Raw genomic sequence first — 72089 nt, 5'->3', positions numbered from 1 at the left:
ACATACTAAACGATCAAGTGCTAGGCTAACAGAATGGGTCAAGTCAATCACATCATTCTCCTAATGATGTGATCTCGTTAATCAAATGACAACACATGTCTATGGTTAGGAAACATAACCATATTTGATTAATGAGCTAGTCAAGTAGAGGCATACTAGTGACATTGTGTTTGTCTATGTATTCACACATGTATCATGTTTCCGGATAATACAATTCTAGCATGAATGATAAACATTTATCATGATATGAGGAAATAAATAATAACTTTATTATTGCCTCTAGGGCATATTTCCTTCAAGAACAACACGAGTGTTGTGTCATTTTTTGGGGTTCATTTTGACATTTTTATGCAGCAATTGCATTTTCAATGCATTTATGAGCACAATTCAAATTTGAACTACATACACATGCTCTAATGCATATAAATTGGTTGAAAATTCAAATATGTGTCCTTGGTTGCATGCTTAGGTCCCATGTAAGAAATGGGAATGAATGTCAAACACCCTGCCACCGTCACTCGGACGCAAGCATTGAGATTCCTAGTTTTCAAATTCTAGTAAATCCAAAACCCGTCTAAAATTCATGAAACTTGGCATGCTATCATGGAGCGGCATCAAAATGTCGTGGTAATTTTTTTGTCCCATTTGGGGCAGGTTTGGGGATAGGCTTCTCACAAACCAAAGGTTCTCACAACAAGCCTGATGGTTTCAGTAGGGAATGTCCCACCTTTCGGGATGAAACGATATCCGCTGCCTCGTATTGCTTTCAAAAATTTTCTAGTGTCAACATAGAACAACAGGAGTGTTCTGTCAATTTTTGGGATTTTTTGGGGTTCGTTTGGACATTTTTATGCATTAATTGAGTTTTCAGTGCATTTATGTGCATAATTCAAATTGGAACTACATGCACATGCTCTAATGCATATAAATTGGTTGAAAATTCATATTTGTGTCCTTGGTTTCATGCTTAGGTCCCATGCAAGAAATGGGAATGAATGTTAAACACCCTGCCACCATCACTCGGCCGTAAACATTGAGATTCCTGGTTTTTAAATTCTAGTAAATCCAAAACTCGTCTGAAATTCATGAAACTTGGCATGCTATCATGGAGAGGTTTGGGTATAAGCTTCTAACAAACTAGATCTTCTCACAACAAGCATGATGGTTTCGGTAGGGAACGTCCCACCTTTGGGGACGAAATGATATTAGATGCCTCTTATTGCTTTCAAAAAAATTCTAGTGTCAACATAGAACAACAGGAGTGTTGTGTCAATTTTTGGGATTTTTCGGGGTTCGTTTGGATATTTTTATGCATTGATTTTTCGATGCATTTATGTGCATAATTCAAATTTGAACTACATGCACATGCTCTACTGCATATAAATTGGTTGGAAATCCAAATTTGTGTCCTTGGTTGCATGCTTAGGTCCCATGCAAGAAATGGGAATGAATGTCAATCACCTTGCCACCGTCACTCGGCCGCAAACATTGAGGTTCCTTTTTAAAAAAATTCTAGTAAATCCAAAACTCGTCGAAAATTCATGAAACTTGGCATGCTATCATGGAGCGGCATCAACATGTCGTGGTAATTTTTTTGTCCCATTTGGGGAAGGTTTGGGTATAAGCTTCTCACAAACCAGATCTTCTCACAACAAGCTTAATGGTTTCGGTTGGGAACGTCCCACCTTCAGGGACGAAACAATATCCGCTGCCTCTTATTGCTTTCAAAAAAATTCTAGTGTCAACATAGAACAACAGGAGTATTGTGTTAAATTTTGCAATTTTTCGGGGTTCGTTTGGACATTTTTATACGTTAACTGGGTTTTCTAGGCATTTTATGTGCATAATTCAAATTTGAACTACATGCACATGCTCTAGTGCATATAAATTGGTTGAAAAATCAAACCTTTGTCCTTGGGTGCATGCTTAGGTCCCACGCAAGAAATGGGAATGATTCAAACACCAGGGCAATGTTGATTGCCGGCAAAACATTGAGATACTTTGTTTTTAAATTCTAGCAAATCCAAAACTCGTCTGAAATTCATGAAACTTGGCATGCTATCATGGAATGGCACCCAACATGTTGCGGTGTTTTTCGTGTCCATTTTGAGAGAAGGACTCGAATAACAGCCAACAAAGGCATTTTCAAACAAATAGCTACCACTCTAACATCGCAAACATTTGTATTATCCAAATCGTGTGTGTTATGTTAACCATTCACGTGACGCCACGTGTCTTGGTTTTAATGGCTATAGGAGGTGCCATGCGAAGAGCTGCTTGACTGAACGGGAGGCGTGCGAGCGCAGTCCAATGCGTAGGCTGATCGAGAGGCGTGCAAGCTGTCCTCCAATGCGCAGGCTCACCGGGAAGCGTACGAGATGTATGCTGCGCAGGCTCACTGGGAATCGAGCCCTTTGACTTACATGGCCGCCCGCGTTCCTCTCCATTAATGGCGCCCGAGCCGCTACTTAATATGGATGGCCTTACTGTTCGCCTCCCATTCCCCTCCCTCCCGCAGACCTCCACCAACGCCATGGCGCAAAAGGATCATCTGCCACTAGTCTTAAAGTTTGGTGAAGTCGACTCCGAGCCGGAGGAGATTGAAAATAAGGAGGAATGGGGCCTCATGGACATGGCCCAGAATGAGTTGGCCGCGGCTATTGCTGCCCCCGCTCCTATCCCAGCTCCCATTCCCGCGCCCGTGCCAGTGACCATCCCCGTAGCATTGACGGGCTAGTCGCCGAGCACTATCGCAGAGCTGGAAGCCGCGGGTGTCACTGAGGTCTCCGCGGACCCGCGCGAGCTCGTGTACATGCCCGTGCCCATGCGCGCCCCTCCATCCACCGTGCCGCCGGTACCCGTGCGTTTGGCTGCACCCACCACGCTCGTGCCCGTGCACACGCCCCCTCAGCGGCATGGGACGCCGCCGTCGACCGCTAACTCTCAGCGCCACCAGCTGTCGTCCTCTCGCGCCCCGCTTGTCGATCGCGCGATGACATGATATTTGATTTACAAGTAAAAACACTCTGTGCTGCCTTGAAGACTTCAACAACGGCATTCCGGAGGACGACAATGACAAGGACGGTGCAGCATGCCGCCTCCTCGCCGCTGGAAATAGTTTTTTTTCTTGGGTTTAATATTGTATCTCGATCGCAAACGTTTTAGTTAGAACACCCGTATGCGAACCGACAACTTCCCCAGGAAGCCAAGGGAAAATGTGCCGAGCAGGATATGTGCAGCTCTTGATCGCAAATGTTTTGGATAGAACACACGTATGCAAAGCGAGAGCAGGATTTGTGCATCTCTTCAACGCAAACGGTTGTTTTGGATGACCCGTGTGCAACCACTTACAAAAAATTTGGTAAGATTTGCATTTGTCATATTGGGTATGTTGCCATCTGTCAAACTTGAAAGATTGACATTTGTTGATCTAGTAACATTGCCATTTGTCAACCTTTTAACACTGTGATTTGTCAAAATATGCAGCTAAAAATCACTAGCACTATCTAATTTTTGAAACTAAAATTCAGTAATGAAGCATAGATCTCGTTCATAGCTTAAGCAGTCGTGCTTAATTTATACAAATAGTTCAACTCGACAGCTGAACCGACCAAACTTTTCCCCAATTGTTGCCAACCACGTACTGAAATACCTGGTTCTACTTTTTATACTAGCTAATTTTAAGTACGTTGTACAGTTCCACCACATCTATAGTCAGATGAACTAAACAAAATAGCCCCTAAATACTACTACAGAGGTGCTTCGTACTACTTCCGGCAGCCTATCCTCTGCCGAGCACGCTCAGTAAGAGGCAGAGGAGGAGGAGCCTACCGACGAGCTGGACAACTGCAATACGGTGCTTGCCGCTGCTGCAACTTCAGCGACGCTCACCTCGAACGCCCTCTGCCGCTCCAGATGACCCCTCTTGAAGTGGTGGTTCTCCTTGTAGATCTCTTGATTCCTCGCCTCTGAGGTGGTGTGTACCGCGGCCACGGCGGCGGTAAGGCACTTTGCGTGCTCGACGAGGCGCTCCTCCTCCTCCCGCAGAAACTCGGTGTAGCGTGCAAGGTCGCTGACGCACATGCCGGCATCCACCTTCGCCTCCCGCCTTCGGGCGGCAGTGGCGGAGCAGGTGATGACCCCGACGATCAACGGTGGGCTGGCAGCTACGGCAGCCGATGATGGGGTGGCGGCCACAACCACCACCTCCCGCCTTCGGGCCGCGGTGGCGGAGCGGGTGATGTCCATAGTGGCCGGCAGTGGGGTGGCGGCCACGACGGCCACCTCCTGCCTTCGGGCCGCCGCGGCGGAGCGGGCGATGGCCCTGGCTTTCAATGGTCGTGTGGGCGGCCGGCAACAGCTGCCGAAGGGCACAGGCGGCGGAGCGTGTGGTGGGTGTTCCCCGCAAACCCAACACTATGTCGGGGACTGCGCCGCTGCTGCGGTGTAGCCTCCTAGCTAGAGCTGTCGTCTGATGACGACGGAGTGGCTGAGCGACCACGATGGACCGGTGCCATTGGCAATTGTGGGAGAAGCAGATGAGATAAGCTACAGGGAGGGAGGGGAAAATGCGACGCAGGACTCGCCGGCCATGAGGGTTTTTATAGCAGGCCAGTAAGAATTGGGATTTTGGGGGATTTCACCCAGTCGGGCGGGAAACTTGCGTGGGAACCTGTGAGGTTGCGCAGGAACGGGCTCACCAACGATTCATTGGCGCCATCGTTTGGCCAAAATAACGCTCCCGCGCACTGCGCAAGCTTGCGCTGTAAGCCGTCTGCGGCAGCGGGGTGACAAGACTTGCGAGAGGAGGACGAAAGGCCATGTACATATACCGTTAATAAAAAATATTTGCGATTGAATTACCTACTATACACCCTTCTTGGTTTATAAGTAGGATTTAACTCATAAAATATGAATGCATGTCGCCAAAGATTATATAGTTGGATTTTTATTTGAACATAGTTTCCAATTATATAATATTTATAACATGCATTAACATTTTGTTGGTTAAATTTGAGGGAAAAGTATGGCACATAATATAAAGGGGGCTATAGACCAAGATGGAGGTGGTAGCACACGGCCGCTCTCTACGCAGCATCGCAAGTGTCGGTCGGCTTGTAGGCGACTATTTCCTGCGTGTTCAACTGCTCTATGCGTGTGGTTGCTTGCGGTTGAGGCGGCCGCGGCGCGCTCTCCTCGCGTCCCGTTACGTGTGCTCTACTCTCGCGTCCCTCTGGGTGCTCTGCCCTCGTCCCTCCATGCGTGTTGCCGGTATTTGGGGCTAGCGCACGATCACGCACGTTCGTGTGCATGCGGTTGCGCCGGGCGCGGCTCGACAATGCAGTTACCTGATGCAAAAACTACCATGCAGACGCGACGAGAATCCAGGCCGCCCAGCCCCCATTTATTCCTGCGGCCATTTACCTTCATCTCTCATGTCACACGACACAATAAGCACCTCCATGACGACACATACAGAGAGGACATCCAGCGGTTCCAATGGCGATCCCTGTGGCTCCAATGGCGCTCCCAGCGACCGACGACAACAACAGTGGCCAGTTCACCATGCATCACATAGTGGACACCCACATGAGGGGGAAGGCCCTCTCGGTGCTGTACAGGAACGATCCGGTGTCAGTAGAGAGCTCCATCCAATCTATGGAGCAGTTCCTTCCCGAGGACAAGTACCAAGTGGTCGGCTTCGACCTCGAGTACAACATCGGTCGTGTCAGGCACGATCAGAAGGTTGTCCTTGCCCAGTTGTGCGTGCGACATGACGTCCTAGTCTACCACTGGCACCTGTCCACAAGGCCTTGCGAGCATTTCTCCAGTTTTATCAACAGCTCCGACTACAATTTCGCTACGGTGGACACCACCAACGATCTAAAAGCGCTCAAGGTTTCGGGCTTGAAATGCCGCAATCTTGTCAACATCCAGGACCACTACAAGGTCCGGGGCAGTGCCAAGAACAAACTAAACTCTCTGGTTGACCTCGCCTCGGCCATCATCGACCCCTACTACATGATGATGAAGGATGAGAGCAAGAAGGACAAGGACATCTGGCACAGTGTTTGGCATGAGAGACTGAATGAATAACACGTCAAGTACGCGGCCAATGACGCGTACACAAGCTACGAGATGTACAGGTGGATCGTTGACATGAGGAAGTGTCTTGTTCATGCCCTAGCCGAGAGATCGAGCCACAGAGCAGTGGTGGGAGCGTCACAAGAAGTAGATGACTAGACAATCGTTTCTCCTACTTTAGAATGCATGCAATTGTTTATTGAGGTGTGTGTGAGTGATCTGTATAGTCACTTATGTAATTGGATGTTTATTTCAGTTATATATATGCACATGTTATTCTTCTGTGGACAGAGCAAATCACACAGCTTATTAGCAGCAATCGTCTGTGTTATTATTGGTCTTCGCACACATTTCTGATCACAGACCTGTTTGCCGCATATCACACACATATTGTTCAGTTGAACTGTTTCCATTGTGTTGCGCGATAAAGGCTGCAAAGAGGGATCTACAGCAGCAAGGTCTATCGAGGTCTTTGTTTTGTAATTTTTGACATTTCTTGTTTTTTGAACACATGTTGATTGGCTTGAAAAAGGTCTATCTCGTTACTTTTTGATAATTGTTTATACGCAAGCAACAAGTTTGCATTTTTCAAAGTTTTTTGTACGAACAGAATCGCACACAAACTTACTATAGTAACCGTCTGTGTTGTAATTTCTCATCGCAAACAGTTCATCCGAGTGGGCTGTTTGTTGCGTATCACACACATCTGGTTTACAAGAATCGTTTGTGTTCTTTTGGCTGACCGCAAATGCCACATATCACACACATCTTGTTAAGATGAACCGTTTCTGTTCTCTTGCCTAATCGAAAATAGTTTGTCTGAGTGAACCGTATGCTTTATATCACACACACATTTATTTGGCTGACCGTTTCTATTGCATTCCCTAATAGCACACAGTTCATCAGAGCGAACTGTATGCCGTATATCGCACACACATTGATAAGGCTGCCTGTTTCTGTTGTTTTTCCTCATTGCAAATAGTTCTGCTGGATCAACCGTATGCCCAGCATCGCACACGCAAGTAAAATCTGAACCGTGTTTGATGTGTCCGCCATCACAAACGTTTTACACCTTTTTGACGATTTTTCTACACCATCGTTTGCGATTATTGCATTGCACACAGTTTCATCGAAGGGTTTTTTATACATAGTGTCACGTTAGCAGCATCCTGCAGTAGTGTATGCCCATGGCTTACGCTCATGTATTGCATGGGAGTGACGATGTGTGAGTAGTTCACCACAGACGTATGGGTCCAAAGCTAGTAGCTAGATGGCTTCTTCTTTCTCTTTGATCTTTAATACAATGTTCTCCTCGTTGTTCTTGGAGTTCTATCCGATGTAATCTTCTTTTGTGGTGTGTTTGTTGGGATTCGATGAATTGTGGGTTTATGATATAAATATTTATGATAAGTAATGGAGTCTTTTCTAAACTTTATTATGCATGATTGTATTGTATTTCTCTGCGATCTATCCGTTTGGTTTGGCCAACTAGATTGATTTATCTTCAGTGGGAGAGATGCTTTGTAATGGGTTCAATCTTGCGGTTCTCTAGCTCAATGACAAAAAGGGACAAGACACATATTTGTATTGTTGCCATTAAGGGTAAAATGGTGGATTTATTCATATTAGTTGAGTTTACTTTGTCTATATCATGTCGTCTTGATTAAGGTGTTACTCTGTTTTTATTAACTTAATACCCTAGATCATGTTGGACAACGGTTGATGGATGGAGTAATAGTAGTAGATGCAGGCAGGAGTCTGTCTACTTGTCTCGGATATGATACCTATATACATGATCATTGCCTTGAATATCGTCATACTATGCGCTTTTCTATCAATTGTCCAACAGTAATTTGTTTACCCACTATATGTTATGTGTTCGAGAGAGAAACCTCTAGTGAAAATTATGGCCCCAGGTTCTACTTTAGTCATATATAAAAAACCGAAATATTTTTGCTACAATTTTATTTCTTTTTATTTTGTTTTGCAATTTATTTATCCACCTATACAAGATTTGATCCTTGCAAGTAACGAGTTCAAGGGGATTGACAACCCTCTTGCCCGAGTTGGGTGCAAGTATTTGCTTTTGTGTGTGCAGCTGTTGTTCACGAGGCTTTGTGTGATTCTCCTACTGAGGAAAATACTTATCTCTACTGTGTTGCATCTCCTCTCCTCTCCGGAAAAAATCCCAACGCAACTCACAAGTAGCAGGCCTCTCTTCGTGAATCTTGTGGTGAAGCTTCACCACATGTTTTAGGTGTAAGCTATTTTTGGATTGTGCTATCGTTCCCCCCGAACAGCTATGCTACCCATTTGATTTGGGAGACAAAGCTCATCCAATAGAATGGTGGCTTCTTGGGAAAGAAGAGGGGTTCTTGGCTTTTATGTAATATCGAAAGAACTAGGGCTACCCGCAACGTAACCTTATGGCTCAACAAAGCGCTCAACAAAACTGAAGGGTCCTTCATTCCGGAAATCATACTGAGGCAAACACCGCAGGGAAAGAAATCATGACGTCCTCACTAGGGCAGAGAGCATCGAATCCTTAAGGCTAAGGTGGGTGCATGTTATTTTAACAATATCTTTCTCCTCCGAGGACACACAGTGTTGCATGGTCCAAAGGAGAATTTTTACAGTAAGCCTACCCTTAAAGCACCCATGCCGGGAAGGACGTTCCGATAGTGTAGGTAACAAAAGCACTACCCATCGCATCGTGTCACCCCATTCCATGCTCGATGCTTTCGACAAATAGGAGGGATACGAGGCTTCTGGGTACAACATTTAAGATGATGAACGAAACTATGCAAGGCGAGAAGCCTTTTAGTGAACTCCTTGAGATAAAGAAAATGGGACATGTCGAGTTAAACCACAAGAAGAAAAAGCATCCAGTTGAAATGAGAGTGTTGATGATGTACATCTCACTTTTGAACCATGGATTAAGGTGGTATTTTGGAGAACCATAAATACAGTCACCATGCTAGTTCTGTTGAGCTCATAGTTTAATAGGACGGCCGCATTCCATATCCGGGAACGAGTGTTTTAGGCACACACTTGCATAAGATGACAACTTAGCACCTACATAACTTCCTAACAGGAAGTACTTAGCTTATTTAACCCCCTGGGTGTCAGATCCTGATGCCACGGGGGCACTTCTGTGCTTGCTGATTTAGGCATTGACCAAGTCAAGGTCCACATTGATAGTGTGAGACCCTTTGTTGGTCCGCCCGATCTTCATGACAAAGGAGTTCCTCTGCTCGGCTGGTCTTCCCAAAAGCTCTGGCCCCATGAACATCAGCGGTAGCATGGTCCCAGGTCTTGAGACAGCAAACCGGCGTCCGTGAGCCCCCCAAAGGTTGCTAGCTTCCTCCGCCAGGGCACACTCGTGAGCGAGAGCGTAAAGCTCCGTCACAGTGTGCACCCAACAGGCCGCCATTGCCTCGCGAACCTGAGCACTATGGATGGTCAGGCAGAAGGCCTTAATGATGGAAGAGGCAGGCAATCCTTCAATTTTGTCCTCCACCCGGCGAAAGCGCCAAAGGTACTCCTAAAGTGGCTCGCCTGGCTTCTGCTTGAGGTATAGAAGCGGGATGTATGTGGGGAGCGCCACCGCAAGATCTTTCCCCGAAGAGGGATCTTGGCGGAGGTCGCTCTGGGGCACCGCGGGTGATGCCCCACTCAGCTGCCTTCGAGAGCGAACCGCATGGTCCAGTGCTTGCCAGACGTGGGGTCCTTCCGGTGGCGAGGTAGGGTGCGCTTCGTCCGCCGGCAAGGACGAAGATTTTGCGGATGCCCAGGGTGCGAGGCCTCAGGCTTAGGCAGCCGTACCCTAGCCATCCTATCCTAGAGGTGAAGAGGCTGATGATGACGATGATGGATCTGGCGTTAATAGAGACGCAATGACTTTGTTGATGTAGATCCGCACGAGTCCCCCCCTTCCCGGCACGCCAGATGTCGGCACGTGTGTACAGACACTCGCATGACACCATTACTGGTGACGTCTGTTTGCTAGTCCGGGAATGGGGCACAAAGATGAGGACCTACAGTACTGAAATATGTGAAATGGACACAACGATTTACCCAGATTCGAGCCGCATGGATGCGTAATGCCTACTCGTGCTTTCTGTGTGTTTATGTGGGTGGATTAAGAGCTACTAGTCCCTCCCAGAAACGGGAAGCGTACTACGCTCCTACTGGTGTTCTAATAAGTGTCCAACATTGTTCTACTTGTTTCTCCTCCTCTCGGGGTTGTCTTTGACTTAGCCTCGCCCTCCTTTTATATCTCAAGGGGTACCACAATGTCTTCCATGCTAAGGCAGTGGTCTAGTTCCGAGGTGAGTGCATTAAATGCACGGCGATGTGTCATCGTCTTCTGTCTTCCGGGAACGAACTCTAGTATTTTCAGCACCGACCATAGTGACACCTGCGCGGGCCGTGACACGCCTCAGCACAGATGTACACCATGCGACGGTGTGGGTGAGTGATTCACCTCTTGTGTCTTGTCCATCTCCTGGCACGCCCGCCCACCGGCCGTGTGGCACAAGGGTTCTGTCGACGCAGAATGGTTGTGCCATGCATAGGTGAGGAGGTAGCTTGCTGTCGAAGGATAGATGAGTGCGCACCAGCTAGGACAGCCATTGTCGAGTAAGGTTGTTCACGGGTCTTGGCCGGCGATGGTTGTTGTCGGATATCTTGATTTGATTCTTGCTAGTCTTGAGTGGGCTCGCTTGATGGGCATGGAGATCTTCTAAACAAAGATCTACATGCCACCACCAGATCCAAGCTTCATCTGGTGAGGTTGATTGCTACTGTTCTTTATGAAGATCTGCATACCACCACTAAAGGGAGTAGTAGCAAGCAGCTCTTCTATCTTCTTGAGCATGGTCCAGGGGTGACCGTGGCGCATGCATAGTTGGGTGCGTGATTGAAATCTTCATGGTACCAACAGTTGGCAGAGGATCCCTCAACCATAAGGCCTTGCAGAGGTCCTCCATGGAAGGCTTAGCCACTCGCCATAGCTCCACCAGCTAATTTAGCTGGTCGCCAAGGATTGGAGGGTGCGCTAGTGCTTGGAACTGCGGCTAGAAGGATTTCTCCTCGGCCACATCCGCGCGCGTGCTAGAGTGCTTGCAAGCCTCCTCCATGCTTCAAGGGAGATCCGAGAAGGCGCCTGGTATACACCAAAGTTGTGTTAGGTTGGGGAAGGCTTGATGGTCGAAGACACACTATAGTAAATATGGCTTACCAACGGCTATTTCAGTCGCCTGGCATAGTTATTCTCTCGTAGAATTTGCTCGAGAGGTGGCCTCCTGGTGCTCCCCTTAATCTCGGTGGCGCCCTTCTCCTTGGAGGTCTTCAACACATCATGTTCAGTGGTGATCGTCAAAAAATCCTGCTCCACCTTGATGATTGGAGACTGAGCAGCCTCACATGTTTTTTGCTCCTCGGCTAGTGATTCAACATTTTTCTGCGTTGTAGCCTTCTACTACTCAGCTTTGATTTGAGCTCTTTAAGCTTGATCTATACATCAGCCAGGGACTTCTCATCCGTATATAGATAAAACTGCAAAAACTCGAATTAAGTATAGAACTTTTTGATGTAGCAGTGAAACAGCTTGTATGAATTTCTTACCTTGAGCTTTCTGAGCACCTTGCATGAGCTGGAGAGCTTCCTCCTCAGCTTGCGCAAGGCGGCACTTCACCTCTTCGAACTCCGATAAGTTGGATGAAGCGTGGGAGGTAGAAACCTGTACAAGAGGCACGCAAAAGTAGTTAAGTAAAGTACCCTCTTAAAATTAAGATTTGATACTCTAGTTAGCTCTCTTCAAGCCAACAAGAGTCTCGGGGGCTACAACATATTCGCACCCATTTCCAAATCTTCAAAGTGTTAAGCTAAATCGACCCTCAAGCCAGTTCGGTAAACTAACTTAAGGCTCGGGGGCTACTATAATTGTGATCTCCAACAAATTCAGAATAATTAAAATCTTGGTTTAAACAGATATTTATAATTTGTGTGATCTCTTCGGACGATGCCTCAGCATCCTCCTTGAGGGTTACTAGTTATACCTAGCATATTCTTCGAACCATATGAAAACAGAAAGTGTTTAATAAACATATCACAAAGCCTTTAGCCAGGCTGAGGATTGCCTCAAGGATCCCAGCCTCGGCAGACCATAACTGGGTCAATGCGTTGCCGAGAAAGGCATGGTAGTTGGGAAGGCTGGAGGAGCTATTCAAATCCTCCTCCATCGCATGTTGACGCGATATCAGCTTGGACCCTCCGTGGCTAAGCATCTGAGGCATAGTCCTCAGTGCCCTACCCTCGGTTGATGGAGGAGGGGGGCCCTTGTTGGTCCCATGGCTCTTGAACCACGGGGGGGCGGAGAAGTCGGGTGGCTAAGCATTGGGTCTTCGTGACCAGAGGAGAATTTCTCCCCCTGGTCCTCGGTACTTTTCTCCATGGACAAGGGCTGGACCTAGGCCATGGAATATTAGTCTCCTCCCCGGCACCAGATACCGGGGGAGGAGGGTGCGACATAACCTCCCCAAACCTATTTGGGAAAGAGAAGGAGTGGGCGCCGTCTCGAAGGAGCTCATGGCTAGCAAAGGCCTTGGAAAGCCAACATCAGAGTCCTCGCCTGGCAAGTCGTATTGCACCCTGTAAAAGGAAGAAAAGTAAAGGTAAGAGCACATGACTTAGGCCTCTTTTGGTTCATAGGATAGGATTATCATAGGAATAGGAATTTTGTAGGAAATGAGATGACATGTATCTCAAATCCTATGAGTAGGAATAGGAAACAAGATGTCATTTGGTTGACACCAAAGGAATTTTTCCATTGAGTCTAGGCTCTTTTTTATTTTCCTATGAAATGTGGAGGATAGGAACCAATCCTATGTAGGAATAGGAATCCATTCCTATGAACCAAAGGGCTCTAAAGGAAAAAATCTTATAAGAATCCTATCCTCTAGAATTCCTATGAAATTCCTCTAAACCAAAGGAGGCCTTAGCTCACATTACCAATCTCTCCCTAATAATAAAGCACGGATTGAGTCTCCAGGTTCACCGTCATAATACACTTTCTTCTCATGTCATAATACACTTTTACGATTTGTATAGACCAAATCGTAGCATAAACGAGGGGTACTAATAATATAATAGAACGGAGTACTCTTATCCATAGCGCCCGTTCTGTCGTTCGCCGGCGGCCGTTGTGGCTCGCGCGGGAGGATGGAAGACGCTCGCCGGGGCGTGTGCTACAGAGACGGCTTCCGCCGCGCGGCGAGGTGGAGCAGGGACGGTGGTTGTCGGGCTACATGAGGAGGTAGAGGCGACCAAGGCAAGGGGGCACAGGCGTCGGCTAGCCAAGCGGCGGCCAGAGCAGAGGAGGATGGGAAGGCAAGGAGGCATGGGCGTCGGCTAGCCAAGGGGCGGACAAAGCAGAGGACGACGAGAGGCGGTCGACCATGGACGTGGAGGTGCTCGCAAGCAGCGAGGAGCAGAGGCGACGACGGAGTGGCTCGGGCGCTCGCGTAGTGTCAAGAGGTCAAGATTTCCACCACGAGAGAGTGGTCGGTGCTGGTGCTGGACCGCCATGGCCGCTAGCGGTGGTGGAGGAGGGATGACACCATGGTCGCTGGTCTTGGTGGAACAGGGGAGCCGGGGGATTCCGTGGCGCGCGGGGGGTCCTGGCGATGTGGAGCAGGGGATCCGACGGCGACAGTGGTGGAGGGATGCCCGCCATGGCCGCTCGTGTCCTGGTTGAGCAGGGGCTTGGTGGCGCGGGGGAGCGAGCGTCCCGGCAGTGGGGAGCGGGGCGATCCGGCAGCGGTGGGCGCGCAGGCGGCAGCGGCGGCGCATCCTGGGGTGGCCGTGTAGTATCCGTGTGGGGGATGGGGATGGATAAGAGCTGCGCTTTGGCGACGGGGCTCACGGAAGAGAACTGACGAGCAAAATTTCTGGAGAGAACGCGTGTTAGCTTTTTTAGCGATCAGCTGACGTGTTGACCGGACTTTTTTTTTCTCTTGTTTTGTAAGAAAAAGGGGTGCAGTTTGGATCTTCACGGACCGTAAAAATCTAAGCACATCACGGCAACGTGTCAACGTGCACAAATGCGTTTGTGTTTGTTTCTCCCAACTATGTTGTCCAGTTTGGCGCTACATATTTTCGTTTTAACGTTGAATTTAACTACCCCTCACGAATTCATATTAATTGGCTACCATGAGACGAAAAATATATCAATCGATTTGGGATAATGACCATATCCCGAACTAAGTAAAAAAACACCCTTGGTCAGTTAATTGTTCTTTAGTTCTCAAAAAAAGTTAATTGTTCTTTACATAGATCAATTGATTCGTGATCATGTCTCATGTCTCGAACTAAGTCCAAAAATCACTGCCCTCAAAATATGCCTTTTTTTGCGGGGTATGCCATTTTTGTTATCAGTGTCTCATGTCCCGCAACCCAGTTTCTTCATCGGATAAACCACTATTCATGGCAACTGACATTTGCTCCATACCAAAGCACCTGTAATGATTAGGATCCATTCAGCGAAAGAAGATTTCAAAACATGCATCGTGAATGATGAATTTCGTCATTGGATATATACCGCAAGCCTATGTCAATCTCAATGAGAAATTTCCAGTTACTCACACCAATATACTAATCTAGATACCGTCGACAATTTAGACATTGTCCCTCATCCGATTGTTTCGTTGGCCACAAACCAAATCTGTGCCATATGTGCACGTGAATCAGATGTTCACAGCTCTGGCATCACCTTCAGAGGTCATCGGAATGTCTTTCCTAAGTAAAAGTTTCGTGTCACATTACAAATTTAGAGCAGCGAGCCTCTGAAGCTTCGCCTTCCACCTTTTTTCTCACCTGTCATCTCATACAATACTGTATTGTAACGTTATATATTTTTGCTACACTCCCGGTGCAATGCACGGGAATTTTTTCTAGTCAAAATAAATTTGTTAAACAACTCGCCTATGAGCGGCTGGGCGGTAGTAGAGGCGACGTGACTCCTCAGTGGAGTCCGAGCAGATCTGCTCCACGAGAGCCAAAGACTGGCCTGTCGGGGCCACCGTGGCTCTCCTCAGACACTTGGAGTCTCAAGGAGGAGCCACCACCTCGGCGCCCTCTAACGCCGTTTGCCCCCTCTTCCCAGCTTGGGAGGAATGAACCCCGCTGGATTCCTCCGGTTATTCGGAGCCGGAGCCGGATTTCGAGCCCTGTCGGCTCTCAACGGGGGGTCGAAACTGCTGGCCCGTTTGGTTGGACCCTTGTCCATGTTCTTCTTGGGCTCTTTGGGCTTCTTCGGCTTGACCACGACCACATAGGGGACCTCGAGCAAAAGCCCATCTAGCACGGGGCTCACAGGCCCTTCCCGCTGAAGCACTGAAGACTTGATCAACTTGACGTAGGTATGCCAATCCTGCAAAACAAACATATGTGGCCAATCATTCAATTAAAGAATATGGCGAAAATAAAAATAGTAAATTAAAGTGCTAAAGACATACGCTGGCAGTCGGGCATGCTTGGAAGAGGCCCATGTGCTCTCCCTCGGTCCGGAACTTGATGTCCTTGTCGGAGTTCTTGAATAGAATCTTCCACATCCCGCCGAGGTCCTTCCCCCTAAAGAAGCTTTGGATGATGGAGTCATCTCTCCCTAGTGCATACCTCCACAGCGGAGAGGCTTGGGCTTGAATGGGCTGCATCCGGCGATGGAGCATCACAAGGACCATGTCCACCAGGATAACACCCTTGGCAATGACAACCCTAATTCGCCGCTGAAACACCGCCACCTTCTCTTGGTTCCCCCAGTCGAGGTTCTTGGCCATCCATGAATTCAACCTCTTCAAAGGCGCAACCGAGAAGTCAGGAACCCCCTCCTGGTCCCCTAATGGAACACCGGCAATATAGAACAATTCTTCCCACCAATGATTCACTGTCTTGATGAATTTACCCTTTGGTCAGTCAACATTGTTGAGCTTGCTGACCATGGCCCCTCCACATTTCAAAAGATTGGGATTGTTGTTGTGAGGTTTGATGCAGAACAGCTTCATCCAGAGCCCGAAGTGGGGCTTGATGCGGAGGAAGGCTTCACAGAATGTGATGTATGTGGCTATGTAGAGGATGGAATGGGGGGCAGATGGTGGAAATTGGAGCCGGTAGAAAAATAACATGCCCCAAAGAAAAGCGTGAAGGGGAAAACCCAAACCTCGGATGAGGTGGGAAACGAACACAAGCCGCTTGCCCTCCCGAGGTGTTGGAACCCGGGACGCCATGCAGATCTCGCTGCCAACAAGGGGGAGTGGCATTTTGCCACACCCTGGGGTGGGAGGTAGCCACTCGCCCGCGACTCCGTGATGTTGCCGATGGTGACAATGGAGAGCATCAATAGCTCTCTTTTGCTCGCGGTATTCTCCTTGGCCGCCTGAGAGGAAGATCCCTTTCCCTTGCCACCATCTCTTGAGGGTGGAGGGGTGAGTTTTGGACATGGGAAGCGGGATGAATCGCAGGTCTCCAGGCGCTAGAGCTTGGGAGTTTGAAGCAATGGAGCAGGGAAGGAAGCATGAGGTGAATTAGATTCATTTCATCCTTTTTTATAGGTTAGTAAAAATGCCAAGCGTCCCCACATGACACAATAAAATCCGCGGGTTCCCAATCCGACGTGTAGTATATGCGTGCATAGATTTAAGGGATTTTGTTGATGATGTCACAAAAAATCAGGGGGCATGATCCCTTTATCGATGGTACGTGCCAATAGTGGTGGCCTTGATTCGCTGTAAACTCGATGTGATGGCTATATATGGACCTCTTGGTTCCGCAGTGAGTGGCCGCGATTCAGTTTTCGTGTAGAAGTTGTCAGGACACAACTCGATCGTCCCACTACTCCCACATGGCAAGCCTTTGCTATTAAGTTAAGAGGGGTCTTCGGATCCAGAAAAGGTGTTTGAAAGGGTGTTTCAAGGAGGGCCTTGTTAAAATAAAATGAGGGCCCTAATAAAAGAAAAGGGCAAGCATATCTTATTAAAATTACAGGCCCCAAATAAAAGGGTGAATGGGAAAACCTAAACCTCGGATGAGGTGGGAAACAAACACAACCCGCTCGCCCTCCCGAGGTGTTGGAACCCGAGACGCCGAGTAGATCTCGCTGCCAACAAGGGGGAGCGGCATTTTACCACATCCTGGGATGGGAGGTAGACGCTCACCCGCGGCTCCTGTGATGTTGCCGGTGATGACAATGGAGGGCATCAATAGCTCTCTCTTGCTTGTTGCCTTCTGCTCGGTTGCCTGAAAGGAAGATCCCTTCCCCTTGCTAGCCATCTCTTGAGGGCAAAGGGGGTGAGGTTTGGAGATGGGAAGCGGGGTGAATCACAGGTCTTCGGGTGCTAGAGCTTGGGAGTTTGAAGCAATGCAGCAGGGAAGGAAGCGTGAGATGAATTAGATTCATTTCATCCCTTTTTATAGGCTAGTAAAAATTCTAAGGGGCCCCACATCATGCAATAAAATCCACAGGTTCCCAATGCGACGTGTAGTATATGCGTGCATAGATTAAGTGATATTGTTGATGTTGTCGCTAAAAATTAGGGGGCATGATCCCTTTATCAATGGGACATGCCAATAGTGGTGGCCTCAAGTCGCGGTAAACTCGGTGTAATGGCTATTGATGGGGCCTCTTGGTTCCACGGTGAGTGGTCGCGGTTCAGTTTTCAGGTAAAAGTTGCCGGGACACAAATCGATCATCCCACTACTCCCACGTGGCAAGCCTTCGTTGTTAAGTTAAGAGGGTCTTCGGATCCAAAAAAAGGTGTTTCAAGGAGGGCCTTGTTAAAAGAATGCCATGATTACCTGGAAAATGTCTATCCTTGGGTCTACACATGGCAGCAACAAAAGAAGATGCCGAATACGAACCTGAATGATTTACAGAAACCTCGGAGTCCGAGGAATCCCCAGGCATAGAACCAATTTAGAAGAACTAGCCTCCAAATCCGAAGACCTGAAGTTGAAGCTGCTTCAAAGATTATATCAATGTCATCGGCTTCAAGACCAGTTCAGAGGCTACTGACGATGTCCTGGATCAGGGGGTACTCACCTAGTTGGCCTACCATTCATGGGTCGAACCGAGGACTCTCCCATAACCGAAGAATGGTCCATGTTTTCCATAACCCTCGGTATACTCAAGACAGGATCTTCCGAAGACTTGGCGCACACTTCAAGGCATATTCAAATATTCGGCATGTTTATCTCTAGATCCAACTAACCATGTGTAATCCTAGGTACCCTCGTCCCCTATATAAGCGAAGGGGTTTAGTCCGTAGAGGCAACACTTTTAGATTCATTCATACAATCTTGAGGTAGATCACATGTACTTTCTGTCGGTGTCAAAACCGGCAGACCTCGGGGTAGGGGGTCCCGAGCTGTGAATTCTCAGATCAGTGGTAACAGGAACAAAGGAGACGATATTTTACCCAGGTTGAAGCCCTCTTAATGGAGGTAAAACCCTACATCATGCTCTTATTTATATTGATGGAATATCAAGTACATAGTTGATCTACCTCGAGATCGTATGTTGTGGTCTAAACCCTAAGGGTATGATGAATGTCATCATAATCTATCGACTAGCCTGGCCTTGGCTTACATAATGTACCGGAGGCCTAGGATAACAAGAGTCCTAGTCAGCTACGTCAGTGGAGAGGAGTCCTTGTCTTGATCACCATGTCTTGTGGAACCTTCCTCGTATATGTCATCGGCTGTCCGAACTGGCCCAATAGTGAACCGCCATGGGGTCCTCAGCCTGATCCACCTGGTCAGAAGACGACGTGGGAGTACCCCTTAGTCCAGGACATCGTTAGTAGCCCCCTGAACCAGTCTTCAAGTTGGGGACGCTCCTCGATTCTTCCGATCTGTTCTTCATCTTCAATCATCGGTCTTGAAAACTGGTTCAACAAATCTTCCCATCTTTGATCTTGAGGATTGCCGAGCTAAATCCGAAGAGTTCACACGTCGGGCATCCGAGGAGCCCTTTATGTCTTCGGCCTTCATCAATTCCTTGTTATTTCTTACGCCACACCTCGGGTTCTAAGTTTTTCCCGTGCAGCGATGTCCTCTTGCGTCTGAGCTACAACGTCGAACTGCATCCGAGGTGTCCTCCTACGTCCGAGCTGAAGGAAGTATGCCCTAGAGGAAATAATAAAGTTGTTATTTTATATTTCCTTATATCATGATAAATGTCTATTATACATGCTAGAATTGTATTAACCGGAAACTTGATACATGTGTGGATACATAGACAAAACACCGTGTCCCTGGTATGCCTCTACTTGACTAGCTCGTTAAAAGATGGTTAAGTTTCCTAGCCATAGACATGTGTTGTCATTTGATGAATGGGATCACATCATTAGGAGAATGATGTGATGGACAAGACCCATCTGTTAGCTTAGCATAATGATCATTCAGTTTTATTGCTACTGCTTTCTTCATGTCAAATACATAATCCTCTGACTATGAGATTATGCAACTCCCGGACACCGGAGGAATACCTTGTGTGCTATCAAACGTCACAACATAAGTTGGTGATTATAAAGATGCTCTACAGGTATCTTCGAAGGTGTTTGTTGGGTTGGCATAGACTGAGATTAGGATTTGTCACTCCGAGTATCGGAGAGGTATCTCTGGGCCCTCTCGGTAATGCACATCATATGAAGCCTTGCAAGCAATGTGATTAATGAGTTAGTTGCAGGATGATACATTATGGAACGAGTAAAGAGACTTGCCGGTAACGATATTGAACTAGGTATGAAGATACCGACGACCGAATCTCGGGTAAGTAACAAACCGATGACAAAGGGAATAACGTATGTTGACATTGCTGTTCAACTGATAAAGATCTTCGTAGAATATGTGGGAACCAATATGAGCATCTAGGTTCCACTATTGGATATTGACCGGAGAGGTGTCTCGGTCATGTCTACATAGTTCTCGAACCCGTAGGGTCCGCACGCTTAACGTTCGATGATGATATGTAATATATGAGTTATGTGTTTTGGTGACCGAAGGTTGTTCGGAGTCCCGGATGAGATCACGGACATGACGAGGAGTCTCGAAATGGTCGAGAGGTAAAGATTGATATATTCGAAGGTGGTGTTCGGACACCGGAATGGTTCCAGAATGTTTCGGGTATTTATCAGAGTACCGAGGGGTTACCAGCCCCCCCCCCAGGGAAGTAATGGGCCACATGGGCCATAGGGGAGAGGCAAGGCAGCCCGCAAGGGGGTGGCACCCCCCCCATGGGGATTCTGAATTGTACAAGGGGAGGGGCGCGACCCCCCTTTCCTTCTCCCTCTCCCTCTCCTTCCCCCTTTCCCCCTCCGTTAAGGGGGCCGAATAGGATTAGGAGTCCTAGTAGGACTCCCCCCATGGGGCGAGCCCTAGGCCGGTCTCCTCCCCTCTCCCTCCTTTATATACGGGGGTGAGGGGAACCTCTAGGCACATCAGTTCTTCTTAGCCGTGTGCGGTGCCCCTCTCCATCGTTTACTCCTCCGATCATATTGTCGTAGTGCTTAGGCGAAGCCCTACACGGATCACTTCACCATCACCGTCACCATGCCATCATGTTGACGAAACTCTACCTTGACAATTTGCTGGATCAAGAGTTCGAGGGATGTCATCAAGCTGAGTGTGTGCAGAACTCGGAGGTACCGTACGTTCGATGCTTGATCGGTTGAATCGAGAAGACATTCGACTACATCAACCGTGTTAAGCTAACGCTTCCGCTTTTGGTCTTCGAGGGTACGTGGAAACACTCTCCCCCCTCTCGTTGCTATGCATCCCCTAGATAGATCTTGCGTGAGCATAGGATTTTTTTTTTCAAATTGCATGCTACATTTCCCAACAGTGGCATCCGAGCCAGGTCTATGCGTAAATGATATGCATGAGTAGAACACAAAGAGTTGTTGGCGGTGATCGTCATACTGCTTACCACCAATGTCTTATTTTGATTCGGCGGTATTTTTGGATGAAGCGGCCCGGACCAACCTTACATGACCATGTTCATGAGACCGGTTCCACCGACAGACATGCAACTAGTTTTGCATAAAGGTGGCTGGCGGGTGTCTGTTTCTCCAACTTTAGTTGAATCGAATTTGACTGCGGCCTTTCCTTGTGAAGGTTAAAACAGCAAACTTGATAAATCACCATTGTGGTTTTTGTGCCATAGGTAAGTACGATTCTTGCTAGAAGCCCGTAGCAGCCACGTAAAACTTGCAAGAACAAAGTAGAGGACGTATAGCTTGTTTTTGCAAGGCATGTTGTGATGTGATATGGTCAAGACATGATGTGATATACGTTGTTGTATGAGATAATCATGTTTTGTAAAAGTTATCGGCAACTGGCAGGGGCCTTATGGTTGTCGTTTTATTGTATGAAATACAAACGCCATGTAATTGCTTTACTTTATCACTAAGCGGTAGCGATAGTTGTAGAAGCAAAGCAAGACAACCACGACGCTATGATGGATCAAGGTGTCAAGCTGGTGACGATGGAGATTAGGACATTGCTCTGGTGATGGAGATCAAAAGCACAAGATGATGATGGCCATATCATCTCACATATTTTGATTGCATGTGATGTTTATGTTTTATGCATCTTATTTTGCTTAGTACGGCGGTAGCATTATAAGATGATCCCTTAACCAAATTTCAAGGTATAAGTGTTCTCCCCGAGTATGCACCATTGCGAAAGTTCTTCGTGCTGAGACACCACGTGATGATCGGGTGTGATAGGCTCTACGTTCAAATACAACGAGTGCAAGCCAGTTTTGCACATGCACAGTACTCGGGTTAAACTTGAAAAGCCTAGCATGTACAAACATGGCCTCAGAACACAAGAGACCAAAAGGTCGAATGTGAATCATATAGTGGATATGATCAACGTAGAGATGTTCACCAATGATGAGTACTCCATCTCACATGATGATTGGACATGGTTTAGTTGATTTGGATCATGTATCATTTAGATGACTTGAGGGATGTCTATCTAAGTGGGAGTTCTTAAGTAATATGATTAATTGAACTTTAATTTATCATGAACTTAGTCTTGATACTATTTGCAAATTATGTTGTAGATCAATAGCTCGTGTTGTAGCTCCCCTATGTCTTTTTTGATATGTTCCTAGAGAAAACTAAGTTGAAAGATGATAGTAGCAATGATGTAGACTGGGTCCGTGATCTGAGGTTTATCCTCATTGCTCCATAGAAGAATTATGTCCTTGATGCACGGCTAGGTGACAGACCTATTGCAGGAGCAGATGCAGACGTTATGGATGTTTGGCTAGCTCAATATGATGACTACTTGATAGTTTAGTGCACCATGCTTTACGGCTTAGAACCGGGACTTCAAAAACATTTTGAAAGCCACGGAGCATATGAGATGTTACAAGAGCTGAAATTGGTATTTCAGACTCATGCCCGTGTCAAGAGGTATGAGACCTCTGACAAGTACTTCGCCTAAAAGATGGAGGAGACTAGCTCAGCTGGTGAGCATGTGCTCAGAATGTTTGGGTACTACAATAGCTTGAATCAAGTGGGAGTTAATCTTCCAGATAAGATAGTGATTGACAGAGTTCTCTAGTCATCATCACCAAGTTACTGGAACTTTGTGATGAACTATAATATGCAAGGGATGACGAAAGTGATTCTCGAGCTCTTCGTGATGCTAAAATCGATGAAGGTAGAAATCTAGAAAAAGCATCAAGTGTTGATGATTACACAAGACTACTAGTTTAAAGAAAAGGGCAAAGGGAAAGAAAGGGAATTTCAAGAAGAATGGCAAGCAAGTTGACACTCCCTTGCAGAAGCTCGAAGCTGGACCTAAGCCTGAAACTGAGTGCTTCTACTGCAAAGGAAATGGTCACTGGAAGCGGAACTACCCCAAATATTTGGCAGATAAGAAGGATGGCAAAGTGAACAAAGGTATATTTGATATACATGTTATTGATGTGTACCTTACTAGTGCTCATAGTAGACCCAGGGTATTTGATACTTGTTCGGTTGCTAAGATTAGTAACTCGAAACAGGAGTTGCAGAATAAATAGAGATTAGTTGATGGTGAAGTGATGATGTGTGTTCAAAGTGGTTCCAAGATAGATATGATCATCATCGCACACTCCCTATACTTTCGGGATTAGTGTTGAACCTAAATAAATGTTATTTGGTGTTTTTGTTGAGCATGAATATGATTAGATCACGTTTATTGCAATACGGTTATTCATTTAAGACAAAAAAATAATTGTTATTTTGTTTACATGAATAAAACCTTCTATGGTCATACACCCAATGTTAATGGTTTACTGAATCTAGATCGTACTGATACACATGTTCATAACATTGATGCCAAAAGATGCAAAGTTGATAATGATAGTGTAACATATTTGTGGCACTACCGTTTGGGTCATATCACTATAAAGTGCATGAAGAAACTACATGTAGATGGACTTTTGAAATCAATTGATTATGAATCATTTGATACTTGCAAACCGTGCCTTATGGCAAGATGACTAAAACTCCGTTCTCCGAAACAATGTTATGAGCTAATGACTTATTGGAAATAGTACATACCGATGTATGCGGTCCGATGAGTGTTGAGGATCGTGGCGGGTATCATTATTTTCTGACCTTCACAGATTATTTGAGCAGATATGGGTATATCTACTTAATGAAACACAAGTCTAAAATATTTGAAAAGTTTAAAGAATTTCAGAGTGAAGTGGAGAATCATCATAACAAGAAAATAAAGTTTCTACGATCTGATCATGGAGGTGAATATTTGAGTTACGAGTTTGGCCTTCATTTAAAACAATGTGGAATAGTTTCACAACTCACGCCACCTGGAACACCACAGCGTAATGGTGTGCCCGAATGTCGTAACCGCACTTTATTAGATATGGTGCGATCTATGATGTCTCTTACCGATTTACCACTATTGTTTTGGGGATATGCATTAGAGACAACTGCATTCACGTTAAACTGGTCACCATCAAAATCCATTGAGACGACATCGTATGAATTGTGGTTTGGCAATAAACCTAAGTTGTCGTTTCTTAAAGTTTGGGGATCCGATGCTTATGTCAAAAGGCTTCAGCCTGATAAGCTCGAACCCAAATTGGGGAAGTGTGTCTTCATAGGATACCCTAAGGAAACAACTGGGTGCACCTTCTACCACAGATCCGAAGGCAAGATTTTTGTTGCCAAGAATGGAACCTTTCTAGAGAAGGAGTTTCTCTCGAGAGAAGTGAGTGGGAGGAAAGTAGAACTTGATGAGGTAATTGTACCTTCTCTCAGTTTGGAAAGTAGCTCATCCGAGAAATCCGTTCCCGTGATGTCTATACCAACTAGAAAGGAAGATAATGATAATGATCATGAAACTTCAGATCAAGTTTCTACAGAACCTCATAGGTCAACCAGAGCATGATCCGCACCAGAGTGGTATGGTAATTGTTGGTGTCAAAACCGGCGGATCTCGGGTAGGGGGTCCCGAACTGTGCGTCTAGGCGGATGGTAACAGGAGACAAGGGACACAATGTTTTTACCCAGGTTCGGGTCCTCCCGGTGGAGGTAAAACCCTACTCCTGCTTGATTAATATTGATGATATGGGTAGTACAAGAGTAGATCTACCACGAGATCAAGGAGGTTAAACCCTAGAAGCTAGCCTATGGTATGATTGTTGTTCGTCCTACGGACTAAAACCCTCCGGTTTATATAGACACCGGAGAGGGCTAGGGTTACACAGAGTCGGTTACAATGGTAGGAGATCTACATATCCGTATCGCCAAGCTTGCCTTCCATGCCAAGGAAAGTCCCATCCGGACACGGGACAAAATCTTCAATCTTGTATCTTCATAGTCTTGGAGTCCGGCCGACGGTGATAGTTCGGCTATCCGGACACCCCCTAGTCCAGGACTCCCTCAGTAGCCCCCGAACCAAGCTTCAATGACGACGAGCCCGGCGCGCATATTGTCTTCGGCATTGCAAGGCGGGTTCTTCTCCAAATTCCATGTACTTGCCGAATGGTGTCCGGCTTCTTATAAATGCTGCGCTTCTTGGCTTCCACGTCCAATAATGGCCATCTTCCACGTGTCGTACGAATGCGAAAAGCCAGGGTATTTTTACATTTTACCCCCTAGCTGCGCGAATGAGCTACCTATAAAGAGAGGCGAGGATCTAGATCTGAATCACACCATCCTCCTTCCGCGAGTATTCATCGGAGCGCCTCTGACAAAAATCCATTCCATCATGGACAGTCGACGCGGCTCCTCCTCTCGTGCTCCCAGCCCTCAGCCAGGAGATTGGGGGAGATGCTCGGTCCCGCATAGTGAGCTAGTGACGCTCCAAGCCGAGGGATTTCTTCCCCCAGCCTTTATGGTTCCGGTTCGAGCCAGACTTGCCACCTACAAGGGCGGAAAGCAGGCAGAGAGAGTTCCCAATCCCTCCAAAGGAGAGCGGGTATGCTTCGTCCCTTATCTAATAAGAGGACTCGGATTTCCCATACATCCGTTTCTCCGGGGGCTCCTCGAGTTCTATGGGCTCCAGCTTCACCACCTTACGCCTGCCTCCATCCTACACATCGCGGGCTTTGTGGTCCTTTGTGAGCTGTTCTTGGGCGTCGAGGCCCATTTTGCGTTGTGGAAGAGATTATTCTGCCTCGTACCCCGTTCTCATAAGGGGTCGATATATCAAGTGGGCGGAGCCGAACTATGGTGCATCGCCGGGACCGGATATCTATCCAGAACCCCGAAGAAGGCGTCCGAAGACTGGCCTTCGGAATGGTTTTATATGGAAGACGCCCCGCTACCGGATCCAGTTCGGATCGGCCTCCCGGAGTTCAGCAACGCTCCTCCGAAGAAACGCCTAAGTTGGCGCCCGCGGAGCCCTCAACGGGAGAATGATAGGGACGTCCAATACCTGATGGGCCGAATAAGGTTATTGGCTCATTCCGGATTGACCATGATTGGGGTCATGGCCACATGCATTATGCGAGGGGTGCAGCCGCTCCAGTATAGGGTCCATCCCATGTGGGATTTCAATGGGGAGGATGATGCCACCCGTCATGGCCGCAAGGGGCCGGGATCGGTCGCCGATCTGGTGAAGATCCTGTCCGACCTGTACAAAGGGGAGAAGGAGGACTTCCTCCGTGCTAGTCCATTGAACGGATTTTCCATGAACAACCCTCGAAGCTGGGTAAGCGGACGTTTGTCTATCCGATCCATATTCCCAAAGTTAAGTGTCTCACTTTGTGATTTCGACGCAGGAACTGCGCCGGGCCGTAGAGGATATACACAGCCTGGCTCCACAACCCGAGGATCCGGAACGGTCCCTCGATCCGGCCTCCGAAGAGGATCCGGACATAAAGGTGGAGCTGATCGATGGGGTGTTCCACCAACTTAGCATCGACAATGCTTTGATCGCCATTACGACCGACTACCCCGGAATATCTCCGGTTTCCCAGGTAACTGTGACCGGAGTCCTGATACCATAACCCATCCATGCTTATATCTGATCACCGTATACCAATGGTGTTCCGCAGGAGGTGCCATTGAGGCGGGAAGCCGAGCCTGCGGCGGCCGTCCAGCAAGGGGCATCTCGGCCCAGCAGGCGGAAAAGAAGTGCGGTGCGAATCGAGACGTCGCCGCAACGGTATGATGCGCCACCGTGTTTAAAGGAAAGATTCCTGGGAGGCATATTAACGCTCGTGATTTTTCCAGGAGAAAGAGCACTCGCCGGACTGTGTCCGGAGAGGTTGCCGATCGAGCCCCCACCAGCCAGGCTCCAACGCCAGGTCTGGAGGGGGAGGCGAACACAAGGCGTGCGCCGGGTGCTCCTCCAACGGAGGATGCCGACAGGCTGTCCGCCACCAGATCTGAGGTGGAGAGTGCCATGAATCACAGGCGCCGCCGGATAGTTCTTCATGACGCGTGTTTCTCCCCGGAGGCATTGAATGCCTTCAATGCGGGAGATGCGCACCTCCGTGCCGCTCAAGATGGTCTAGCCAGAGCCACGGAGCAGTATGTGAAAGACATACGAGTGAGTGAATTTTGACATTTATATATGCCAGTAGCCCCCGAGACTTAAAATAGGTAGAATAACTGATTTAAGGATCATTTGTTATGTAGGATCTTTCAGAAAAGAATACCCAACTGCCCTAGGAGCTTCAAGAGTGTAAGGACCAACTAGAGGCCGCACTAGCGGCCACAGGGGGAGCCACAGAGACCCCCTCCGGTAATATATACTTCAAAATATAAGTAGTTTGTGAAGTGCGGCATGTGTAAGTCTGACAATAATATTGCAGATGGCGCCGGACTAGATCCGGACAAGCAACAGCTACTACGCCAGCTAAAGGCCGGCGAGAAGGTGCTTACAAGGGTGCGGCAGGAGAAAAATAAGCTCCAAGATGCCAACACCCAGCTGGGCGAGGAACTAAAAGATGTTCGAGCCCAGCTGTCTGACTCCGAGAAGGAGAATCGGCGTCTTTGTCGCGACATTTATAATAAGTGCTTGAGGGAATTTTTGAAAAGAAGAGTTCGGCGAGGAAGTCGATTGACACAAATATGTCTGTAGGCATGCTCACAGGTCATCCTGCAGAGGAAATGCCCGGTTCAACGGGTGACCTGCTTCCCGAGCTGCTGCAACTGCACGAACGAGTTCGGCGGTGATGAGCGGAGTCGCCCGGGCCTTGTGGCCATCCATGTCCCTACCCGAAGGTCTTGGAGAGCTTGCGGAGAAGCTTCAGGGAGCATGGCGGCGCTTCCGGTTATGGAAGATATCGGCCTGCCGTCAAGGCGCCAGGGAGGCCTGGGCCATGGTGAAGACACGGTATGCGAAGGCTGACCCAAACCACATGGCTGAGGTCGGACATGTGGGGCCCGATGGGAACGAGATTCCTGTGAGCTTAGTGTACGACCAAGTAGAGTTGGCCGCAAAGTATTCACAGCGGGACTGTAAACTAGACAGTTTATTAGATGGTATCTGAAAGTGCTAGTTATCGACTAGAGGGGGGGTGAATAGGCGATTTTTATGAAAGTATTCAAAACATGGAAGTTCCGAAGACAAACAATAGAAATGACCTAAATGATATGCAGCGGAAGATAAACTACAATAGGCAAACCATAGTCAAGTATGCAATGATGTGAAAGTACAGGACTAATAGCAGCTAAGTAGTAAGGATCAGGATGGAAGATAGTATGAAGCCAATCAACGATAGTAGTCAAGCAATGAAGTCAAACAGGTACGACAGATAGGCAATGACTTCACGATGACAAACTCTAAGTAAAGGATGGGAGAGGATAGAACCAGTCACTTGTCGAAGACACAGGATTTGTTGGACCAGTTCCAGTTGCTGTGACAACTGTAGGTCTGGTTAGGGAGGCTGAGATTCAACTCAGAAGACTGTGTCTTCACCTTATTCCCTTGAGCTAAGGACACACAGTCCTCGCCCAATCACTCTGGTAAGTCTTCAAGGTAGACTTCTGAACCTTCACAGACTTCGTTCATCGGCAATCCACAATGACTCTTGGATGCTCAGAACGCGACGCCTAACCGGCTGAAGGATTCACAGTCCTTAAGTGTAATAAGTCTTCAGGTCACACAGACAGAAAGACTTCAGTGATGCCTAACACTCTTTGGCTCTGGGTGTTTGGGCTTGGTCCTCGCAAGGATTTCTCTCTCTCAAAGGCTTCGAGGTGGGTTGCTCTCAAACGACAAAAGCCATGTACTAACTCTGAGCAGCCACCAATTTATGGTGTAGGGGGTGGGCTATTTATAGCCACTGGGCAACCCGACCTGATATGTCCGAAATGACCCTGGGTCACTAAGGAACTGACACGTGTTCCAACGGTCAGATTTCAAACACACACGGCAACTTTACTTGGGCTACAAGCAAAGCTGACTCATCGAGCTCTGGATAAGATTTGCTCTCATTGTCTTCGCTCAAAGACATAGGATTTGGGTTGAGCATCACTTCAGTCATTCTGACTTTGTTCACTTGGACCCCACTTAACAGTACGGTGGTTCCTATGACTCAACAAAGAAGAAAAGGAAACAGCAAAACAACACAGTCTTCGCGCTCCATAGTCTTCACTCAATGTCTTCTCATGTCATAGTCTTCAATATGAATATCTTCACATACCACCATTGTCGTCAATGTCTTCATACATTTTTAGGGGTCATCTCCGGTAGGTAAACCGAATCAATGAGGGACACTACCTGCGTTATCCTGCAATTCTCACAAACGCATTAGTCCCTCAACCAACTTTGTCGTCAATACTCCAAAACCAACTAGGGGTGGCACTAGATGCACTTACAATCTCCCCCTTTTTGGTGATTGATGACAAACTGGTTGAAGTTTTCAACGGGGATAAAGTATGTGAAATTGTAAAGGATAGGGTATTGTCTTCATATGTAGCAAAGGCTCCCCCTGAAGATGTGCATATAAGTAATTTGCTTTTGGAATGCAAATGCACATGGCAGGTTGTACTTGTGGAGATCCTCTTCAACTTATGAAGATAATTCATCATGCATGAAATGATATAGCAAATAGAATGACATGCATAATGAAAAATGGACGTCTGCAGAATGATCTAATTGCAGAATTTATCATCGCATCACTGTAAAGCAAATAAGTAGCAGACGACCATCGAGTTTAAGTGTTACAACTGAAAGAACCAAATGTATCAAAAGCGAGAGTTGTAAACACTAGGCAAAATATAAAGCAACCACCCATATGAACCCGCTTGAAGACTATCAAACTCATATGCGTCTCCCCCTTTTGTCAGTAAGGACCAAAAAGGTTTGAAGACATAGAGCATATACTCGTCCTCATGAGTAGGTGAAGCAGCAGGGTTGTCGGTGTTGTTTGGCGGCGCAGACATACTTGGTGCAGTGTCGATGCGTGCAGAAGTAGGGGGCGGTGAAGTAGCATCGTCTTCATCATCGATCACTCTGGCATTCATAGTTGCCGCGGAGGAAGAATAGTCAGAGTCTTCAAGGGATGGAGTTCGACGTAGGACAGCAGTCCGTGGAGGAGTGGAGTCAAACTTGAATCTTTCAGTGAAGCCATCGTCTTGAAGATCTGCTTCAGCACTAAGCAGCGTCAAACTCTTCCATGATCGCCGACAGGTCTTGTGAGTGACAAATGCATTCTTGGTGGCAAGATTTCGAATGCGATTGACGTCCACCAAGAGGCTTTGCATCTGTCTCTTGAGCCAAAAGTGATGCTTATCTTGTTTCTGATCAAGTGCCACAAGAAGTTCTCGGTCATTTAGAACACGAGAGCGCTTCTTAGGCCTTTGGGCAATGGTGCTTTCAGTGGCTTCAGTTTGCGCACGATGAGGAAGACGAGTGTTCCCAGCCATTGGATAGATACGTGTTACTGCTTGGACGCCTTCCATGGGCTGAGTGAAGCTTTGGTGATCAGCATTTTGAAGACAAAGAGGCTTCTTGGCAGGCTCAGGGTATATGGCGTCAACTGACATATCAACCTCTGGTAGAAAGATCAGATGATTGCGAGCAGAGGGCTGATAGTTGACAGAGGAGTGTAGCTTGATGAGGCGCATGACCCATGGAGCATAGAATTTCAGGCCAAAAAGGTCAGATCCAGACGCAGCAAGTTGCCTGATGAAGAATTCTTGGGAATTGAAGCTGATGCCATTGAGGATGTAAAAGACCAATGTCTTCATGGCTCCTTCAAGTTTGGCCGCTGATGAATGCCCTTTGATAGGCCATAGAGTTCGCCTGATGATGTGATATATTGTGCGAGGCAGATACTCAAGGTCATCAACAAAGAACTCCTTTGGGTATTCAGCGTCAGATGGCAAAGGCTTCATCATGCTCAACATCTGGCTCATGTTGGGTTCTGGCTTATGGAAGATGCTCTCCAGTGCATTGCGGTGTAGTTGACAATCAGGTTCATACAGCTCTCCGGGAGTGGGTAGGCCTGTAAGCTCAATGACATCAAGAGCTTTGGCTTCATGATGAACATTTCCTGTCATCCACTCGAGAACCCATGTCTTTATATCCCTGTTGTCGCCGCGAATGTGGAGGGTAGCATAGAATTGAAGCAAAAGTTCCTCATTCCAATGTTCTTTGTCTGTCACAAAGTTGAGTAGACCTGCATCACGAAAGCAGTCGAGTGCTTCTTCTAAGCATGGCAGTCCAGCAATGGCTTCAGTGTCGAGGCGCATATGAGGGAAAATGCGCCCTTGATCATACAGAATGCAGGAGTAATAGCTTCGCTGCTGATAGCTCTAGAAACGATCAGATGATATTCTTGGCTTTGAGTAGGGGTTCTTTGCACTGTCAAAGAAGGTGTTCTGGCTTTTGAAGCCATTTGCATTGAAGGACCCTGTAGAGTTTGCAGTACTTGGGAACCTTGGCAGTCTTGGCTTTGGTTTCTGGACCTGAGGACTATGCTCAACATGATAATCAAATTGAGGACCAGAGGCAGTAGGCGGAGGGACCAGAACGGGCCATCAGACAGTGGTTAGCTGACCATGATTGTATGCTTGCTCAATTGTATAGGGCCTTGGAGACGGAACAGGAGCAATGGCAACAACTAAGGCTTCAGGCTGCACGACAGGTGCTTCAGGAGCAGTTGCATTATTGGCTTCTGGCACACTGGTTGGTGCAAGCTCCACATTAGCTTCAGCCATGACTACGTCATTGGCTTCATTTGCGTTGGTGGTGGCAGCTTCAAGATTTTCAACCTCCACTTGACGAGCTGGAGGGTCGGGCACTGGCACGTTCACATCAAGAACATCTTCTTCAGTATTGGGGGGAGTAGGAACACGTACATCTTCTGGTCTTTCATCGGCTGATGCAACCGGATTGTCTTCAGCAGCTTGGGCTTCAGACATAGAGACATTCACAGTCGGAGTGGCTTCTGGAAACACTTGACGTGCAACAGATGGGTGGTGCACTTCTCCTTCTGGAATGCTTGAAAGAGGGACCTGAGCCCTTGGTCCTTTGCGAAGCCTGCATAGTGCTGGCGACGCCTTTGGAGATGGAGTTGGCTGGGCCTCAAATTCCTCTTGTTCTTCTTGCACAGGTGGTGTGACTTGTGGTTGTTGTTGGGGAGTACTTGGGGAGTCTTGTTGCTGTGGGTGATCAGCCCATGATGCATCCTGAGCAATTGGCGTCAGAGGACGACCAATGCTGATGAGTTCGCTGTTCGTGAGAACAGGCGATGATACCAAGTTGTGTTAGATCTGAGGAAGAACTTCATCATCTTCAACATTGTCATCGTAACCAATGTCTTCAGCAGCGGTGGGTTTAGCTGCTGGAATGTCTTCAGCTTCATGAGCCTCTGTGGAAGCAGGCTCATGAACTATCATCCGTCGTTCTTGGTGTTCAGATGCAGGGCGAACCACTGAGATAGGTTCAACAACTAAGGGCTCTGTGGGAGCAGCCCGATTCTTCTTGGTTTTGCGCTTCTACTTGGAGGGAGCAGCATCAGAGGCTTCAGTATTTTTCCTTTTTCTAGCTTCAGCCTCGGCAGCCCTCGTCTTCTTCTGTTCTGAAGCGGTTGACAGGACCTTTGGCTTCGAGCCAGTCATGCTGCTTGGGAAGATTATGCGAGGTGCTTCCTGCCTTGAAGGTGCAGGTTGAGCGGTTGATTGCTTCTTCTTCTTTGCAGCCATTCTGGGGTCAATTCCAGGACGACCAAGAGACTTGCGCTTCTCAGCCTCATTGTAGGCTAGCACACATTTGTCAGCCAAACTCTTCATGCGCTCATGAGAGCCCTGAGCTTCTTCGCGCTTCTTGAGAAAGGCTTCTTTAAGCTCGTGCAGCATGACCTTGAAGTTTCTGACATCTTGCACGCTAAGCTTTGCCACATGCTTCTTGAACTGAGCTTTTTCAGAATCAATCTTGTTCTTTAGCTCAATGATGCGCTGAGCGAGAGCTAGCTCAGAAGCAATGGCGCCATTGAAGGAGACGCTGAGGCCAATGGGAAGCTGCAGATCTTCAAAGCTGAGATTTGGGGTGTCAAACCACTCATCAATGAAGTTATGGATGATTGCCACATCGAAGAGAGGCAAGTTATTAAAGATCTCTGCTTCTTCCTTGCTCTTGATCAGTTGCTCAAGGGCATCATCTGCAAGATCTTCATCGCTGGACAGATCAATGGGTTCTTCTCGCAGAATGGCAGCAGGAGTCAAGGTCTGATCAATATGCTTGACAATTTTCTTTTTCTTCTCCGCCCTCTTGGAGATACGTGATAGATCTTCAGACTGCACACTATCTTCAGGAGGTGCAGTGGCCAGTGGCTTCGCACGTGAAGCTTTTGGAGGAGCAGCTGATCTTCAAGCCTTAGGCTTCTTTAGCTTCTGCGGCTTTGGAGGAGGAGCTGGGGCTTCATCAGTGTCAGCATCATTATCAGAATGATCCACTTTGGCACCTTGTACCAATATGTAGGTGATGAGGCCATCAAGGTTGGAGAAGGGGCCTATGACATTGGGATCAGCATCACGTGAGCCGTCTGCACGGGGAGCAGAGGGACCAGGGTTGAAGTCTAATCCCAATGACTTCTTGTTTTCCTTGGCCGATGCCTTTGCATGCTGGAAGTTGCGCTTGAAGAGAGTGTCGTCACGACACCATAGCAATGATGATGGGTCGGCATTCTCAGGCTGAGGTCCACGGACCATACAAGGATAGAAACCCTATGCAATAGCTTCAGCTCTGTTCTTGGGTTGAAGGCCTCGATAGAGAATATCACCCCAAGGACTTTTGATAGCATTCTTCTCTGCATATTCCTAGGTCACGAACTTGTACTTGAACCATTCTTCAGCCCAATAGCGTCGAATCCATTGGATTCATGTCTTGCGCTGATGATAATTCTCTTCAGGATCTGTCTTGTAAAGCTCTGCTAGGTCATCAGGAAGATCTTTTGATGTTCCCCCACGACGCTGTCTGCCACCCTTCCTTACTGATTTCTCTGTAGCCATAAACTTCAAACTGAATGGCTTCAATACGTTCAAAGGCTTCAAAGACTTACGCTTGCTGGACATACAGGAACTGGCTTCAGGAGAGTTAATGTGATGATGTAAGTATTCTGCAAACGAATGCAGACTATGAGAACCAAGGGATTCTCCTACGGACATGTACCTGTGACAGCATTAGAGATGCGAGGGAAGGGGAAGAGGTCATATGCCAGCCACCCAGGTTCAAGTCCCCACGGGCGCGAATTTGGGTTCTTATTATTCAAAAAAAAAACTCGCTGTGGGGGGCTTCCCCTACCGCTTTCCTTCAAAAAAAAGACATTCACTTATATGTTGAGAGTTGGTTCCAGATTTTTACGAATCCGTGAATAAGTACAAGTGAGGAATCAAACTAGATTGAAGTTTAAGTGAATTGACTAGGCAGTATTAGATGCAGACAGAATAGATCTAACATTGTGTAGGCAGAAACCACTTTTGGTAAATAGGATGAATCTTTGAAGATCAAAAAGATGGTAAAAATAGAGTTATATTTACCACACGAAGAACTGCTAGATGGGATGAACAGGAGACCGAGCAGTTCAATCCACCATGCCCTAACTTGGCGACGGAGGACACCTACGGCGACGGCGGAGAGGACGATGTCCGCGGCCGGCGTGAGGACGGCGTCGGAGAAGTCGCGGCAGCTAAGCGCTTCGTCGCCGGCGTCATCGAGAGCTAGCGGTGGCGCTAGGGTTTTGACGAGGTGGAGAGGTGGAAGAAGGTTTTCTTTACCGAAGGGGACATGTATTTATAAGGAAGTGTGCGGCACAGCGCAATTACGTAGGTGCCCCTGGTGGTTCACATCTGAGGGGCACGTGGCAAGCATGCAACATACTCAGAGTTGTCCCACATTCACACGACCGCCAGGCATGTCGGATGGTCATTCCGGCTTCTCCGGATTTCAACAATAAAGATGAATCATTTAAAATAGACTTAATGTTCGTCTCTGTGCCTTCTGCTGACTAGGACGCAGAGAAGACATTCGACAGTTTCAATAGAATACATATGATTTGGATAGATAGAGTTTGAGATAGGAAGCATAGAGAGATTAGGGTCCGATCACATTCACTTAGTTCAAAAGATTCAACTGGGAAGACATAGCTATAAGTGAATGCTGTAGAGGACAGAACAACAGTATATATATATATATCAGAAAGCAATCAAATCATCATAGTGAAGAAAATCATGAAGATATATTGAAATTGAAGACAAACCAAATGCGAAGTCATTGCAAAAATAACGCCATGAGTGAAACACTTCAAACAGAGAAATTTGGTGGTGGCGTTACCCACCATATAGGAAGTATTAGACCCAGACACGGCGCACAATTATCGTGGCGCTCCGAAGTCAAATTCCATGTTAATGTATTCACACTCAGAATGTAAGTCTTCATTGATTGAAGATATACTTTACTTCGTGTGTTGCACATCTAAGTCATCAACATGCATAAGTGTTAGGATGTGTGCCTGATCACAGGACATTTGAGGATTCCAAGATATTTAGCTCACACCGTAACTTGCAAAACCTTTTCTCATCCAAGGGCTTTGTGAAGATATCTGCCAGTTGCTCTTCAGTGTTGACGTGAATGATGTCAATATCTTTCTTCATGACATGATCTCTGAGAAAGTGATGACGAATTTCAATGTGCTTTGTCTTCGAGTGCTGGACTGGATTGTTGGCAATCTTGATGGCGCTTTCGTTGTCGCAGAAGAGAGGTACTTGTTTCAGATTGATGCCATAGTCCTTGAGAGTTTGCTTCATCCATAGAAGCTGAGCGCAACAAGATCCAGCAGCAATGTATTCAGATTCAGCAGTTGAGAGTGATACACAGTTCTGCTTCTTTGAAGACCAACAGACAAGTGATCGACCCAGAAAGTGACATGTGCCTGATGTAGACTTGCGATCCACCTTGTCACCAGCATAATCAGCATCCGAGAATCCAACCAAATCAAATTTTGAGCCCTTTGGATACCATAATCCGAGTGTAGGGGTGTAAGCCAAATATCAAAGAATTCGCTTCACAGCTAAGTGATGCGATTCCTTTGGTGCAGCTTGGAATTGAGCACACATGCAAACACTAAGCATAATATCTGGCCTAGATGCACATAGATAAAGTAAAGAACCAATCATGGAGCGGTATACCTTTTGATCGAACTCTTTACCATTGTCGTCGGGACCAAGATGGTGTTTGGCTGGCATTGGCGTCGTGTAACCTTTGCAATCTTCCATTCCAAACTTCTTCAGACAGTCTTTGAGGTATTTTTCTTGAGATATGAAGATGCCATTCCTTTGCTACGAATTTGAAGACCAAGGAAGAACTTCAGCTCACCCATCATGGACATCTGATATTGTTCTTGCATCATGTATCCAAACTCAACACTATATTTCTGGTTGGTGCAGCCGAAGATAATGTCATCCACATATATTTGTCACACAAACAGTTCACCATCATATGTCTTCGTGAAGAGTGTGGGATCGAGGGATCCAGGTTTGAAGCCTTTGCTCTTCAGGAAGTCTTTGATCGTATCATACCATGCGCGAGGAGCTTGTTTGAGGCCATACAGTGCTTTGTTTAGCTTGTACACCATATCAGGATGTTTTGGATCTTCAAAGCCAGGTGGTTGAGCGACATACACTTTTCTTCAATCTTGCCGTTGAGAAATGCACTCTTCACATCCATTTGATGTAGCAAGATGTTGTGGTGATTAGCATAGGCTAGCAGTATGTGAATAGCTTCAAGCCTAGCCACAGGAGCAAATGTTTCATCGAAGTCAATTCCTTCTACTTGAGTGTATCCTTGAGCCACAAGACGTGCTTTATTTCTGACGACTTGACCATGCTCATCTTGCTTGTTTCGATATATCCATTTAGTGCCAATAATGTTATGCTTGCGAGGGTCAGGACGCTTGACAAGTTCCCAAACATTGCTCAGCTTGAACTGTTGAAGTTCCTCTTGCATAGCTTGTATCCATTCAGGTTCCATAAAGGCTTCCGCGACTTTCTTGGGTTCTAATATTGACACAAATGAAAAGTGCCCACAGAAGTTTGCTAACTGTGTTGCTCTTGAGCGAGTAAGTGGACCAGGTGCATTGATGATGTCAATTATCTTCTCAATTTGTACTTCATTTGCAACTCAAGGATGAACTGGACGAAGACTTTGCTCTTGCTGGTCATTGTCATCATTGGGAGGATTGTCTTCAGTCTGAGCATTGTCTTCAGGTTGGTTAGGTGCAGAAATGATAAGTTCCTCTTCAAGCTGTGCTTCAGAAGGCATGATTTCACCAGTTCCCATCAACTTGATAGATTCGTTGGGCGGAGCTTCATCTAGTGTACTTGGCAGGAGTTCTCTTTGTGAACCATTTGTTTCATCAAATCGCACGTCCACAGTTTCGACGATTTTGTAGAGATAGAGGTTGAAGACTCTATAGGAGTGCGAGTCCTTTCCATAGTCAAGCATGAAGCCTTCGTGAGCTTTAGGTGCAAATTTTGACTTGTGATGGGGATCCTTGATCCAGCACCTAGCACCAAATACTCTGAAGTAGCTTACATTTGGCTTCTTGCCAGTGAGGAGCTCATAGGATGTTTTGTTCAGAAGCTTATGGATGTAAACATGGTTGATGATGTCACATGCTGTATCAATAGCTTCGGGCCAGAACTTTCTTGGTGTCTTGTATTCATCGAGCATTGTTCGAGCCATCTCAATGAGGGTTCTGTTCTTGCGCTCAACGATGCCATTTTGCTGAGGTGTGTATGGAGCAGAGAACTCATGAGTGATTCCCATTGTATCCAGATAAAGATCAAGTCCGGTGTTCTTAAACTCGGTGCCATTGTCACTTCTGATGTGCTTGATCTTCACGCCATAATTGTTCATTGCTTGATTGGCGAAGCGTCTGAAGACATCTTGCACTTCAGTCTTGTAGAGAATTATGTGCACCCATGTATATCTTGAGTAGTCATCAACAATGACGAAGCCATAGAGGCAAGCAGTTGTTGTGAGGGTAGAGTAGTGAGTAGGGCCAAATAAGTCCATGTGTAACAGCTCGAAGGGTTGAGATGTTGTCATGATTGTCTTCGAGGGGTGATTTGCCCTAGTCATCTTTCCAGCTTCGTAGGCACCACACAAATGACCCTTCTTGAACTTGACACCCTCGATGCCTATGACATGCTTCTTCTTGACGAGTGTGTGTAAGTTCCTCATACCAGCATGCCCCAGCCTCCGATGCCAGAGCCAGCATTCAGAAGCTTTTGCGAGAAGACATACGGCAAGCTGTGGACCTGCTGAGAAATCTACCATGTATAGATCATCTTTCCGATACCCTTCAAAGACTAGAGACTTGTCAGATTCCATTAGTACAAGGCAACGATATTTTCCAAATAGCACAATCATGTTCAAGTCACAAAGCATTGAGACAGACATTAAGTTGAAACCAAGGGATTCAACAAGCATCACTTTATCCATGTGTTGATCCTTTGAGATTGCAACTCTACCTAAACCCAATACCTTGCTTTTACCAGTGTCAGCAAATGTGATGTGACTCTTGTCTGATGGACGTAAGGTTGAGTCCATGAGAAGACTTCGATCACCAATCATATGATTTGTGCATCCGCTGTCCATAATCCATTCTGAAGCTTTTGGTGTCATACCCTACAGTACAGTTAGGAGGATGGGCTTCACGAAGAGCGTTGTGAAGCATAAGAATTTGACGCACACAAGGATTATCACAGCTTAGATCAAGATTAGGACACATAGTATGACTGGTAAGCGATTCAGATATGAAATACATAGTAAGATCATTTTATCATGCGTCCCTTAATGTGTTTTAGGTCCCCAGCAATAGCATAGGACGCCTTTGATTACAGGCTGGAGACCTTTCCCTGCAAAAGAAGGTTAATTCTTCTTCACCACCCACATCTTCAGGGGTGGCTTAGAAGCAATGAGTCTAAGTGCAGCATCTGAGAATTTCGGCTTTGGAGCCCTAGCAAATAGCCTTGCAGGAGATGAATGATACTCATATGAATTAGCAGAAAAGTTCTTAGTTCTATGAACATAGCTGTTTGAAGACACACGCTCATATTCATAAGTCTGAGTATGATTTCCCTGCAAAACATTGGCGTTAGGGTGACTCAGGTGAGTCCTGTATCTGTATGAAGCCTTTGGGCCATATGAAGCCATAGGTCTCGGGTTTGTCTTCTTCCTTGGTGGTGTCATGACGACATTCACAGGAAGATTCTCAATGCACTGCTTAGGTACCCAGATCTTCTTCATAGGTGGTTCATTCCTGCAGTTAGTACCAATATACCTGGCAAACACTTCACCGTTTTGATTCTTGAACAGCTTATAGTTTGCATCAAAGGATTCATCAATGATAATAGGATTAGCACAGGTAAAGCCAGAAAAGGTGGATGGATCCACTGAAGGTTCCTTTGCAGCAACCCATGTGGTTTTGGGATACTGCTCAGGCTTCCAGTAGGACCATCAACATTCATTTTCCTCTCGAACCCAACACCCTCTTTCCTAGGGTTTCGGTTCAGAATCTGCTTTTTGAGGACATCGCAGAGTGTCTGATGTCCTTTCAGACTTTTTTACATCCCTGTTTCAAGCAATGTCTTCAACCTAGCATTTTCATCAGCAATAGTAGTGGTATCCTCCGCAGAGGGGTTAGTTACCACATCAGTAGTTGAAGACAATGCAACAGTAGCAGCAGTGGAACATTCAGCAACAGATGTAGCGTTATCACGCTCAATGCATTTTAGACATGGTGGTTCAAATCCATCCTGAGCGGGACTGATCTGTTGAGCGCGAAGTGACTCATTCTCTTTTTGAAGATCTTCATGAGCCGCTCTCAATTTCTCAAGCTCTTGCTTCCTTTGAAGATAATCATAGGAGAGCTTTTCATAAGTGGTTGAGAGCGTTTCATGACGACTTTCAAGTTCTTGGTACTTAGCATGAAGATTTTTTATATCTTCAACTAAGGACTGTGAACGTGTCATTTCCGCGTCCAACAGGTCATCGCTTTTGTCTAACAGTTTTTGAGTATGTTCCATAGCCTTTTGTTGTTCAGTTGCAATTTTAGCAAGTGTTTTGTAGCTTGGTTTGGATTCACAATCAGAGTCATCTTCACTTGATGTTTGAAAGTAAGCATCACATGATTTTACCTTGGCACCACGTGCCATGAAGCAGTAGGTGGGAGTAGGATCGTCTTCGTCATCAGCTTCAGCGTTGGTGTGGAAGTCATTGTCTTCAGTGCTGAAGATGGACTTGGCAACATAGGCTGTGGCTAGAGCCAGACTTGCAACACCAGGGAAGGACTCCTCTCCAGACTCCACCTCCGCCTCCTCAGAAGCAGACTCCTCCTCTGAATCCATTTCCTTGCCAACAAAAGCACGAGCCTTGCCAGATGATCTCTTCTTGTGTGATGAAGACTTGGAAGAAGACTTTGAGGATTTCTTCTTCTTCTTGTCATCAGAATCATATTCCTTGCTTTTCTTCTTCTTCTTCTCATTGTCCCACTGTGGACACTCAGATATGTAGTGACCAGGTTTCTTGCACTTGTGGCAGGTTCTCTTCTTGTGGTCATGGGTGGAAGCTTCATCATTCCTTGAGCTGGATCGTGAAGACTTTCTGAAGCCTTTCTTCTTGGTGAATTTCTGGAACTTCTTCACAAGCATAGCAAGTTCCTTTCCAATGTCTTCAGGATCATCAGAATTGCAGTCAGATTCTTCTTCAGATGAGGAAACAACTTTTGCCTTCAATGCGCGAGTTCGGCCATAGTTAGGACCATAGATATCTCTTTTCTCAGAAAGCTGGAACTCATGTGTGTTGAGCCTCTCAAGTATATCCGATGAATCGAGTGTCTTGAAGTCAGGGCATTCTTGTATCATGAGGGCAAGGGTGTCAAAGGAGCTGTCAAGTGATCTCATTAGTGTCTTGACGATTTCATGCTTGGTAATCTCAGTTGCGCCGAGAGCTTGAAGCTCATTTGTGATGTCAGTGAGGCGATCGAACGTGAGCTGGACATTTTCATTGTCGTTTCTCTTGAAGCGGTTGCGAAGAACACTGATCCTTTGATCTCTCTGGGTTGAGACGCCTTCGTTGACCTTGGATTGCCAGTCCCAGACTAGCTTCGATGTTTCCAGAGCACTCACACGGCCATACTGTCCTTTGGTCAGATGACCACAGATGATGTTCTTTGCAGTAGAGTCCAGTTGAATGAACTTCTTGACATCAGCAGGGGTGACACCTTCACCAGTTTTGGGAACGCCGTTCTTGACGACATACCAGAGGTCGACATCAATGGCTTCAAGATGCATACGCATCTTATTCTTCCAGTAGGGATATTCAGTTCAATCGAACACGGGGCAAGCAGCGGAGAATTTGATTATCCCTGTAGTCGACATAGCTAAAACTCCAGGTGGTTAAACCGAATCACACAGAACAAGGGAGTACCTTGCTCTGATACCAATTGAAAGTGCTAGTTATCGACTAGAGGGGGGGTGAATAGGCGATTTTTATGAAAGTATTCAAAACATGGAAGTTTCGAAGACAAACAATAGAAATGACCTAAATGATATGTAGCAGAAGATAAACTACAATAGGCAAACCATAGTCAAGTATGCAATGATGTGAAAGTACAGGACTAATAGCAGCTAAGTAGTAAGGATCAGGATGGAAGATAGTATGAAGCCAATCAACGATAGTAGTCAAGCAATGAAGTCAAACAGGTACGACAGATAGGCAATGACTTCACGAAGACAAACTCTAAGTAAAGGAAGGGAGAGGATAGAACCAATCACTTGTCGAAGACACAGGATTTGTTGGACCAGTTCTAGTTGTTGTGACAACTGTACATCTGGTTAGGGAGGCTGAGATTCAACTCAGAAGACCGTGTCTTCACCTTATTCCACTTGAGCTAAGGACACACAGTCCTCGCCCAATCACTCTGGTAAGTCTTCAAGGTAGACTTCCGAACCTTCACAGACTTCGTTCACCGGCAATCCACAATGACTCTTGGATGCTTAGTACGCGACGCCTAACCTGCTGGAGGATTCACAGTCCTCAAGTGTAATAAGTCTTCAGGTCACATAGACAGAAAGACTTCAGTGATGCCTAACACTCTTTGGCTCTGGGTGTTTGGGCTTGGTCCTCGCAAGGATTTCTCTCTCTCTCAAAGGCTTCGAGGTGGGTTGCTCTCAAACGACAAAAGCCGTGTACTAACTCTGAGCAGCCACCAATTTATGGTGTAGGGGGTGGTCTATTTATAGACACTGGGCAACCCGACCTGATATGTCTGAAATGACCCTGGGTTACTAAGGAACTGACACGTGTTCCAACGGTCAGATTTCAAACACACACGGCAACTTTACTTGGGCTACAAGCAAAGCTGACTCATCCAGCTCTGGATAAGATTTGCTCTCATTGTCTTCGCTCGAAGACATAGGATTTGGGTTGAGCATCACTTCAGTCATTCTGACTTTGTTCACTTGGACCCCACTTAACAGTACGGTGGTTCCTATGACTCAACAAAGAAGAAAAGGAAACAGCAAAACGACACAGTCTTTGCGCTCCATAGTCTTCACTCAATATCTTCTCATGTCATAGTCTTCAATATGAATATCTTCACATACCACCATTGTCGTCAATGTCTTCATACATTTTTAGGGGTCATCTCCGGTAGGTAAACGAATCAATGAGGGACACTACCTGCGTTATCCTGCAATTCTCACAAACGCATTAGTCCCTCAACCAACTTTGTTGTCAATACTCCAAAACCAACTAGGGGTGGCACTAGATGCACTTACAGTATCGAAGAGGAATACCATCAGTCAGCTTGACTATGTAATTTAAAATGACATGTAAAATGCCTTCTAGCCGGATTGTAGATCGTTTGTCGTTGCGGACCTTTTCGCTTCAACCTCGGGACCCGATAGTCCGGAGTGTGTCCGAATACCCTCACGGTTATGTAAAAACCGGGACATTCATGGAGACCAGGCGTAGGGGTCATTAGTGCTTTATCAGACAAGTGCCCAACTAGTTATGTTATATTACATGGTTAGTAAGAGACATCTTCCAGGGAGAATAGTTCCGTTAGGGGTTCCTTTCCCTGGCAGGTATGCCCTAAAGTGCATGTCCGGACTGCTAAAAAAGCAGGAAAGCATCTGGGGGCAAATAAATAGATAGGTTAGAAATCATCTTTCTATTCACCGACCGAATATTTCCTTAAGAACGCTAGCTTTCGGCTTCACCCAGTCTGAGGTACACATCTGGCTGACCCGGCAGTAACAATCGCAGAGGTGCTCGCTTTACCTCCTAGCCCAACAATCGGGAACGTAGGGGTAAGCACAGGAGCCAGGCAACCTAGCTTGGCCAAAACTTAAGTCATATCGATGCATATAATGGTGGATAAAAGGTACATGCGGAAGTGTGACACATGTGTTGGGCACAAAGCCCGTATAAATAAGCTTCTGTTAAAGAAGCCCCCAGGTATAATGAGTGCAAGTAGCACGTCAAGTGTGTGCGAACAATGCGCAGGCGAGCCTCCAAAGGCTTGTGAGAAAAAAGGGAGAGAGAAAAAAAGGGGGGAGAATAGAAAGACAGTTAAAGTATAAAGTATGGACGGGGGAAGGAGACAAACTCAGAGTCCGGCGCTAGGCGTAGAATCTTCGGAGACGGGCTGCGTTCCATGGGTTTGGCTCGAGTCCGTTATCTGATGCGTTTCGCAGGCGGTACGCTCCGCCGGCCAGGACTTGGTCGATGATGAAGGGACCTTCCCATTTGGGCTTGAGTTTGTCCTTTTTCTTGTCCGGCAGGCGTAGAACTAGTTCACCAACATTGTAAGTTTTGGCCCGCACCTCTCTACTTTGATATCTTCGGGCCTGCTGTTGATAGAATGTGGAACGAGCTTTTGCCATGCCGCGCTCCTCCTCTAAGGCGTCCAAACTGTCCTGCCGATCCAGCTCGGCTTCTCGTTCTTCGTACATGCGCACGCGAGGTGAGTCATGAATTATGTCGCAGGGCAAAACTGCCTCTGCGCCGTATACCATAAAAAATGGTGTGAATCCGGTCGTGCGATTTGGCGTGGTCCACAGCCCCCAGAGTACAGAGTCGAGCTCCTCTACCCAGTGCGTGTTAGATTCCTTCAGGGACCGCACTAGTCTGGGTTTGATGCCGCTCATGATTAGACCATTTGCGCGCTCCACTTGACCGTTGGTTTGAGGGTGATAGACCGAAGCGTAGTCGAGCTTGATGCCCATGTTTTTGCACCAGAGTTTAACCTCGTCGGCCGTGAAGTTCGTGCCGTTATCAGTGATTATGCTGTGGGGGACGCCGTAACGGTGTACTATCCCCGATATGAAGTCTATCACGGGTCTGGATTCGGCCGTCTTAACTGGCTTGGCCTCTATCCATTTGGTGAATTTATCCACCATGACCAACAGGTATTTTTGCTTGTGGGTTCCCCCTTTAAGGGGTCCAACCATGTCAAGCCCCCAGACCACGAACGGCCAGGTGATGGGTATAGTTTTGAGGGCGGTGGGTGGCATGTGGCTTTGATTAGCAAAGAGCTGGCACCGACGCATCGTTGGACTAGGTCCTGCGCATCTGCCCGGGCCGTCGGCCAATAAAATCATGTGCGGAAGGCCTTGCCTACAAGGGCCCGGGCTGCGGCGTGGTGCCCACCGAGTCCGGCATGGATTTCGGCCAGAAGATTTCGCCTTCCTCTTCGGAGATACACCTTTGAAGGACTCCGGTTGTGCTTTTCTTATAAAGCTCTCCCTCATGGACCTTATAGGCTTTAGATCGCTGTACTATGCAGCGGGCCTCGTTTTGGTCCTCAGGAAGTTCCTGCCTAGTTAAGTAGGCTAGGAATGGCTCGGTCCGCGGGGCAATGACTGCCATTACTTCGTGGGCTGAAGGTGTTATTTCGTTGGCAGAACTGCCGATTGTGTCAGAATGTTTGGTGTCGAGTGGTGCGGTTGGGTCCGGATTGTTGCTTCCAGACTCCCCTTCCCATAGTACGGATGGCTTGAAAAGCCGCTCCAGGAAGATGTTGGGAGGGACAGCATCGCACTTTGCACCGATGCGTGCCAAGACATCCGCCGCCTGGTTATTATCCCAGGCTATATGATGAAATTCGAGCCCTTCGAACTGAGCTGGCATTTTTATGACGGCGTTGCGGTAAGCTGCCATTTTCGGATCCTTGGCGTCAAAGTCTCCATTTATTTGGGATACTGCGAGGTTTGAATCCCCGCGGACCTCTAGGCGTTGGATTCCCATGGAGACTGCCATCCGGAGACCATGTAGAAGGGCCTCGTATTCGGCTGCATTGTTGGAGTTCGTGTACATAATCTGTAGTACGTATTGGACTGTGTCTCCGGTTGGGGACGTCAGGAAGACGCCAGCCCCCAGGCCGGCCAGCATTTTGGAGCCGTCGAAGTGCATGATCCAATTGGAATATGCGTCGTACTCTTTAGGGAGTTCGGCTTCAGTCCATTCAGCGATGAAGTCAGCCAAAACTTGCGACTTGATAGCTCGCCGTGGCTTATAGGTTATGTCGAATGGGAGGAGCTCGATGGCCCATTTTGCAATCCGGCCAGTCGCGTCGCGGTTGTTTATGATGTCATTAAGGGGTACTTCGGAGGCTACCGTTATCGAGCACTCTTGAAAGTAGTGTCGCAGCTTCCGGGATGCCATGAACACCGCGTATGCTATCTTTTGATAATGTGGGTACCGGGACTTGCATGGAGTTAAGACAGTGGACACGTAGTAGACTGGCTTTTGAAGAGGGAACTTGTGTTCCTCCGTTTCTCGTTCGACGACGAGCACCGCGCTTACAACTTGATGTGTTGCTGCGATATATAATAACATCGGTTCGCCCACATTGGGCACGGCCAGGACCGGATTTGTTGCCAATATGGCTTTAATTTCTTCAAGTCCAGCCATGGCGGCATCCGTCCACTCGAAGTGTTCGGAGCGTCGGAGGAGGAGATAAAGGGGTAATGCCTTTTCTCCTAAGCGGGAGATAAAGCAGCTTAAATCCGCCACGCATTCGGTCAATTTTTGTATTTATTTGAGGTCTTTTGGGATATCCAATTGTGACAGAGCTCGTATCTTGGCTAGGTTTGCTTCTATTCCTCTACCGGACACAATGAAGCCCAAGAGCTTTCGGGCTGGTACGCCGGAAACGTATTTTCCCGGGTTGAGCTTAATGTCGTATGTCCGGAGATTGTCGAATGTGAGTCTCAAGTCGTCTACTAGAGTTTCGACATGCTTGGATTTGACGACCACATCATCTACGTATGCCTCCACTGTCTTGCCGATCTGGTTTGTCAGACATGTCTGAATCATGCGCTGATATGTTGCGCCGGCGTTTTTGAGCCCGAAGGGCATTGTGTTGAAGCAGAATGGTCCGTATGGAGTGATGAATGCCGTTGCGGCTTGGTCTGGCTCCGCCATCTTGATTTGGTGGTAGCCGGAGTATGCATCGAGGAAGCACAATGAATCGTGCCCTGCGGTAGCGTCGATGATTTGATCGATGCGTGGGAGGGGGAATGGATCCTTTGGGCAAGCCTTGTTAAGGTCTTTGAAGTCGACACATAGGCGCCAGGATTTATCCTTCTTTGATACCATCACCAGGTTTGCTAGCCAGTCCGGATGTTTTATGTCTCTGATGAATCCGGCTTCCAATAGTTTGGCTAGCTCCTCTCCCATTGCTTGTCTCTTGGGTTCGGAAAATCGCCGAAGAGTCTGCTTGACTGGCTTGAATCCTTTTAGGATATTTAGGCTATGCTCGGCCAGCCGTCGTGGGATTCCTGGCATGTCTGAAGGGTGCCAGGCAAAAATGTCCCAATTTTCCCGTAGGAATTCTCGTAATGCGGCGTCTACATCAGGGTCTAATTGTGCCCCAATGGAGGCCGTCTTTGTAGGGTCCGTTGGATGGACTTGGAATTTGACTATTTCGTCCGCTGGCTTAAAAGAGGTGGACTTGGATCTTTTGTCAAGTATCACATCGTCCCTGTTCACCGTGGAGCACAACGCTGTGAGTTCCTTGGCCGCTAGGGCTTCAGATAGCGCCTCTAGGGCTAGTGCGGCTGTCTTTTTTTGGCGCGGAGCGCTACGTCTGGATCACTGGCAAGGGTGATGATTCCGTTGGGCCCGGGCATTTTGAGCTTCATGTACCCGTAATGGGGTATAGCTTGAAAAATTGTGAATGCCTCTCGTCCTAATAAGGTGTGATATTCGCTGCTAAACGGGGCCACATGGAACGTGACCTCCTCGGACCTGTAGTTGTCCGGCGAGCCGAACACCACATCCAGTGTGATTTTTCCTTTGCAGCATGCTTCCCGACTAGGGATTATTCCTCTGAAGGTTGTGCTGCTTCGCTCAATGCGGCTCGAGTCTATTTTCATTTTTCGGAGGGTTTCCTCGTAAATGAGGTTTAATCCGCTGCCGCCATCCATGAGTACCTTAGTAAGGCGAAAGTCGTCCACTATTGGACTGAGGACCAATGCGGCTGGTGCTCGGGCTGTTCGGAATTTAGGTTCGTCACTGGCGTTAAAGGTAATAGCCGTGTCACTCCATGGATTTATTGTTGCTACTTGGTAGACTTCGGCGAGGCTGCGGAGTGTTCATTTCCGCATATTATTTGATGCGAAAGTCTCGAGGGCTGTTAATACTGTACTGGTATTGCTGGGCTGGTTCTCTGGAGCTAGAAGCTCCTCGCCACTTTTGGCCACCTGTCGTAGTATCCAACATGCTCGAAGGCTATGTGTTGGAGTGGCGCCCTCTGTACTATGGATTTTGCAGGGTCCTCTAAGCCATCCCTCCAGTATGGTTCCGTGCCCTTTAGGGGTTTTTTGCTTTTTGGTTTTTAACCCAGGTGCCTGAATATGATGCACCCTTTTATTTCAGACTAGGGTTGTATTCGGAGCCGGATTGTCCCAAAATTTGGTTTCGGTTTTCCAGGCACTCTCCATCGCACAGTACTTTCGTACTATGGACGCCAAGTCGGCGAAGCATGTAATTTCACGATGACTTATGGCGTTCATGATTCCCTTGTCCGTGCAATTATTGCAGAAAATTGAAATTGCGCTTTCCTCACGGTAGTCCTTTATCCTGTCCATGACCAGGAGGAATCTGGCCCAATAATGGTGTACTGTTTCAGCGGGCTCTTGCCGGATTTGGGATAAATCGCTTATGTTTGGGTGGGCGGGTGGATTTAAATTCGGAACCCCGTCCAATCTAAGACTTAAGGGTCGAAAAGTTTCCAAACCTGGAAGCTTGGGTTTTTGGGTATTGTCCAATGAATCCCGCCCGCTACCTGACTTTAGGTTCAGGATTTGATCGACATCCGTCCCTCCGCGGGAATCCGACATGGAGGGATCAGGAATCCGGACATAACTAGTCCTTAATATAGAAGAAGAGTCGCCATACTGTTCCTCCACCACAGCGATGTGGTGGGTAGCCTGGGGAGAGTTGATCTCTCTCAGATCGGTTTTAGGCCCGATCAGATCGTAGGCTGTAGCGACTCCCAGGGCGGCGATGTGATCCAAGAGCTCCTTTAAGGAGGAGAGCTCCATTGGATCTAGTTGCTCGGCGAGTTCCGAGTTGACGTGAAGATTGCTTTTGATGACCCGAGAAGTCATCGTCGGCGCGGCGGCCGAACAGGCGGTCATGAGAAAACCGCCTAGCCGGAGAGTTTGGCCGATGGCCAAAGCTCCTTCAGCTACGGTGCCGTCTTTAAAGACGGGACAAGGCATCCTTCCTGATGGCGACGGCACAGAGGAACTCTCAATGAAAGCACCAATGTCGGTGTCAAAACCGGTGGATCTCGGGTAGGGGGTCCCGAACTGTGCGTCTAGGCGGATGGTAACAGGAGACAAGGGACACAATGTTTTTACCCAGGTTTGGGCCCTCTCGGTGGAGGTAAAACCCTACTCCTCCTTGATTAATATTGATGATATGGGTAGTACAAGAGTAGATCTACCATGAGATCAAGGAGGCTAAACCCTAGAAGCTAGCCTATGGTATGATTGTTGTTCGTCCTACGGACTAAAACCCTCCGGTTTATATAGACATCGGAGAGGGCTAGGGTTACACAGAGTCGGTTACAATGGTAGGAGATCTACATATCCGTATCGCCAAGCTTGCCTTCCACGCCAAGGAAAGTCCCAACTAGACACGGGATGAAGTCTTCAATCTTGTATCTTCATAGTCTTGGAGTCCGGCCGACGGTGATAGTTCGGCTATCCGGACACCACCTAGTCCAGGACTCCCTCGGCAATCCTATTCTAGAAGTCATGTTACTTGACCATGATGAACCTACGAACTATGAAGAAGCTATGATGAGACCAGATTCCGACAGATGGCTTGAGGCCATGAAATCTGAGATAGGATCCATGTATGAGAACAAAGTGTGGACTATGGTGGACTTGCCCAATGATCGGCAAGCCATTGATAATAAATGGATCTTCAAGAGGAAGACATACACTGATGGTAGTGTTACTATCTACAAAGATCGACTAGTCGAAAAAAGGTTTTTGACAAGTTCATGGTGTTGACTACAATGAGATTTTCTCAATCGCAACGATGCTTAAGTACGTCTGAATCATGTTAGCAATTGCCATATTTTATGAAATCTGGCAAATGGATGTCAAAACTGCATTCCTTAATGGATTTCTTAAAGAAGAGTTGAATATGATGCAACCAGAAGGTTTTGTCGATCCTAAAAGTGCTAACAAAATGTGCAAGCTCCATCGATCCATATATGGACTGGTGCAAGCATCTCGGAGTTGGAATATATGCTTTGATGAGTTGATCAAAGCATATAGGATTATACAGACTTGCGGTGAAGCCTTTATTTACAAGAAAGTGAGTGGGAGCACTACAACCTTTCTGATAAGTATATGTAAATGACATATTGTTGATCGGAAATGATGTAGAATTTTCTGGAAAGCATAAAGGAGAGTTTGAAAGGAGTTTTCAAAGAAAGACCTCGGTGAAGCTGCTAAAATATTGGGTATCAAGATCTATAGAGATAGATCAATACGCTTGATAAGATTTTTCACAAAGCACATACCTTGACAAGATTTTTGAAGAATTTCAAAATGGAACAGTCAAAGAAGGAGTTCTTGCCTGTGTTGCAAGGTGTAAAGTTGAGTAAGACTCAAAACCTGACCACAGCAGAAAATAGAAAGAGAATGAAAAGGCATTCCCTATGCCTCAGCCATAGGTTCTATAAAGTATGATATGTTGTGTACCAGACCTATTGTGTACCTTATCATGTGTTTGGCAAGGGGGTACGATAGTGATCCAAGAGTGGATCACTGGACAGCAGTCAAAGTTATCCTTAGTTACCTAAGAGGACTAAGGAAATATTTCTCGGTTATGGAGGTGATAAAGAGTTCATTGTAAAGAGTTACATTGATGCAAGCTTTTACACCGATCCGGATGACTCTGAGTCTCAATCTGGATACATATTAAAAGTGGGAGCAATTAGCTAGAGTAGCTCCATGCAGAGCATTGTAGACATGGAAAATTTGCAAAATACATACGGCTCTGAATATGGCAGACCCGTTGACTAAACTTCTCTCACAAGCAAAACATGATCACACCTTAGTACTCTTTGGGTCTTAATCACATAGCGATGTGAACTAGATTGTTGACTCTAGTAAACCCTTTGGTTGTTTGTCACATGGCGATGTGGACTATGGGTGTTAATCACATACAGATGTGAACTATTGATGTTAAATCACATGGCGATGTGAACTAGATTATTGACTCTAGTGCAAGTGGGAGACTGAAGGAAATATGCCCTAGAGGCAATAATAAAGTTGTTATTTTATATTTCCTTATATCATGATAAATGTCTATTATTCATGCTAGAATTGTATTAACCACAAACTTGATACATGTGTGGATACATAGACAAAACACTATGTCCCTAGTATGCCTCTACTTGACAAGCTCGTTAATCAAAGATGGTTAAGTTTCCTAGCCATAGACATGTGTTGTCATTTGATGAATGGGATCACATCACTAGGAGAATGAGGTGACGGACAAGACCCATCTGTTAGCTTAGCATAATGATCGTTCAGTTTTATTGCTACTGCTTTCTTCATGTCAAATAAATATTCCTCCTACTATGAGATTATGCAACTCCTGGACACCGAAGGAATACCTTGTGTGCTATCAACCATCACAACATAACAGGGTGATTATAAAGATGCTCTACAGGTATCTTCGAAGGTGTTTGTTGGGTTGGCATAGATCGAGATTAGGATTTGTCACTCCGAGTATCGGAGAGGTATCTCTGGGCCCTCTCAATAATGCACATCATATGAAGCCTTGCAAGCAATGTGAATAATGAGTTAGCTGAGGGATGATGCATTACGGATAGAGTAAAGAGACTTGCCGGTAATGAGATTGAACTAGGTATGAAGATACCACAATCGAATCTCGGGCAAGTAACATACCGATGACAAAGGGAATAGCGTATGTTGACATTGCGGTTCAACCGATAAAGATCTTCGTAGAATATGTGGGAACCAATATGAGCATCCAGGTTCCGCTATTGGTTATTGACCGGAGAGGTGTCTCGGTCATGTCTACATAGTTCTTGAACCCGTAGGGTCCACACGCTTAACATTCAATGACGATATGTATTATATGAGTTATGTGTTTTGGTGACCGAAGGTTGTTCGGAGTCCCGGATGAGATCACGGACATGACGAGGAGTCTCGAAATGATTGAGAGGTAAAGATTGATACACTGGAAGGTGGTATTCGGACACCAGAATGGTGCCGGAATGTTTCGGGTATTTATCAGAGTACCGAGGGGTTACCGGAACCCCCCGGGGGAAGTAGTGGGCCACATGGGCCATAGGGGAGAGGCAAGGCAGCCCGCAAGGGGGTGGCGCCTCCCCCCCCCCATGGGAAGTCCAAATTGGACAAGGGGAGGGGTGCGGCCCCCCTTTCCTTCTCCCTCTCCCTCTCCTTCCCCCTTTCCTCCTCTGTTAGAAGGAAGGGGGAGAATAGGACTAGGAGTCCTAGTAGGACTCCCCCCATAGGGCGCGCCCTAGGCCGGCCTCCTCCGCTCTCCCTCCTTTATATACGGGGGCGGGGGGCACCTCTAGGCACATCAATTGTTCTTAGCCGTGTGCGGTGCCCCCCTCCACTGTTTACTCCTCTGATCATATTGTCGTAGTGCTTAGGCGAAGCCCTACGCGGATCACTTCACCATCACCGTCTCCACGCTGTCGTGCTGATGAAACTCTACCTCGACACTTTGCTGGATCAAGAGCTCGAGGGACGTCATCAAGCTGAACATGTGCAGAACTCGGACGTACCGTACGTTCGGTGCTTGATTTGTTGAATCGAGAATACGTTCGACTACATCAACCGCGTTAAGCTAACGCTTCCATTTTTGATCTACGAGGGTACGTGGACACATTCTCCCCCTCTTGTTGCTATGCATCTCCTAGATAGATCTTGCATGAGCGTAGGATTTTTTTTTGAAATTGCATGCTATGGTTCCCAACATGAGGTACATGTCGGACCGCATCCGGGGTGTCTATTTGTAGCCGAGCTCCAGCGCCGATTCTCATCCGAGATGTCTATTTGCAGCTGAGCTCCAATGTCGGACTGCATCTAAGGTATCTTTTTGCAGCCGAGCTCCAACGCTACTCGACATCCGAGGTGTCATGGATTCCCTCGGTCTATGAAAAAGTTCGAAGGACTTCAGCTCAGCTTAATGCCGGAAATGCTCTCTATGGAGCCAGCTACTTGCATCTGAGCTTTACGCCGGACTGCTTCCCAGGTGGCGCACCACCTCGGTCCTGGGCTGATTTTTTGTGGAGTTTAGTTCCAATCTAGGCAATTTATTTGCTGATGAGATGTATAGCCAGTAACCCTCAAGGTGTGTGTTTCGGCCTAAAATCCGAGATGCACCTGAAGGAAAACTTAAAATCGCTGATCCCAATAGCCCCTGAGACTCAGGTTGATTCGCAAGATCAGCCTAAGGATCAACTCCTAGCTCGGCAGCATACTTAGGAAAAGAAACGTGTCGTGCATTGTCCCCGAGACTTAGGTTGGGTGCGGCCGACCAACCTAAGGGTCATAATCTCCTCAAAAATTGTTTTGCACTTTTGATTTCTGCATTAAATAGGCAATGCAGTAGCCCTCGAGCCACTAGTCGGGTGGCAACACCAGATCAGGGGATCGATGTACCCCTTTAATGGCTTTTAATTGACAAGCGCGAAGCCCAGTAGCCCCTGAGCCTTAATGTGGGCACGGGTGGCCGAATTAAGGATCGATATCCAGAATAAATTGACTTAACCACAATTCATGTGTAATGATTCTATGTATCCAAGTACTCTTCATCATTAATGCTCGGATCCGCATTGTACAAAACTTTGTTGACTGACCACCGGCTTCAACCTCCTCGGCCAGTAGCCGGGGAGTGTCTGTCCTACTTTATAAAGCCTTTCCAAGGGCAAAGTTTTACGGCAGACAAGGCAATCCGGCCGTATGGTTTTACAAACAAAGGTACGCGGAGAGATAAGTTATATTACTATTTAATGTAAGAAACATCTTCTGGGGAAAATAGTTCCTTTATAAGTTACTTTTCCTAGGCTGTCATGTTGACCATGATCATGAAACTTCACATCCGATCAAGTGGGAGAAAAATATTGAGCATTTAGTTTGTGTAAATTTCCCAAACTCTGTGGTCTTTAGTGAACCTAAATTTTTGCTTTCGTCATTGCCGATCAATTATATTCTTAAGATAGCAAGCTTTCGGCTTCACCCAGTCTGAGGTACTAACCCGGATGACCCAGGAGTAACAATCACAGAGGTGCTCCCTTTACCACCTAGCCGGACAATTGGGAATGTAGGGGGTAAGCGCAGGAGCCAGGAAACCCAGCTTGGCCAAAACCTAAAGTCAAATTGATGCATATTTATGGCTTTATAACGATGATTACGGAAGGCAACTTCTCTGTTGCGACTTTTTATAATATGAAAGTGGCCCATCGTCGGCTTTTACCCCTTTGTAGATGCTATGTAGGGTGTTTCCGTACTAACAAGACAACCCTTAGCCGATGTCTCGGTGCCCGGATGTGGCACCCTGGCTCAGAGAAAACTGGATCGCCCCATATTCTAGCCCAGAGATCGAGATGAAGTCTTCTAGAATACAGCACTGCTTAGCATAGAACAAACCAGCTCTTTATTACAATCTATTTGGGTACAAGGGGTTACATTGGCACGGCGACACTACGCCTGCCAACCTAAGGGGTACAAGGGGTTACATTGCCACCCGACTAGCGGCCGACCAACCTAAGGGTCATAATCTCCTCAAAAATTGTTTTGCACTTTTGATTTCTGCATTAAATAGGCAATGCAGTAGCCCTCGAGCCACTAGTCGGGTGGCAACACCAGATCAGGGGATCGATGTACCCCTTTAATGGCTTTTAATTGACAAGCGCGAAGCCCAGTAGCCCCTGAGCCTTAATGTGGGCACGGGTGGCCGAATTAAGGATCGATATCCAGAATAAATTGACTTAACCACAATTCATGTGTAATGATTCTATGTATCCAAGTACTCTTCATCCAAGTACTCTCCATGCAAGCAGCAGAACAACATGATGCAGCGAAAGAACTCTAGCGGCGGAACAACGACGATGGTGGTGAACTCCACTCTGCAGGGGCTCTGGCTAGAACGCTTATCCTAGCTCGCAAACAAGGACTCCACGGCAAACAAGCAATCAAATCCGAAATGACCTGCACACTGGCATGACACGCCAGGTCAGTACATTGAATGTACTTGCAAGCTCACAATAACCAGAAGCATTCAAGACGAACAACAGCATGGCTATTACAGGTTAAGCAGGAATTATCATGAAGTCATCAGGATAACATGCCATGAACAACATGAACATAATACTGCTAGAACAATATGAGCATGGCATGTACAAATAAATCTGACAATACTAATGTGATGACACTATATGCACTATTTATTCTGCTCGGGTTACTTCGTAACCATCACATGCATCACTTACCAACCTCGGACATCACACGATTATCTCAGGATCAAATCAAGCTTGGTATAAACAATATCGTAGTAATCATTAAATGACCACAAGGAGCTTGATTTTTACCCACGATTCTCGCACAACACCATGAATATACAACAACTCGGTATCCTCAATACCACGATGATCATTCACGGATCATAAACGGAACCACTCTAGGTTCAACGGGCTACCTTGTAACCAAACGGTGATATCTCCGGTGATAACAACCATGACCAACACTTGGTCTCAAACGGTGATCTTTCCGGCGATCCCAACCAACTTATCTCATCATCGAACCGGGGTTGTTATTAAGCACATTATTATTAATACTGTTGACTCACACTGTGACCGACATGAACTGGGCCCTTATCCGCGGGCACGGCTATCGATAGATTTAATATACACTCTGCAGAGCTTAGTACACTGTACCCACACTACGGAACCCATGGCCTTGCACTCCCATTCGGGTGGACCAACGGTGTTCCGACAAAACCGTCCTACTGCCATGACACTCTCCCAGCCACTCCGACCAACTCCCCTTTGGTCTAAGTCCTGGGTGGCCCCATGCCTACCAAAGGCACCAACGACCACCGTCGTGGCCAAAACATAAACGGTCCCAAACAGGGACCGCCCGGGTACAACAACAACAACAGGCACACAAGGTTATGTCTGCTTACCGGGCCGGGGTACCGCACTCCCATAACCTTCCCTCGTTGGAGGCACCGGCGAGAGGCATGACAATAGTCCCATTTAGGACCTTCCCATAAAGGCAAGGATGGTTGCACTGGTCAGCTCGATATGGTGGCACCATGACTCAGCCAACAGTTGTTCAAGTTCAAATTAATCTGGTTAAACTTGAATGCAAATATGCTGAGCCATGATAAAATAACATGATGCAAATTACAATGCATGAACATGATATCAACATAATCATGAGGGTATCACATAACTATCCACCATATCAACAATGAATCATATCCACTAAGCATGGCATACTGACTAGCATGAACATCACCAGTACATACTTCTCCGAAACATAGCATGACCACTAGCATCAACAATAAATATCATGCAAGAACATATCAACAATGCCATCATGCAAGCATTTAACCAAATGGATGCAATGGAACATGCATAACAACGGTACTCGGGACAGAAGGTAGTCATGCACCGAAGACCATCACCAACATCAACATGAACTACTAGCAAGCATAAACATATGCAAGGAAGTACTAGCAGGTAGAACATGATAACAAAGTACAAGACAACATAGCACTAAAGTGAACATGCAACTCTAAACATCACTAGAACAATGATAACCATCTTTTCAACAAGCAAACATTTAATAAAGATTCAAGTTGAAAACCATGGCTACTGCATGACTATCATGCAAGTGGATATTGTGGCATTCCCGGGGGTGAAGAAGGCACCGGGGAGAAGTGCGGTGAAGCCATGGAAAGATTTGCCGGAAACAGTTCTCTCCCAGAGGGGGCTGTTTACGTGCAAGGACAAAAAGGTCATTTTCACAGTGTCAAACCATAGTGAAAATGAAACCAACAGAACAGGCTCGACAAAACGAAGAAGTGAGCGCTGGTTTCACCTTAAACGGAGTTACAATTGCGGAGTTATGAGGTGTAAGATCAGGAACTTTTCTGTAAAAAATTCATCACAAATAAGTCCCTGAGTGGATAAGGCAGAAATGCATATAAGGAAATATGTTTTCAGAAGTTGAAAACGTACTTACCGGAAGACGTGTACACTTATCCACGTCATCAGATGCAGGGCCGGGCGCGTGCGGGTCCCACGGGGTGGGGCCCATCACTTATCCACGTGGACCGGGCGGGGTCAACGCGCTGACCGGCTGACGGGTAGGTCCGCGGGGCCCATCAGCCAGCTGGAGGGGCGTCGGCCGTCGTCGTCTTCTTTCTCGACCTGTCCCCGCACGGGATAGAGGAGGAGCAGGGGAGGGGCGCCACCGACCGACGGCCTGGCCGGCTCCGGTCGTCCCTGGCCAAGGAGAGGCCACCGGCGGGTGCGGCCTGGCGAGGCGCCTCCGTCCCTGCGGTCAGCCGGCGCCGAGGCGGCCGACGGCGACAGCGAGAAACGGCGACAGAAGAAGGACAGAGGAAGTCAGAGGCGGATGGCCGGCGAGGGAACGGGCGACTCCGGCGGGCTCTGGCCGATCTGAGGACACCGGCGGGACTGGAGAACCATGTTGCGTCTGTTCAGACGGCTAGTAGGCGCCAGGGAGGAGTGGAACGGAGGGGGGGTGGCGCCATGGGGAGGCAGAGAGCTTCGGGTGGTGGTGGTGCTCGGCGGAGCAGGGCACTCCGGCGAGGGGAGAGGGGAGGGGAGGCTCGCCAGAAGGTGGGGATGTCGGGGAACGTAGTAATTTCAAAAATTTCCTACGGACACGCAAGATCATGGTGATGCATAGCTACGAGAGGGGAGAGTGTTGTCTACATACCCTCATAGACCGAAAGCGGAAGCGTTAGCACAACGCGGTTGATGTAGTAGTACGTCTTCACGATCCGACCGATCCAAGTACCGAACATACGGCACCTCCGAGTTCAGCATACGTTCAGCTCGATGACGTCCCACGGACTCCGATCTAGCAGAGCTTTGCGGGACAGTACCGTCAGCACGATGGCGTGATGACAGTGTTGATGATGCTACCGACGCAGGGCTTCGCCTAAGCACTGCTACGACATTACCGAGGTGGAATATGGTGGAGGGGGGCACCGCACACGGCTGGGAGAGATCAACAGATCAACTTGTGTGTCTAGTGGTGCCTCCCTACCCCCGTATATAAAGGAGCAAGGGGGAAGGCGGCCGACCAAGGAGGAGGGCGCGCCAAGGGGGGAGTCCTACTCCCACCGGGAGTAGGACTCCTCCTTTCCTTGTGGGAGTAGGAGGAGGGAAGGAAAAAGGAGAAGGAAGGAAGGGGCCCCCCTCCCTAGTCCAATTCAGACCAGCCCATGGGGAGGGGTGCGGCCACCCTTTGAGGCCTTTCTCTCCTTTCCCGTATGGCCCATTAAGGCCCAATAAGAATTCCCGTAACTCTCCGGTACTCCGAAAAACACCCGAATCACTCAGAACCTTTCCGAAGTCCGAATATAGTCATTCAACATATCGATCTTTATGTCCCGACCATTTCGAGACTCCTCGTTATGTCCCCGATCTCATCCAGGACTCCGAACTACCTTCGGTAGACCAAAACACATAAATTCATAATATAAATCGTCACCGAACTTTAAGCGTGAGGACCCTACGGGTTCGAGGACAATGTAGACATGACCGATACACGTCTCTGGTCAATAACCAATAGCGGAACCTGGATGCTCATATTGGCTCCCACATATTCTATGAAGATCTTTATCGGTCAAACCGCATAACAACATACGTTGTTCCCTTTGTCATCGGTATGTTACTTGCCCGAGATTCGATCATCGGTATCTCAATACCTAGTTCAATCTCGTTACCGGCAAGTCTCTTTACTCGTTATGTAATGCATCATCCCGCAACTAACTCATTAGTCACATTGCTTGCAAGGCTTATAGTGATGTGCATTACCGAGAGGGCCCAGAGATACCTCTTCGACAATCGGAGTGACAAATCCTAATCTCGAAATCGCCAACTCAACATGTACCTTCGGAGACACCTGTAGAGCTCCTTTATAATCACCCAGTTACGTTGTGACGTTTGGTAGCACACAAAGTGTTCCTCCGGTAAACGGGAGTTGCATAATCTCATAGTCATAGGAACATGTATGAGTCATGAAGAAAGCAATAGCAACATACTAAACGATCAAGTGCTCACCTAACGGAATGGGTCAAGTCAATCACATCATTCTATAATGATGTGATCCCTTTAATCAAATGACAACTCATGTCTATGGCTAGGAAACTTAATCATCTTTGATTCAACGAGCTAGTCAAGTAGAGGCATACTAGTGACACTCTGTTTGTCTATGTATTCACACATGTATCAAGTTTCCGGTTAATACAATTCTAGCATGAATAATAAACATTTATCATGAAATGAGGAAATAAATAATAACTTTATTATTGCCTCTAGGGCATATTTCCTTCAGTCTCCCACTTGCACTAGAGTCAATAATCTAGTTCACATCATCATGTGATTTAACACAATATTCATATCTGTATATGATTAATACCCATAGTTCACATCGTCATGTGATCAACACCCAAAGGGTTTACTAGAGTCAATAATCTAGTTCACATCGCTATGTGCTTAACACCCAAAGAGTACTAAGGTATGATCATGTTTTGATCGTGAGAGAAGTTTAGTCAACGGGTCTGTCATATTTAGAGCCGTATGTATTTTGCAAATATTCTATGTCCACAATGCTCTGCACGGAGCTACTCTAGCTAATTGCTCCCACTTTCAATATGTATCCAGATTGATACTTAGAGTCATATGGTTTGGTGTAAAAGCTTGCACCGATGTAACTCTTTACGATGGGCTCTTTTATCACCTCCATAATCGAGAAATATTTCCTTAGTCCTCACTAAGGATATTCTTGACCGTTGTCCAGTGATCTACTCCTAGATTAAAATTGTACTCCCTTGCCAAACTCAGAGCAAGGTATACAATAGGTCTGGTACACAGCATAGCATACTTTATAGAACCTATGACTGAGGCATAGGGAATGACTTTTCATTCTCTTTCTATTTTCTGTCGTGGTCGGGCTTTGAGTCTTACTCAACTTCACACCTTGCAACACAGGCAAGAACTCCTTCTTTGACTGTTCGATTTTGAACTACTTCAAAATCTTATCAAGGTATGTACTCATTGAAAAAATCTTATCAAGCATCTTGATCTATCTCTATAGATCTTGATGCTCAATGTGTAAGCAGCTTCACCGAGGTCTTTCTTTGAAAAACTCTTATTCAAGTATCCTTTTATGCTTTCCAGAAAAATTCTACATTATTTCCGATCAACAATATGTTACTCACATATATTTATCAGAAAGGCGGTAGTGCTCCCACTCACTTTATTGTAAATACAGGCTTCACCGCAAGTCTATATAAAACTATATGAATCGCTGGAGCTTGCACACTTTGTTAGCACCTTTTGGATCAACAAAACCTTCTGGTTGTATCATATACAACTCTTCTTCCAGAAATCCATTCAGGAATGCAGTTTTGACATCCATTTGCCATATTTCATAATCATAAAATGCGGCAATTGCTAACATGATTCGGACAGACTTAAGCATCGCTGCGGGTGAGAAAGTCTCATCGTAGTCAACCCCTTGAACTTGTCGAAAACCTTTCGCAACAAGTCGAGCTTTGTAGACAGTTACATTACCATCAGCGTCAGTCTTCTTCTTGAAAATCCATTTATTCTCGATGGCTTGCCGATCATCGAGCAAGTCAACCAAAGTCCATACTTTGTTCTCATACATGGATCCCATCTCAGATTTCATGGCCTCAAGCCATTTTGCGGAATCTGGGCTCATCATCGCTTCCTCATAGTTCATAGGTTCGCCATGGTCAAGTAACATGACTTCCAGAATAGGATTACCGTACCACTCTGGTGCGGATCTTACTCTGGTTGACCTACGAGGTTCGGTAGTAACTTGATCTGAAGTTTCATGATCAATATCATTAGCTTCCTCACTGATTGGTGTAGTTGTCACTGGAACTAATTTCTGTGATGAACTACTTTCCAATTCGGGAGAAGGTACAATTACCTTATCAAGCTCTACTTTCCTCCCACTCACTTCTTTCGAGAGAAACTCCTTCTCTAGAAAGGATCCATTTTTAGCAACGAATATCTTGCCTTTCGGATCTATGATAGAAGGTGTACCCAACAGTTTCCTTTGGGTATTCTATGAAGACGCACTTCTCCGATTTGGGTTCGAGCTTATCAGGTTGAAACTTTTTTCACATAAGCATGGCAGCCCCAAACTTTTAAAAAACGACAACTTTGGTTTCTTGCCAAACCACAGTTCATAAGGCGTCGTCTCAACGGATTTTGATGGTGCCCTATTTAAAGTGAATGCAGCTACCTCTAATGCATAACCCCAAAATGATAGTGGTAAATCGGTAAGATACATCATAGATCGCACCAAATTCAATAAAGTGCGGTTACGACGTTCGGACACACCATTACGCTGTGGTGTTTCATGTGGCGTGAACTGTGAAACTATTCCTCATTGTTTAAAATGAAGGCCAAACTCGTAACTCAAATATTCTTCTCCACGATCAGATTGTAGAAACTTCTATTTTCTTGTTACGATGATTCTCCACTTCACTCTGAGATTCTTTGAACTTTTCAAATGTTTCAGACTTATGCTTCATTAAGTAGATATACGAATATCTGCTCAAATCATCTGTGAACGTCAGAAAATAACGATACCCTGCCACGAGCATCAACACTCATTGGACCGCATACATCGGTATGTATTATTTCCAACAAGTTAGTAGCTCGTTCCATTGTTCCAGAGAACAGAGTTTTAGTCATCTTTCCCAAAAGGCACGGTTCACAAGCATCAAATGATTCATAACCAAGTGATTCCGAAAATCCATCTTTATGGAGTTTCTTCATGCTCTTTACACCGATATGACCCAAACGGCAGTGCCACAAATAAGTTGCACTATCATTATTAACTTTGCATCTTTTGGCATCAACATTATGAATATGTGTATCAGTATGATCAAGATTCAATAAACCATCACCATTGGGTGTATGACCATCGAAGGTTTTATTCATGTAAACAGAACAACAATTATACTCTGACTTTAAATGAATAACCGTATTGCAATAAACATGATAAAATCATATTCATGCTCAACACAAACACCAAATAACATTTATTTAGGTTTAACACTAATCTCGAAAATATAGGGAGTGTGTGATGATGATCATATCAATCTTGGAACTACTTCCAACACTCATCGTCACTTCCCCTTCAACTAGTCTCTGTTTATTCTGTAACTCCTGTTTTGAGTTACTAATCTCAGCAACCGAACAAGTATCAAATACTCAGGGGCTACTATAAACACTAGTAAGGCACACATCAATAACATGTATATCAAATATACCCTTGTTCACTTTGCCATCCTTCTTATCCACCAAATATTCAGGGCATTTCCGCTTCCAGTGACCATTTCCTTTGCAGTGTAAGCACTCAGTTTCAGGCTTTGGTCCAGCTTTGGGATTCTTCGCAGGAGTGACTACTTGCTTGTCATTCTACTTGAAGTTCCCTTTCTTTCCCTTTTCCCTTTTCTTGAAACTAGTGGTCTTGTCAATCATCAACACTTGATGCTCTTTTCTTGATTTCTACCTTCGTCGATTTCAACATCACGAAGAGCTCGGGAATCGTATTTGTCATACCCTGCATACTATAGTTCATCACGAAGTTCTAGTAACTTGGTGATGGTGACTAGAGAACTCTGTCAATCACTATCTTATCTGGAAGATTAACCCCCACTTGATTCAAGCGATTGTAGTACCCAGACAATCTGAGCACATGCTCACTAGTTGAGCAATTCTCCTCCATCTTTTAGCTATAGAACTTGTCTGAGACTTCATATCTCTCAACTCAGGTATTTGCTTGAAATATTAACTTCAATTCCTGGAACATCTCATATGGTCCATGACGTTCAAAACATCTTTGAAGTCCCGATTCTAAGCCGTTTAAGCATGGTGCACTAAACTATCAAGTAGTCATCATTTTGAGCTAGCCAAACGTTCATAACGTCTGCATCTGCTCCTGCAATAGGTTTGTCACCTAGCGGTGCATCAAGGACATAATTCTTCTGTGCAGCAATGAGGATAAACCTCAGATCACGGATCCAATCCGCATCATTGCTACTAACATCTTTCAACATAGTTTTCTCTAGGAACATATCAAAATAAACATATGAAAGCAACAACGTGAGCTATTGATCTACAACATAATTTGCAAAATACTACCAGGACTAAGTTCATGATAAATTTAAGTTCAATTAATCATATTACTTAAGAACTCCCACTTAGACATACATCTCTCTAGTCATCTCAGTGATCACGTGATCCAAATCAACTAAACCATGTCCGATCAACACGTGAGATGGAGTAGTTTTCAATGGTGAACATCACTATGTTGATCATATCTACTATATGATTCACGTTCGACCTTTCGGTCTCCATGTTCCGAGGCCATATCTGTATATGCTAGGCTCGTCAAGTTTAACCTGAGTATTCCGCGTGTGCAACTATTTTGCACCCGTTGTATTTGAACATAGAGCCTATCACACCCGATCATCACGTGGTGTCTCAGCACGAAGAACTTTCGCAACGATGCATACTCAGGGAGAACACTTCTTGATAATTAGTGAGAGATCATCTTAAAATGCTACCGTCAAACTAAGAAAAATAAGATGTATAAAAGATAAACATCATATGCAATCAAAATATGTGACATGATATGGCCATGATCATCTTGCGCCTTTGATCTCCATCTCCAAAGTACTGTCATGATCTCTATCGTCACCGGCACGACACCATGATCTCCATCATCTTGATCTATATCAATGTGTCGTCACATGGTCGTCTCGCCAACTATTGCTCTTGCAACTATTGCTATCGCATAGCGATAAAGTAAAGCAATTATTTGGCGCTTGCATCTTATGCAATAAAGAGACAACCATAAGGCTTCTACCAGTTGCCGATAACTTCAACAAAAACATGATCATCTCATACAACAATTTATATCTCATCACGTCTTGACCATATCACATCACAACAAACCCTGCAAAAACAAGTTAGACATCCTCTACTTTGTTTTTGCAAGTTTTACGTGGCTGCTACGGGCTGAGCAAGAACCGTTCTTACCTACGCATCAAAACCACAACGATATTTCGTCAAGTTAGTGATGTTTTAACCTTTGCAAGGACCGGGCGTAGCCACACTCGGTTCAACTAAAGTTGCAGAAACTGACACCCGCTAGTCACCTGTGTACAAAGCACGGCGGTAAAACCAGTCTCGCGTAAGCGTACGCGTAATGTCGGTCCGGGCCGCTTCATCCAACAATACAGTCGAACCAAAGTATGACATGCTGGTAAGCAGTATGACTAGTATGGCCCACAACTTACTTATGTTCTACTCGTGCATATAACATCTACGCATAAAACCAGGCTCGGATGCCACTGTTGGGGAACGTAGTAATTTCAAAAAATTCCTACGCACACGCAAGATCATGGTGATGCATAGCAACGAGAGGGGAGAGTGTTGTCTACATACCCTCGTAGACCGAAAGCGGAAGCGTTAGCACAACGCAGTTGATGTAGTAGTACGTCTTCACGATCCGGCCAATCCAAGTACCGAACGTACGACACCTCCGAGTTCAGCATACGTTCAGCTCGATGATGTCCCACGAACTCCGATCCAACAGAGCTTTGCGGGAGAGTACCGTCAGCACGACAGCGCGATGACAGTGTTGATGATGCTACCGACGCAGGGCTTCGCCTAAGCACCGCTACGATATTACCGAGGTGGAATATGGTGGAGGGGGCACCGCACACGGCTGGGAGAGATCAATAGATCAACTTGTGTGTCTAGAGGTGTCCCCCTGCCCCCGTATATAAAGGAGCAAGGGGGGAGGCAGCCGGCCAAGGAGGAGGGCGCGCCAAGGGGGGAGTCCTACTCCCACCGAGAGTAGGACTCCTCCTATCCTTGTGGGAGTAGGAGGAGGGAAGGAAAAAGGAGAAGGAAGGAAGGGGGTGCCCCCCCCCTCCCTAGTCCAGTTCAGACCAGTCCATGGGGAGGGGTGCGGCCACCCTTTGAGGCCTTTCTCTCCTTTCCCGTATGGCCCATTAAGGCCCAATAAGAATTCCCGTAACTCTCCGATACTCCGAAAAATACCCGAATCACTCGGAACCTTTCCGAAGTCCGAATATAGTCGTTCAATATATCGATCTTTACGTCCCGACCATTTCGAGACTCCTCGTAATGTCCCCGATCTCATCCGGGACTCCGAACTACCTTCGATACATCAAAACACATAAATTCATAATATAAATCGTCACCGGACTTTAAGCGTGAGGACCCTATGGGTTCGAGGACAATGTAGACATGACCGAGACACGTCTCCGGTCAATAACCAATAGCGGAACCTGGATGATCATATTGGCTCCCACATATTCTATGAAAATCTTTATCGGTCAAACCGCATAACAACATACGTTGTTCCCTTTGTCATCGGTATGTTACTTGCCCGAGATTCGATCGTCGGTATCTCAATACCTAGTTCAATCTCGTTATCGGCAAGTCTCTTTACTCGCTATGTAATGTATCATCCCGCAACTAACTCATTAGTCACATTGCTTGCAAGGCTTATAGTGATGTGCATTACCGAGAGAGCCCAGAGATACCTCTTCGACAATCTGAGTGACAAATCCTAATCTCGAAATACGCCAACTCAACATGTACCTTCAGAGACACCTGTAGAGCTCCTTTATAATCACCCAGTTACGTTGTGATGTTTGGTAGCACACAAAGTGTTCCTCCGGTAAACAGGAGTTGCATAATCTCATAGTCATAGGAACATGTATAAGTCATGAAGAAAGCAATAGCAACATACTAAACGATCAAGTGCTCAGCTAACGGAATGGGTCAAGTCAATCACATCATTCTCTAATGATGTGATCCCATTAATCAACTGACAACTCATGTCTATGGCTAGGAAACTTAATCATCTTTGATTCAACGAGCTAGTCAAGTAGAGGCATACTAGTGACACTCTGTTTGTCTATGTATTCACACATGTATCAAGTTTCCGGTTAATACAATTCTAGCATGAATAATAAACATTTATCATGAAATAAGGAAATAAATAATAACTTTATTATTGCCTCTAGGGAATATTTCCTTCAGGGGAAGCTAGTGGGAGGCTCAGGAGGAGGAGAGGAGGGTTGTGGTGGTCGAAACCGACACCAACCCCGGCGAGGTTACGACGGTCCGAGGAAGAAATGTCTAGATTGGGCGATTCCAGAGGGCAAACGAGGCGGGGGAGGGATGGATGAGCTACGGAGGAGTTCGGTGGTCCTTAAATAGCCGCGGGGGAGAGCTCTAGAGCTTCACGGGCAAGCTCACGACAAGCTCTAATGGTGGACAGAGGTTGGGCATCGCACGGGCATGGCCTTTGAGGCTCATTTATGGCGAACCACGATGAGCCATCGATGCAGGGAGACGCAGGGCATCATGGGGGAGATCTAGGACATGGTTGGACGTCGAGACGAGAAGGGAGGATACGAGCACAGGGGCAAGAACCAGCCAGAGCATGCAATGTGCGTGACGCTAACGTGATCACCATGGGAACTGGTGCAAATGGCGCGTTCTGGCCGGGCCGACGATGTCCAGTAGTTAGACTGTCGTGCCATTAGTCAAAATGAGGAAATATATTGGTCCAGGGGCAAAGAAGAGATTTGCACTTAGCTCCAAAGTAAATCAACAAGAAGGTGTTTGTAACTTGATGTGGTTACTTGTAACGCCCGGATAATCTTGCTACAGTAATCCCACGCTAATCATGGCACGTCATCCCGATTCACTGTTACTATCCTCGCAATAATTCGAAACCGTTCAAATTCAAAATTCAAATTGATGAAAACAATAAAAGTTTTCAAAAATTAAAATAAAATTGTTCGGTGGTTGACGAATATTACAAAGGTAATTATAGTGCAACAGACATATTTATATAAAATAGCTAAATGGATTAAATGATTTAAACAGAAAAGAAATAATAAAAGAAAATGCAAAAGTAAAGAAAAACAAAAAACCAAAAAAAAAAACACCCCCTCCCCCCCACTGGGCTTCGGCCCAGCAGGCCACCGGGCCGCCTGGCAAACCCACCCCCTCTCTCCTTATTCCCCCCCCCCCCCCGGTGAGACCCCGAAACCCTAGCCACCCCCCCACTCGCATCCACTCTCCCCCCTCCCTCCCGATTGGATCGGGAGGATAACGGCGCCGCGCCCCGGCCTGCCCCCGTCCTCCTCGCCGTGGAACGACGCCGCCGCCCGGAGCTCCTACCCCGCCGGCCTGCTCCCCGTCGCCCGCTCGTCCCCGACGGCCTCCCCAACCTCCCCCGAGCTCGCTCCCGAGACCCTACGCGTCCCTCCCCGTGAGCTCCTCTCCTCCCTTTCCCCTCTGTCGCCGGCGACGTCCGCACCCAGTCGCCGCGCCCGACAGCGTGCGCCGCGCGCCCCTCGCGCGTCCAGGCCACGCGCCCGACGCCTCGACCTCCTCAACCGCCCGCACGGGCGCCCCTCCTCCCTGCTCGCCCCCCCCCCTCCGTGCCGACTGCGCCATGGCCTCGCGCGCCCCGGCCGTCCTCCCTCGCCGTGGCCCGCGTCCCGCTTCGTCTCCCCTCGCCTTGGCCTCGCCTCTCCACGCCGGCCTGCGCGTGGCTTTGGTCGCCGACGCCCGCGGCCGGCCACCACCGCTACCTGCCGGCCTCACCCGCCTGTGCCCCGCCTCCTCTGCACACGGCGCCCGGCCCCGTGGCGCCCCTGTTTCCCCCGCTCCGCCCTGTGCGCCGTCGCCGCCGCCGGCGAGCCTGCGCCCCGGCTCGCCGTGCCCCCCCTTCCCCGTTGGCCGCGGACGGGCGCCCGCTGCGCCAATTCGGGCGGGTGCCCAGCGCCCGCTAACACCGAAACCACTCTGGCCACTAGTGCCAATGACATGGGGGCCCCACGGCCCCAGAACGTTTTATTAAAAAAAAAGGGAATTAAAATTAATAAAAATAAAAATAATTAATTAATTAATTAATTAATTAATTAAGGAATTAATTAAGTTAATTAATCATAATTAGATTAATCAAATTAACTAATTAGTCTAATTAAACTGTGATTAGTTTAGCTAAAACCTGATTAGCCTAAACAGGGTATGACAGGTGGGCCCCGCTGGACCCACACGTCAGTTTGACCAGTCAACGCCCCTGTTGACTGCTGACGTCATGCTGACGTCATGATGACGTCAGCAAACACTGTTTTGGATAAGGTTGGATTTAAATGAATAAATAAAATCAGAAAATGATTTAAATCTTTAGAAAATCATATCTTTTAATCCGTAACTCGGATGAAAATACTTTCTACATGAAAGTTTCTCAGAACGACGAGACGAACCCGGATACGCAGTCCGTTTGTCCGCCACACACCCCTAACCTATCGAACTCGCAACTTTCCCCCTCCGGCTCCTCTGCCCGAAAACACGAAACACCGGGGATATTTTCCCGGATGTTTCCCCCTTCACCGGTATCGCCCATCCCTACGTTAGGTCACCCCTAGCACAACGTATTGCCGCGTCTTGCTTTGTGTTACATTTGATTGCTCCGTTATTTATTGTGTTCCCCCTCCGTTACTCCTTTCCGGTAGACTCCGAGACCGATGCTGATGCCCCAGTTCGACTACGGAGTTGACGACCCCTCTCTCTTGCCAGAGCAACCAGGCAAGCCCCCCCCCCCTTGATCACCAGATATCGCCTACTCTTCTCTATACTGCTTGCATTAGAGTAGTGTAGCTTGTTACTGCTTTTCGTTAATCCTATCCTGATGCATAGCCTGTCCTTGCTACTACTGTTGTTACCATTACCTACTATCCTACTGCTTAGTATAGGATGCTAGTGTTTCATCATTGGCCCTACATTCTTGTCAGTCTGCCTTGCTATACTATTGGGTCGTGATCACTCGGGAGGTGATCACGGGTATATACTATACATACATACATACTATACAGACGGTGACTAAAGTCGGGTCAGCTCGATGAGTACCCGCAAGTGATTCTGATGAGGGGGCTGAAGGGACAGGTGGCTCCATCCCGGTAGAGGTGGGCCTGGGTTCCCGACGGCCCCCGACTATTACTTTGTGGCGGAGCGGCAGGGCAGGTTGAGACCACCTAGGAGACAGGTGGGCCTGGCCCTGTTCGGCATTCGCGGATACTTAACACGCTTAACGAGATCTTGGTATTTGATCTGAGTCGGCTACGAGCCTATACGCACTAACCATCTAGGCGGGAGTAGTTATGGGTATCCCGGCGTCGTGGTATCAGCCGAAGCCTTCTTGACGTCAGCGACTGAGTGGCGCGCGTCGGGTTGGACTGCGTTAACGCAACTTCCTTTGTAATGGAGGTTGCTAGGTCTGCTCACCGGCCGCGTACGCAATGTGCAGGTGTGCAATGGGCGATGGGCCCAGACCCCTGCGCGCATAGGATTTAGACCGGCGTGCTGACCTCTCTGTTGTGCCTAGGTGGGGCTGCGACGTGTTGATCTTCCGAGGCCGGGCATGACCCAGGAAAGTGTGTCCGGCCAAATGGGATCGAGCGTGTTGGGCTATGTGGTGCACCCCTGCAGGGAAGTTAATCTATTCGAATAGCCGTGATCTTCGGTAACAGGACGACTTGGAGTTGTACCTTGACCTTATGACAACTAGAACCGGATACTTAATAAAACACACCCTTCCAAGTGCCAGATACAACCCGGTGATCGCTTTTCTACAGGGCGACGAGGAGAGGATCGCCGGGTAGGATTATGCTACTGCGATGCTGCTAGAGATGCTACTTGGAGATGCTACTTGGAGATACTACTTGGAGGACTCAATCTACTCTCTTCTACATGCTGCAAGACGGAGGCTGCCAGAAGCGTAGTCTTCGACAGGATTAGCTATCCCCCTTTTATTCTGGCATTCTGCAGTTCAGTCCACCGATATGGCCTTTTACACATATACCCATGCATATGTAGTGTAGATCCTTGCTTGCGAGTACTTTGGATGAGTACTCACGGTTGCTTTCTCCCCCCTTTTCCCCCCTTCCTTTCTTTCTGGTTGTCGCAACCAGATGCTGGAGTCCAGGAGCCAGACGCCATCGTCGACGACGACCCCTACTACACCGGAGGTGCCTACTTCTACGTGCAGCCCGCTGACGACGACCAGGAGTAGTTAGGAGGATCCCAGGCAGGAGGCCTGCGCCTCTTTCGATCTGTATCCCAGTTTGTGCTAGCCTTCTTAAGGCAAACTTGTTTAACTTATGTCTGTACTCAGATATTGTTGCTTCCGCTGACTCGTCTATGATCGAGCACTTGTATTCGAGCCCTCGAGGCCCCTGGCTTGTATTATGATGCTTGTATGACTTATTTTATTTGTAGAGTTGTGTTGTGATATCTTCCCGTGAGTCCCTGATCTTGATCGTACACATTTGCGTGCATGATTAGTGTACGATTGAATCGGGGGCGTCACAAGTTGGTATCAGAGCCGACTGCCTGTAGGAATCCCCCTTCCAACTCCTTGGCCGAAGTCGAGTCTAGACTTTACAAAACTTTTACTGACATGGCTGTGCGGCCCATGGGCCCACGTCGCCATTGGGTGGTATTAGGATCTTTTACTCCTTGTCTATACTCTGGGACTCTGATCTCTCTTCTATTCGGGTTAAATGGATTTTGCTAAATCTAACATTAGGATCTCGTTATCACTTTCACCCGGAGAGCCCCTTATTATTGATGATCGTCTGCTGCACATGAAGACCCTGAAGATACTCTCCGCTGTAACCCGAGAATTTGTGTCCGTTGCTTTTGCAATTCCCTACCACCAAAATATCCCTATGGATAAATACATACATCTGTCGTTCTTACTTTTGTTCCCAGTTGATCTTGTCATTGGAAGATACCCTGAAATTCTCTCTATTGATCCGAGAATACTTTGTGCCTACTGCCTTGCAGTTCCTTTCCACCTGAATACCCCTACGGATAATTTCTCGCCCTTATCGAGTATCCACTCATCCCCAGTTGTTCATGTGTTTCACAATGGTCTTTGAAATACTATTCGATCCTCCAAAATTCCTCAGTAGCTTATTGCTCTGCAATACTTGTCTGCTTGCATTATGGATGCTTTCCATATGTCTGGCAATATTCGTTAGTATCCTTAGACACCGTCATTTTAATCCTATTGATTCAACATGTGTGCGAATGCACACAATCATCAATCGACCCTTCTAAATTATCTTTCCGGCTCAGACGTCATTCTGAACATGAGCTGGTTCTGGACCAAACTATTTGTCGTCAATTGTGCCTCTGGTCTATCCGACTTATCCATCCTTGATCAGAGTGTCTGCTTCTGATCCCTTGTTTTGGAAATCATAATTCCTTTGTTATCTAAGCATCGAATTATTCAGATGTTCTATAATCTGATGCCCGTGCAATCTTTCTTCCTCTGATTGAGTACAGATACTCACATCAGCTCCGTTGTGGATCGCCCGATCCATTGTTGGATTTCATCCGACATCGTCCTTCATATTCAATAACCTTCTGAGCCTTTCCACGGGTGTATATTGCCTTTGGTAAATTGTATCCTTTGCTTGTCCAACCATGCTCTGCTTTCGAGCTTGTGTTATTTACTCTTGAAACTTGTGGTATATGTTTCTAAGAAGCCATTAAGGGTTGAACATATGCTTTCTCTAGACCATGTGAACCCGAAAGTTTTCACGAGGCATACTCTTTTGGTGCTTCGCCAGATAAAATTTCAACACTGCAACTTAATCAAACGCGAGAAGTGGATGAAAGGTTATGCATTGGAGAAGTGGGAGTCGACCTTGAACTTTGTGTTCATGCCCATGGACCCGATGTACCTCTTCTCATCGAAGCTTCTTTTAAAATTAATTATTCCCTTGATATAAGTTCATCTTATATCTGGGGTATGGCCTTTTACAATCGTGGTTCCGACCATGTTCTCCTTTAAATACCATTTTCGATGCAAGTGTAAGCACTTGTCTTCTGTGGATCAATACCCCGGTACAACCTCTACTTTGATCTGTCGTCGAGTATTACCCCATGGTATCTCGAGATTATCTTGGGACTGCATAACTTTTTATGAGTTCTTCATCAAGTGCTACCTTCCCACTGATTCCAATTTTTCGCGGGC

This window comes from Triticum aestivum, chromosome 6B (assembly GCF_018294505.1).
Source record: "Triticum aestivum cultivar Chinese Spring chromosome 6B, IWGSC CS RefSeq v2.1, whole genome shotgun sequence".
Lineage (NCBI taxonomy): Eukaryota > Viridiplantae > Streptophyta > Magnoliopsida > Poales > Poaceae > Triticum > Triticum aestivum.
The sequence above is the reverse complement of the archived record's forward strand: the minus strand, read 5'-3'. Positions refer to the sequence as shown.